This window comes from Hylobates moloch, unplaced genomic scaffold (genome assembly GCF_009828535.3).
Source record: "Hylobates moloch isolate HMO894 unplaced genomic scaffold, HMol_V3 SCAFFOLD_9, whole genome shotgun sequence".
Classification (NCBI taxonomy): Eukaryota; Metazoa; Chordata; class Mammalia; order Primates; family Hylobatidae; genus Hylobates; species Hylobates moloch.
The window spans coordinates 62,023,286-62,094,961 of record NW_026652284.1 but is presented as its reverse complement, the minus strand read 5'-3'; the positions used below and the strand labels follow the sequence as shown (position 1 = coordinate 62,094,961).

Below are 71,676 nucleotides of genomic sequence, written 5' to 3'. Positions count from 1 at the left end.
CATTCTCATAGGAAATAACGTTACTTCCCCCCTCCCCGCCCCCGGCTATACTAAATGTATCCTTTTTTTTAGTTTTTGAGATGGACTCTCCCTCTGTTGCCCAGTCTGGAGTGCAGTGGCATGATCTTGGCTCACTGCAACCTCCATCTCCTGGGCTCAAGCGATTCTCCTGCCTCAGCCTCCCAAGTAGCTGGGATTACAGGTGCCTGTCACCATGTCTGGCTAATTTTTGTATTTTTAGTACAAACAGGGTTTCTTCATGTTGGTCAGGCTGGACTCGAACTCCTGGCCTCAACTGCCTCAGCCTCCCAAAGTGCTGGGATTATAGGCATGAGATACCGTGCCTGGCCTCCATCACTGAGTCTATGTATATACATGACTCTTTTTTTACTTTTACTTAGGAGGCTTAAAACACAATTATTCATTCAGTATTATTATAAAGCAGAGTCTTTGTTAACTTCTGAACTTGGCAAAAACATTTTTTATATGTTATCTACAGCTCATTAATTTAGGTATCAAAAACATATTTTAGTTTAGGTAGCCCAAGCTGCCAATTGTTTGATATCATCATCCTCTTCTTCTGCCTTCCGGGAAGATGCTGGAACACAAAATAGATAAAAATTAGTAATTGGTGACATTCACACTTTCAGCATAGCAAACAGGTACGAATTACATATAAACATGTTTTCAATATGAAATCAAAAACATGTGCTGAAAAGAATGGGCCTGGCTATCATTTTAGGCAACTATCTGACCACATGTAGTTGAGCTGGGTAACAGACCTGCTCGGGATCGACGTGCAGTGGAGGGCATGCCTGGTTTTCTATTTGGCTGTGCTGGGAGAGAAGAGGAAGGCACATTTGGAAGGTGGATATTTGTCATCTTCTTATTTAATTCCTCCTGTTCCAATTCTTCAAGTTCTGCCATCAACTCATCCTGAACACAGGAGAAAGGAAGAATTATGGAGTTAACGTTTCAAGACATGGGTTACCTCAAACACAATAACAAGAACATCTGCTACCCAATTGATATGTGAGAACCCAGTGAAATGGAATATTTATTTTAAAACTAAGTCTTTTTTGCAACACTGAGCAATGATTAAAAAATGAATATTCTGGGTTGTGCAAATTTGTTGTAGTTAATCTTCTAATACTTCAGTAAACAGCCATTCAAGTAATTTGTGCTAGCTGAATATATAACCTCCCCACAGTTTCTGGGAAACTTACACCTTGCCTGTCATCTTTCCAATGTGTTCTTTTCTACTGTTTAGAATCCACAAAATGTTAATTGGTGGAAATAAATGTTTTTCTTTGGGCTAATGCTATTGGAAATAAAACAACAGGCATAGCAAAACCATAACATACAGAAAGTAAAAAGAATTAAAGGTGCTATGGTTCTTTTATCAAATCACCAAAGCCAATATAAATTATGCTGTGCATTTGGGTTAAGAAAAGTTCAATTCAAGATAGGTATACTGTATTTCTTTCTTTTAGCAATAATCTGAGAGAGTCCAGTTTAATCTTAAACTATTCTCTGTCCCAAAAACTTTTGAGAGATAAGGCTAGTTTGAGACCTTAAAGATGTAAGTCAACTTATGCCAATTCTGAGATGACCCAGATAGTTCAGATCTCACTGGCTCCGTAAGTCCTCAAGTAGAGTCCAACCCCTCTCAGAGAGAGTTTGGGAGTCACAACTGAACTTGTCATTGATGGAATTATGAGGTTGTCACTATTAGAAATGACTTGGGACACCTTATATTCAACAAAGTAGATTTTTCTTTCATGGATGAATAACGAATGAGAGAATTCATTCATTCATTATTCAACAAATTTATTGAGCACTCACTCCTGGACAGGTTTTGAACTCAGTGCTGGGATGCAAAGTTGAATCAACACTCCCTATATTCAAGGAGCTTACACTCAAATGTTGGGGGAAGGCACATAAACAAATAATTATCCAATATTAAAGTGAGAGTAATAACACTGTGGGGAAAGAGAGAAGATATTTAAGGCAACCACAATATTTGAGTAAGTCAGTGGGTATCAGAATTGCAGCAAGCTAAAGATTGTCTGACCTCTATTAAATTTGCCTCATAAAAAGAAAATAAAATATGAAGGTGTAGAGCATTGGGCCGTATGAAATAGCACAGTCAATATAGTTGTGTACTTGATGGATCTCCACAGGCTATATGAATAAAATCACATCACAATGAATACCCTGGTGTCCTATTTCTGCTCACAAAACAGGGACAAATACCATAAATATAGTAATGGCAGAACAAGCTATCCTATGCCAAATGTATGCCCAGAATTGCCAATAGTGAGTCATAATTATCAACAGCAGCAGAAACATATTAATATTTTCTTTAGCAATATGATAACAACAGAGTAATCATCTCCTCCATCATTTTCATCCTTTAGGTACCAAACACTAATTTGACCATTGAGAAAAGAATTTTAGAACTTAAGATGTTTTGGAGATAATCCAGTGATCCAATAATCTTTATTATCATAGATAAGAAAACTAAGAGTCAGAAAAGTAAAAGGAACTTAAACAAAGTTTTTAACAAATGATGGAGCCCAGAAGTCCACATAAGCCCAGATTCCTTTCCACCATATCATAATGTACTCATTAGATGCTTACTAGTCTACATCAGGAGTTGGAAAACTTTTTCTGTAAAGGCCCAAATAGTAATATTGCAGGCTTTGCAGGCTGCATGTTTTCTTCTGCCCCATACTGTCCTTTGTTGTCATTGTTTTCTACGACACTTTAAAATTGTGAAACCCATCCTGAGCTTATGGGATATACAAAAACAGGTCATGGGAAGAATTTGGCCTGCAAGCCGTATTTTTGCCGACCCCTTGTCTACACCATTTTTAAAAGGTATTGATAACCCATTCTCATTTTTAGGGATTCCATGGAACCAGGTCTTACCTGCTAAATGCATTATTTTTAACATCACATAGATACAGGAAGTTGGATTCTTTGCCATGCTAATCCAAGCTTTGGAAATGTTTCTAAATGTGTACTAATCCTACTTGTGTGTGCTTTCAGCAGAACAACTGAAATTCACAGTGCAGACATCACCATTATAATTATAGTCTGTCTGTATTATTAGACTGATTAATCTAAATGGAATGTGTGTGTTAATAATGCCACTCCACATTTATTTGGTTTCATAGCCTGAGTAATAAACAGAGGCAGCCTAACCTCTAATTTAACAGCTACAGAGCATGATACGTCTGTTTCACGCAGAATGACAAAGTCTACTTTGTTTTGCCCAGATGTGCGAGCACTCAGTTCCTCGTAATGGGGTTGTTTAGGCTTCAACCATTAAAAGTCATCAACTTTACATAATCACATGCTGTTCTTTCCTTAATAGCTGAAAACTTAACTAGGTGGCTGTTTGCCAAACTATATTAATCTTTCCTTTAAATCAGAGCTACTAACACTTTATTTTTCTCTTAAGAGAAGTACCTTTCTTAAAATATCACTTGTTCTTTCAGTAGTAAGGGAACCTGCCTACTGTATATGACGAGAAGCTACTCTTTATAGCAGCCACAATCCTGCATTCTTCATGTTGGGTTACGTACCTCATCAAAGTCATCACCAAAGCCAACCCGTTGAGAAAATGCTTCTGAGATTTCTTGGGCGATATCCTGTTGCTCTGTGATCTCTTGCATCAAATCATCTATTTTGTTCAGATCCCTGGGAAATCATATTTTGTTGAACATTTTAGAATTATAACTTATAATTATGAATTTAGATATAATCCTATATAAAAATTCAATTCATTTAATATAAATTCTTAGTTATTTGAGTAGGATAAATATTCCTGATGATATTTATAAACTTTAAAGGTAACTTATATTTAAAAAACTTAATAATCCATATATTATAAACATTAATACCTATTACATTTGGAACTCACTAAAAATAAAAGTATTTTATAACTATCAGTATTTATAGACCCATTTTGAAATTTTGTCTGGTAGGGCATATGACAAATTTAAATACGTGCTGCTGTGTGTCAACTCTGCAGGAAACACTGCCACAGACCACCAGGACCACTGTAACTAGATGAGCTTTGGCAGCTCTTAGGAGCCCCTATCTGACAGCAGCCCTTTGTTGAAGCTAAATGCTGCGTCTAGAGATCTATTTTCTGTTACGCTTAGCGGCTCTGAGATCCTGGCTCCCTGAGGGTTTTTGCATAGCGGGGATGCCCTGAGAGGTTACTAAAGAGAGCAGGATTAAACCTATACAGCCCTCAGAAGAATTAGCAACTGCAGCAAATAAATCTAGGTAGCCACTTGCTCAGGATGGACAGCCGCTTTGAAGACATTTTCCAACACCTGAGCTTCACTGGCTCCTAAACAACCGCCTAAGCATGTCGGTGTCTACATGCCAGGTTCTGGTATGTTTCTATAGTAGCTTGTCTCTGAATAATTCCTCCAACTCTGAAACTAGGCCAGACTGATTGGATATAAGAGAAGCGACAATGTCCTTCATTATTAAGTCGCCTAAATACCAAAAGTTTGATTCCCAGTGGAAGTAATTTTTTTGTGAGTTTCTCTGACTCTATAAGAGCTATTTTAACATATTTTCATGCAATAATCCAAAAGAATACTTTTACCTCCCTCTGACTATCCCTTATCTTTAAACCTTATTAGTCTATTTATACTGAATATAAAACAAATATATATTTTAAAAGGAATATGAAAAAATGTACGGCTCAACTTTGGGCCTGGGAACAAATTTTTCTCAAATGTAATACAATGGTATGATGCTGCCAAGCTGCCTGGAGAGAAAGGCTGATTTTGTGACACATTTTAGTATCCAAAAGCAATAGAGAATTTTGACTCTGATAATGAATCTAATGTCTCCCTGAAGCTGTCAAAATGGAGGCTGATTGTTAATGAATTATTCAGAAAAGAAAATGTTAGCAAGGTTGTCTTCATTGCCCCCAGCCACCACCTTTTTCACCTTTTCCCACTCTACCGAAATTTGTCTACATCTCTTAGGCACTCATTGCTCTTGTGCATCCTTGCCCCAGGTTCCACTATCACATCCGGTATCAGGAAAGGATCAGGTCCTAGGCATATTTCCCAGTGTGAATGTAAAGCAAATTGTGAATATTAATTATTGAGTGCTCACTTTGTGCCAGGAACTATATACTAAGTGCATTATATCTAGTATCTCATCGAATCTTACAATAACCACGAGGTAAGTAAGTACTATTATAATCTCTAATTTACATATAAGGAATAATAATTCCTTATTACACATAAGGAATAATAATTCCTTATTACATATAAAGAATAATAATTCCTTATTACATATAAAGAATAATAATTCCTTATTACATATAAGGAATAAAGTATAATAAATTGCCCAAGGGATAGTCAGCAGTTGACCTGGGATTATAGCCCAGAAAATTTGACCCCCAAATCCATGTTCATGACTATTCTTCTGTGTCAGTGGTTCTCAGACATTGGTTAGCATCAGAATCACATGGACCCAAACACTTTGCAAGTTCAAGTAGCCCAGGCATCTGTGTGCTCTTTATTTATTCTCCAGGTGATTCTGATTCCCTCCAAAGTTTGACAGCCACTATCCTATAAATTCAACACCCTCACACAGGTTGAAATCGAAGCCTTTTTTAAACTGTAGAATTAAAATATTTACAGGTACAGTTTCCAACAATCATAAAGTAACTGGGAAACATTAGAGGCAAAAATGAATGCCCTTTCTTTTTTCATGGTCTTTTTTGTTGTTGTTGCTATAACCTTTAATCTTTCTCTGAGACAGTATTTTATTCAACATGTCAAAGAGCCTCAAATGAGTAAACCCATTCCTGCCAAAATCATCATATGGTTCCAAAGGTTCTTCCCAACACTGAGGGAATTTATGATTCAGAGGGAGACCAGAGTCACTCACATGTTTTCATGAACGGATTTCATCGCTTTTGCTGCAAAGCCCATGTTCCTCAACACCTCAGTGTTGGTGTGTGAGTTCTCCAGGGCTTCCCTCTGGAACTCGATGGTAGAAAGTGTGCCATCGATCTGAGTGAGCTGTTTCTCGAACCTCTTCTTTCTCTTTAGTGCCTGTAATGCAGCTAGATAAGAGAGAAGCCACATTTATTAAGAAAGAGAAAGAGACACTAAATCAAGAGATGTTTGCTCAGCACCACTATGGACTTAGACCTGCTGATAACTAAGGACAATGAGTATACCAAAATAAACCTGAGAAATAAACAACTCATATTGTCCTCTCAATTACCTATACCAACTAGTACCATCTCCAACATTTTATTATTCTTTTCTTCCAAAGATCTGGCAAGTATAAGCAGATGGAGTCAGTTTTCCTATTCCAAAACATATGCCATAGAAATGTTTTGTCAATGTCAGATTTTAGAAAAGGTCATAATTTAAAATATGAGTAAAAATCATACAATAGAAAAGTAAACCTTTAGAAAACGTAAAGACCTTAATGGCAGTTGATTCTAGCTCCATTTTCTTAAAGGCAAGTTCATTGAGACCAGGGAAGTGAAGCGACTTGCTTAAAGGCAGACAGTGGTGGCTGCAACAAGAACTTAGAATGCTGAGCTTTATGTCTTGGTCTGAAATGATTTTGAGATGGCTATTGAGGTTACATCTAACTGTGAGCTTCCATGAATTCAGCGATGCTAGAGTTGTATTCAAGGATTAGATGGCACAATGGTGAGAGAAAAAAGCAGGGCCTTCAGAGAAATGATAACCAAATAATCTTCCCATTAACATTTTAACAAGATAACCTAACTTGCCTCACTCTAAAACCACCAAACAAGTAGAGCCCTCTTGGAAGGCAACCAAAAAAGGCCCTAAAATATCTGTTTTGAATAATGCATTTAGGGAGAGAGCAGGAAAAGAGCAGCAGCAGAATGTTAATATGAAAATAAGTGATAATTAAATGGAATTGGCAAAAGAACTCAAATGGTTTTATGGTTTCAAAGTAAAGCAGGTAAGTTATCACAACAGAGATTTTGGAGAGAAATCTCTCTTCTGTTTTCATCCGTTTCTTCTTGTAATTGCAACAAATTTGATTGATTCATTCCAGTGCTTTTTCTATGGTGCACAAAGACTCAGCCATTATACTTTCTTGGTGGATTTTATTGTAATCAAGTATTACTCTCTATCCCATTCATTCTTTTTTTGCCTTGAATTCCATTTTGTTTTATATTGTTAGTATGCCAGTTTTTTATTACAGTTTGTACTGAGATTGCAGGTGTGAGCCACCACACCCAGCCCTCCTTGTCTTTTTGATCTGTATTCTGGGAGAATTCCTTAACTTTATTTTCAGATCACTAATTTAGTCTTCAGCTATATTCATTCTGCTTTTTTACGCTTTTTAAAAAAATTATGTTTCTCACTTCTAAAAACTTGTTTTTTGGTTGCTCATTTTTAAATGGCAGCCTATTCTTGTTTTATAGATGTAATTCCCTCTTTAATCTCCCTGCAAATCTCTGCAGCAAGCTTGAATTTCTCCCCAGAAAATGAGGTTTTCTTTTCTATTGCATCATCAGGCTGCAAATTTTCCAAACTTTTATGCTCTGCTTCCTCTTGAACACTTTGCCACTTAGAAATTCCTCCACCAGATACTCTAAATCATCTCTCTCAAGTTCAAAATTCCACACATCTCTAGGGCAGGGGCAAGATGCCTCCAGTCTCTTTGCATAGCAATAGTGACCTTTACTCCAATATCCAACAAGTTCCTCATCTCCATCTGAGACCAACTCAGCCTGGACTTCATTGTCCATATCACTATCAGCATTTTGGTCAAAGCCATTCTACAAGTCTCTAGGAAGTTCCAAACTTTCCCACATTTTCATGTCTTCTTCTGAGCCCTCCAAACTGTTCCAACCTCTCCCTGTTACCCAGTTCCAAAGTCACTTCCACATTTTCAGGTATCTTTACAGCAGCGCCCTACTCCCTGTGGTACCAATTTACTGTATTAGCCCGTTCTCTCACTGCTATAAGGACATATCCGAGACTGACTAATTTATAAGGGAAAGAGGTTTAATGGACTCAGTTCTGCAGGGCTGGGGAGGTCTTGGGAAACTTACAATCATGGTGGAAGGGGAAGCAAACACATCTTTCTTCACATGAAGGCAGGAAGGAGAAGAATGAGAGCACAGCAAAGAGAGAAATCCCTTATTAAACCATCAGATCTTGTGAGAACTAACTTGCTATTGAGACAGGATGGGGGAATCACCCCCATGATTCAATTGTCTCAACCTGGTCCCTCCCATGACACTTGGAGATTATGGGAACTACAAGTCAAGATGAGATTTGGGTAGGGACACAGCCAAACCATATCACAGAATTACAAAACACTGCTGAAAGAAATCAGAGATGCTACAAACAAATGGAAAAAATCCCATGTTCATGGATGGGAAGAATCAATATTGTTAAAAAACAGTTAACAGATTCAATACTATTCCTATTCAACTAACAACATCATTTTTCATAGAATTAGAAAACATATATACTAAAATGCATAGGGAATGAATTATGAGCCCAAATAGCCAAAGCAATGCTTAGGAAAAAGAACAAAGCTAAAGGTACCACACTACCTGACTTTAAACTATATTACAAGGCTATAGTACCCAAACAGCATGCTACTGGTACAGAAACAGACATATAGACAAATGGAACAGAAAAGAGAACCCAGAATTAAAAACTACACACCTACAACCATTTGATATTTAACAAAACCGACAATAACAAGCAATGGGAAAAGAACTCCATAATCAATAAATGATACTGTGATAACTGGCTAGTCATTTGTGGAAGATTGAAACTGGACCCCTTCCTGTTATCACATACAAAAATCAACTCAAAATGAAATAAAGAGTTAAATATAAGACCTAAAACTATAAAAACCCAAGAAGAAAACCTAGGAAATACCATTCTGGACATATGCCTTTGCAAAAAGATTTCATGATAAAGTCTCAAAACCAATTGCAACAAAAACAAAAACAGACAAGTGGGGTCTAATTAAAGTTTCTGTATGGCAAAAGAAACCATCAATAGAGTAAGCAGAAACCTACAGAATGGGAGAAAATATTAACAAACTATGCATCTGGCAAAGGTCTCATATACAGAATCTATAAGGAATTTAAACAATTCAACAGGCAATAAACAAGTAAGCTCATTTTAAAGTGGGCAAAGAACATGAACAGATTCTTCTCAAAAGAAGGCATACATGTGGCCAACAAGCATATTTTAAAAAAGTTCAGCATCACTAATCATTAGAGAAATGTATATCAAATTAAAATGTAAATCAAAATCATGAGAGATACGATCTCACACCAGTCAGAGTGACTACGATTAAAATGTCAAAAAATAACAGATGTTGGCAAGATCGTGGTGAAAACATAATGCTTATATGGACCTGGAGGATATAAATCAGTTCTGCCCCTGTGGAAAGCAGTTGAGAAGTCTCTCAGAGAACTTAAAACAGAACTACCATTCAACCCAGCACTCCCATTATGGGTATATAACCAAAGGAGTATAAATCGCTCTACTAAAAGGACACATGCACCCTTATGTTCATCACAGCACTATTCACAATAGCAAAGACAAGGAATCAACCTAGATGCCCATCAACCATGAATTGGATAAATAAAATGTGGTATGTATATTCCATGGAATACTATGCAGCCATTAAAAATGAAATTATAGTCTTTGCAGCAACATGGATACAGCTGGAGGCCATTATCCTAAGTGAATTACTGTAGGGACAGAAAACCAAATACTGCACATTCTCACTTATAAGTGGGAGTGGTATCCATGGACACAATGATAAACACCAGAGCTTAATTGAGAGGGGAGGGTCAGAGGAGGATAAGGGTCAAAAAACCACCTATTGGGTACTATGATCACTACCTGGGTGACAAAATCATTTGTACACCAAACACCAACAATGTGGATTACCCATGTAACAAGCCTGCACATGTACCTACTGAACCTAAAATAAAAGTTGAAAAAAAAAACAGGCTTACCACATTAAATCAGAGCTGTGTGAGGGTTTTCTCCACCACACAGGGAGAATGACCAACTGACCTGTGGATCCATATCTGCTCGTGCATTTATCACACTATAGTAGAATTATTTCTGAAATCTATTCTACCTCACCTCTACTATGCCTAATTATAAGCCCTTGGAGAAAAGAGACAGCATCTTATTTATCTGTTTCCCCAGCACCTTGTCCAGTTCCTGGCACCTGACCAACAAAATACATAACAAAAACTAACATTTATGGAGCATTTGCCATATGTTAAATTGGTGATAAGGGCTTTATGTGCATTATGTGATTTATGACATCTAATTCTCACAAGAATCCCAAGAGTAGATATTGGCCATTTTACAGAAATAAAATGAATAGATATTAAGTGAATAAATTTGATAATTTTGCACATAGAACAAGGACAGCATGATATAATGGAAAGAGTGTAGCCTTTCAACACCAGAGTGTGAATCCCTCTTCCATGACTTCACAGATGTATGTTCTTGGGCAAGTCACATCCCTTCTTTGAGCTTTAGTTTGCTGTTCTGGAAATGGGGATTATATCAGGCTGGGTGATTATAAGAATTAGCGATAATTTATGGAAAACACTTTATATAGTCCCTGTGAATGGTAGGGACGTAGCAACTAAATAAATAGTAGCAATTTATACAACATTCATAATTACTAAGCTTGCATTTTTTTTTGTTTTTTTTTACACAGAGTCTCACTCTGTCACCAGGCTGGAGTACAGTGGCGCGATCTTGGCTCACTGCAACCTCCGACTCTCTGGTTCAAGCGATTCTCCTGCCTCAGCCTCCCGGCTGGGATTACAGGCATGCGCCACTATGCCAAGCTAATTTTTTGTATTTTTATTAGAGATAGGGTCTCACCATGTTGGCCAGGTTGGTCCGATCTCCTGACCTAGTGATCCGCCTGCCTCGGCCCCCCAAAGTGCTAGGATTACAGGTGTGAGCCACTGCACTCAGCCCTAAGCTTGCATATCTTATTTCTGAGACTACCGCATAACAAATTACCCATTTGTTTTACCATACCTCATCATAACAGAAACATAATATTACAAAACATTTCTACATTTCAATAGGTACAGCAAACAGTATTATTCAGCAAAGTATCCTATGAAGCTAAACTCCAGATATACATCCCCACCCAACGTACCCGGAAGTGGAATCTTCAGAGTGCATGTCCTCCCTATCTCGTCAGGCTGGTTCAGTGTCTATACATATTTGGAACCGAACTGGTACCCATTGACCCTAAGGTATCACTCTTTTTTTTTTTTGAGCAACTTTTTTAAGTCCTCCATTTAAAAATACGTCATATTTCTTAGTAAAAATTAATTTTAGATAACTTTCTGAAAATCTAGAAAAGCAATTTGGTATAAAGGGTGGAGCTGTGAAGCTCTAGACCTATGTTTTAATTCTACCTAAACCACTTAGTACCTGTGTGTAATAATCGTGATGCATGACCTGAACTCATCTTAAGTGACGTTCCCTCACCTGCATGACAAGAACAATAGTACCTAGAAGACAACAATAGAACATCATGCTCTAGGGTTATTTACCTTCAAATCTGGGCTCCCTCATTCACATGTAAGGCTATGTGGCTTTACATAAGTTGCTTACTGAAAAATGGAGATATAACTCATTTAGTTTTTGAGAAGTAAATGAAATAGCATTCATAAAATGTTTCGTGCAGTGGCACATAGTGAGTGATTACTAAATATTAGGGATCTTTATCAGCATCATTTCCTTTGTAGGTTGTCAGAACCACATGGTGGGACTCTCATGGTATGACACTGAACCTTACAATTGTTAGTCATTAGTAATAATAAGCTCTGGTTTAAACATAATTTTAAACACCTATGTTAGCATATGGTTTCTGCTTTTCAAAATATTTGAGAAATTTTTTAAAATTCACCAACACTTGGGATCTCAACTTACACTGTAACTCCCACACCACACACTACATGTTGGCCCAACCAGAGTCCCAAACTCAGAATGAGCCAGGCAGATAATGAAATTAAGTGAAGCAGCTAGAAGGTCAGGGAAAAGGCCTTCTTTGTTTTTTTCTCCTGTGAGAAAGAAAGAAAAAGAGAGAGCTGTTTCTCTTCTATAAAAATAAAAACTAGTGCAGTGGTGGCAATACAGAGCAACAGACACTGGCCTCAGTATAAGGGAGTCAAGAGGAAGAACTGGAGACCCCAGTGACCTGGGAGCATAAACCTGATCTAATGGAAGCAGCACTGCTGGGATTCAGTGCCAGGCTGCCTTGCAGATCTGTAGTCCCAGCCTACCACATGTTCAAAAGAAGCAAGAAATCTGGATTTCCATGCAAAATTCCCCAATTTTTACATGCTATTTTACATTTTTCTAAATACCTGTGTGAATGAAACCAGTAACTTCTGCATGGCTGGATCAGGTCCTAGGATACCAGACATTTACTATGATTCCTGCCTGGCACGTTAAGTTTCTCCCAAACGTTAAGACAGGAGGCTTTTGTTTCAAATAGCCAAGAAGTGTATGTGAGTCTCTCAGTGAGCTGTTTCTTGTATGAAATGATGATGCCACTGATACATCATGAGCTAGACAGGCCTTAACCTTGTTCCCTAATAAACAACTTGGGAAAGAAGCAGCTGTATTTTTTCAAAGGCATGCAACAAATGCTGCAAATCAAGCATTGTTCCTGATTTGGCCCAAAAGGACATTTTCAGAGCCATGAAATTTAACCTGTGTAGAAGGTGCAGTTCAATCTTACAAACTCCTGTATGTGCTTTTAAGCAGCTGATGAGATCTGTACAACATTCTTTCTAAGACAAAGGAATCTACTGTATTCCTTTGTGCTACAGAAACAGCCAGGGGTTTTGTCTCCTTGCGTAACAGTGATAATATTCCTTCAGCAGTGGAGTTGCAGAACAATGTCCTTTATGTACTATTGCTAACAGGATACGTGAAGAGTTCTTACTGCAGCCCATTGGGGATTGGAACTAAAATGCAAAAATTACCCATTTGAACCAAAATTTAACTATTCCTATGCAACTCCACTATGCTGCCAAGGGAGGAAGGCTTTCAGTCATTTATGCCAAATAATTTAAACTAGCAGAAAAGAGTTTCAATTTCATTGCTCATGTAATGTATGGGGCATTTTGGTTTTAAAAGTCAACCTGTTCTTTATTCATTTGGAGTGCATAAATGTGCACATTGTTAATCTATTAGTCAGCACACAGGAAGAACCTTTTAGGAATCATCATATCCAGTGAACACAGACAAACCTGTTTTTGAAAGGTGAAACCGCATTATAATAGCTTTTTTCTGTCCCAGGAATGATTTCTAGAGAAGGGCTAAAAGATGAGGCTTTAAAGAGTAAGCCCAGATATGAGAATGCTTAAGAGACATGTCACACATAATTGCTTATGTCAGTTTTTGCTTTTAACTGGGAAGGTTCGTGATTATGTTTTATTTGAGGAACTTTAGTGTAAGCCCTGTTCTTACTCATATACAAATCACCTCATTAATTAAACAATACCTTCTATTTATGGCACATTGTTTTGGTTTTCAAAAAGTGCAATCTGAATAAGCATCATCATAGACATTTCCCAAATGGAATAAAAACAAAATATATCTGCTCAATGTCACAGGTTAGATTGAAAATAACTGGGGAAATATTAGAAAATTTTAACACGCATTTGGCCAGAGACATCCCATTATGAATTTTACCGAACTTTTTTACTTTTAAAAAATACTCTTTATTCATTCATTTCAGTCACTTAACAAGTATGTATTAAAGATCTGTGACATGCCTGGCACTGTGTTAGGCACTGGAATGACAAAGAAATAAGGCTACAGTCTCAGAGAGAGACAAAATATGAAATGGGCAATCACCTATTCATCATTCAGCAAGCATTTATTAAGCACCTACTATGCTATAGGCACAGTTCCTAGGGATAGTAACATGTGTAAGTTACATTCTTTACCTCAAGTAGTAGAGAAGATGTAGAGGAGAATAAGAAGAGGTATGTACGAGGTGCAGTGGGTACACAGAGTAATTTACGGGCTCTCTCTGGAGGGTAAGGGAAGGCTTCACAGACATCACTGTAGCAATAACCTTGTTCAACAGGCCTTACTCGGTGAGCAGTTCTATTTACATTACCATTTCTTTTCATATATGGAAAGAAATATGGCTACATTTCTTCTATGTAGATAAAGTCCCCAGTGACTGTCTATATGTATACTCAACACACTGATAAATAAAGAACATGAATGATGAAAAAGGTATTACACAATGGGTTCCTTCCATCCCCCAACCCTTTCTCCTACTACAAATCTCATACCAATGAAAAGCTTCTGTCTGAGATATATTAGAAATTAGGAACTATAAGCCTCAAATATAGAGCACATCTTCGTTTTAAAGATTTGCACTCCTGCTTGCCACAGCAGCTGAATCTTATATGTAACCTCCATATTTTTGGAGGTCTCATCAATATTAAATGTCACATGGAGGGTAAATAGCAATATAGAAGGAGACCAACACACAACAGTGATATATAGGATTATGTAATGCTAAAGCAGATGCCTGAGAAAGCAGTAAAAAGGAATGATATTGCAGAAAGTAAATAAGAGATATTCTAAGGGCATTTGGAAGTGCAATATTGCTATAAGCAAGCTAGTAACTTTGGACTGAATTTTATGTTTAAAAAAGGTGATTGATTAATAAAGTATAAAAGAGGAGAAAAATAGGCTGGCAGATCAGTGCCCTCTCTCTTCTCCAGAGAGATAGCAAATGGCCAAAGGAAATTAAGGTTATTTTCCAACAGAAATGATGCTCCTCATTCTAAAGAGCTTGAGGTTGTTTTTGAAGATGAGGCAATTCTTGCTACCAGGATATCATGCAAGAGAATATTAAAAAAGGTAAATCCGAGAAAGGAAGTTCATGATCTAAAAGTGCCTTGAGTTGTCAAAAAAGGAAGAAATGCTTGCATAAAAGACTTATTTTAAATACTCACTAAAATTCTTATCTCTTGTAGTTAATTGCTTCAGAAGTCAATTGCTGGGCAAGAGAAATCAACATATTTGACCAACCTACCAATACATTAATTAAAATCTATTTGATATTCTTCATAAAAATCCAATTAATTGTTTGTTACCAGTCAGAATATATAACTAATTGAATAAATGAGTTTTTTATTTGCTGCTAGTGTTATTAATAACCCCACAAATTGGTAAACTTTGTGGGCCTGTTATCATCTAGAATATTTTTTAAGTATAAATACGAAACCGTATTTATATATTTAACAGAAAAACTCAGAAATAGCTGATTATGCTTAATTTTACAAAGTAATTATGCTTAATTTTACAAAGTAGATGTGTGTACCTACAGATGTAATTTATTACATATACTATATTATGTATATATTTAATGTGATTCTATTATCTACTTGTAAAAAAGTACTCCTTAGTCATATGATGCAGCAATATATCATAGTACTGTGCCTGTGGCTTGCAGATGCCCTACCACGTGAAGTTCGAGAACCAGCAAACTGTATTCCTTTAGCCCCTTTCAATTCTCACTGTCTGTGGTTCTATGACTATTCCTTTGAGCCCCAACGTCAAAAAATCTTTAAAAAAAATATAGCTCCTCAAGTTAACTGTATTTGAAATTCTTTAAGAATAGATTTACCTTGAAATTCATGATGAACTATACTATTCTTTAATGTTTTCAAACACAAGTTAACACCAACAAATCAATATAGTTTTCATAAATAAACATTTTCAAACTGCTCACAAAATGATAAAGCATAGGCTCTTACATATGGGGTCTTTGAAATACTTGCAAATTAGTTGACCATGATCATAATTTTTTTCTACAGTTAACACAGTAGAAGTTTTGAGTTACAATAATATCTTTGTTCAAGGCCGGGCGCGGTGGCTCACACTTGTAATCCCAGCACTTTGGGAGGCCGAGGTGGGCGGATCACGAGGTCAGGAGATCGAGACCATCCTGGATAACACGGTGAAACCCCATGTCTACTAAAAATACAAAAAATTAGCCGGGCGTGGTGGCAGGCGCCTGTATTCCCAGCTATTCGGGAGGCTGAGGCAGGAGAATGGCACAAACCCTAGAGGTGGAGCTTGCAGTGAGCCGAGATAGCGCCACTGCACTCCAGCCTGGGCGACAGAGCGAGACTCTGTCTCAAAAAAAAAAAAAAAAAATCTTTGTTCAAACTCCAAGGTTATATTTACTTTCACTTTATATATATTAAATATATGGAAAGAAACGATAATGTAAATAGCACTGCTAAGCGAGCAAGGCCTGTTAAACAACGTTACTGCTACAGCAAATAAGACGCACCCAGTATGACTATGTAGCATATAACACCATGTGATAGAGCCAAAAAGATTCACTAAGACTTCATATTTAAATAAAGAATAAAATGTCTAAAGTGCTTGTTAAATATTTAGTTGCATAATTTTATTTCTCTAAATTTCCATCTAGGCTAAACATACACATGCAAACTTTATTTCATTTAAGCTAGATAGTTTACATTGAATTTTAATTTTTAAATCAAGAATTTAACTTTTAATGCAAGGCTTCCCAACTGTTAGCAGAGAATGACCTACTTTTCCTTGCCCGTAATTTTAAAACTACCTTTCTCGTTTGCTTGCTTTTTGGGGGCTTGTTTTGTTTTGCAAGTAGTGATTACAGTGTTGGTATTTTAAGTCACTAGATTCGTAGATTGGGGAAGAGATGATGGAGGTTGTGCAGAGCGATAGTAGTGGGGGCTTCTAGCTACCTGGAAATTCCTACAAATGAGAAATACCTGAAAAAAGGGTTTAGCAGTGGTTAAAAGAGCCATTGGTCTAGGTATAATAGCTCTTACTGCTTTAAACCGTGATCTTAGAAGCTTTGAACAGGGCCCTAATTCTTTCCAACAAGCAATTCCCTATCAGCACCAGTTGCTTGAAGTAAAGAATCAAAATGTCTAGTACAGGAAAAGTCAATTATTCAAAGAGTGGCATACTGTATATTTCATACTTAATTCAGACTTTTGTTTGTTTTAATTTTATTTTTTCTTCTGCAAACTTTTAAACTGTGTATTTGTTAAAACTTCTATCAAATGATAAGCAGAGAAGGTAGGAGAAACTAAAATTACCAGTATGCATGAAAAGTATGAAACTAGTTAAGTTTACTAAAGCAGATTGAGAATGTGACATTTAAAAATAAATCAACAATATCATCTGTATATTTTAAGTTCTGTGATAATTTTATTTCTTAAAAGTACAAATAGAGTCACATGTACTTAGGCATAGTACAAAAAATGAATGTCAAAATAGATCCTTCTTACCCATTCCAAAGCTGACCCCCAAAGCCAAACCTTATAATTTTTTTTAACTGAGTATTAGATCCCTTGTCTTATTTATCACTGGTTAGAGTATCTGGTACTTTTCTCTTATATTAAAAAATCACCTGAAATAAGTGGTCCTAAGTACTGAGAAATAAACTAGTAGTACTAAGCACATCTGTAGGTAAGCTCACAGTACTCTCTTGCCATAATTCCTTGAAACTGTGTGAATCCTATGACTTTGGCATAATCATGATGTTAGTAATACCTTTTTTAACTTATTCTACCTTATTTTGGTTGACTCAATAAACTGCAAAATAGTATAAGTGAAGGGAATTATATTATTTGCTTAATGTAAATATTTCCCCCAATGTGGTGCCTTTCATCCTTGTGGAATTTAAATGAATAATAATAAATGTTTAAATATTTACAATACTGCTCCAAATTCATGAAAAAAAAAACAGACATAATGTTATATAACATAAGAAACAGCAGCAATTGCTCTTCTAGAAGTTGCTACAATCCATCAGCAAACTGTGTCACACACACTAAAAGCAAAATTCTAGAACAAAAATACTCCAGTTTCTGAGGAGTTAGAAGATGATATTACTCTAAGCCAATATGAGTTCACAGCTATGAAAAATACCAGAATAATTTCATAGGCTTCTTTTCTTTTGGTTGCTGGATACTGACTCAAGGAAAAACTGTAGCTCGTCCACTAGCCTCCAAGCATTACACACTTCAAAATCACCCAGTCTTTGAGTACCAAGATCCAGAACCTTATTCCAGATCCCTTGAAACAGAATCTCCTGGTGTGGCATTTTTAAAAAGCTCTCCAGAGAATCTGATGAAGGTAACACACTATCAGTTCAGAAGCCAGCATTTGTGAACCCCAGGTGTGTAAATATAGTTCAGTTTTAGGAACATTATTCACAAGAAATATTGAGGGCATTGCTGAATAAAAGAGAAAAAGCTGGAGAAATAAGATGATAAGGACTAGAAATGTGGGTCAGGAGTGTTTATAGCCAGATGAACATCTGAATTCATTGAGTGCTGATCTGTCGAACTGGGATTATGCCTTAGCTCCGGGGGTTCCCAAACCCCAGTTCATGTCCTGTTAGGAACTGGGCTGCAAAGCAGGAGATGAATGGCAGGCCATTAAGCCTTACCGCCTGAACTCCATCTCCTGTCATATCAGCAGCGGCATTACATTCTCACAGGAGCGAGAACCCTATTGTGAACTGCGCATGTGAGGATCTAGGTTGTGCACTTCTTATGATAATCCAGTACCTGATGATCTGAGATGGAACAGTTTAATTTCAAAACCATTCCCCCTACCCCCTCCAAACAGCCATGGAAAAATTGTCTTCCATGAAACTGGTCCCTGGTGCCAAAAGGGTTGGGGACTGCTGCCTCAGCAGATGAAACACGGTTGCTATCATGCAAAGGCCATCCTGAAATGAAGTCTCTAGTAGCATGCCAAGGTTCTGTCCTTGATTCTGTCTTATTCAATATTTTAACAACTTCTGCAACAACAATAGAGGCTGCAGATCAAATTTGTGGCTAATTTAACTCAAAGAAATAGCTTGCATATAAGACAATAAAATTGGAATTAAAATCTTAATTCTAAAACAACTGAAAATAAGAGGATATTTAACAGAAATAAATGTCAAATACTAAATGCAGCTGAACATATTGATTTCCACGGGAGTGTGGGGAGTAATTTGGCTGGGAGTTTTAACTCTTTCCACATCCAATGGGAAAAAAGCAAGTGAAATGGGTATCTGAAAAACCATATTCAAATTGAGACTGTATTAACAGAACAAAATAAATAACAAGCCCAGGCCACTCTGTGCTGGCCAGTAACTAAGGGTGCAAGTGCAGCGTTAGTCTATATTGGATCCTTGCAACGGCTCAGAGAAGAGAGGGAGGTAGTGGGGAAGCTCAAAGTTTAAAACAACGACTTAAGTGAAGAGGGTTCCCAGGGCTAGGTGCCCATGTCTCAGGTTTCCCCACTGTGGGGTGAAAGCCCAAGTGGAGCTTCTGGTAAGGGAGGGAAATTAGGGATGAAGGTTGAGGTGAGGATCATGTTTCCATTGTTCTATCTTTTCCAGGAGAGGGGTAGTTGACTGGGGAGTAAGATCTGGCCTAGGTATTCGTTGTTAATGCCCCAAGGATAAGATTTTTTTTTCCACCCCCCACCCCCCACCCCCCAGGCCTTAGAATACTGAGTATGGTACAAAACAATCAGAAAATCAAAGGCACACAAAGCAATGTATTTTAATGACTGATTCTAATTTGAATACTGGATAACTCTGAGACACGGTGAAAACCATGTTTACTAAAAATTAAAAAAAAAAAAAGCTGGGCTTGGTGGCGCGCACCTGTAGTCCCAGCTACTCAGGAGGGTGAGGCAGGAGAATCACTTGAACCCGGGAGGCAGAGGTTGCAGTGAGCCAAGATCACGCCACTGTACTCCAGCCTGGTGATGGAGCAAGACTCCGTCTCAAAAAAAAAAACAAAAAAAAAGAAAAGAAAAAGAAAAAAAGAGTAAGCAGAGGGAAAGATGGATAGATATTTCATCCAATTATCTGAGTGATGATAGAGGAAGGGAGAAACAATACGAATGGGTGAAGAAGAAAATAGAATAAATAGAAAGTAATCCCTTCCAGTTTAACAGCTCATTGAATAATACTTCCTAGATTCTCAAAGTGGGGAGCAGTCATTGAGTTACTTGTTCAAAGTCCAGATTTCTGGACCCTATAATTAACCTACTAAATTAGAATCTTTAGTGAATATTTATGAGTGAAATATACAGAAGGAATTCTGATGCAGGTGATCTGAGTACCACATTTTGAGAGACTGTCTTAAGAATGGAGGTTACCAGGTAAGTTACATCTCCCAGGGGAACTTCCATCAAGCTCTTGCAGTCTATAGCTGTGTCGTTTTACCTGAGCCATGGTTTTGCTATCACTAGTTTGACATGCAACTAGCTGAATCTCTTTACACAGATGTCCTTCTGATCTGCAGTGTCTGAGGACTGCAGAATTGAGCTCTATGACAACTATGATAAAAAGCAAAATTAAGAGACCGAGGAGGTTCTTCCCACTGAGCTAAGAGTGGGATTGTGCACACTCCTTCTCTCCGAAGAAGATCAAGTCCACATCATGATTCTGAAAGCAAATTCATCCTTACCAATACAGCCCAGGCTTCAAAGTGAGAGAGCTTATTCAATAGAGGACTCTCTGTCCTTGAGACCCACTTCACCAAACGGACACCTGATGAAGAGGTAGAACAGCCTCTGAACCCAATTTTCACTGGAATCGTGTATAATGATACTGAGTAGGGGTTTTGGCCAAGTTTGCTTTCTCTCCATCTCAACCCTTAATCCTCATCAGCCCACAAATAACCCCACACTAGATCCACTCATTTTCACATATTTACATATTTGGAGTTGCTGCTAAGCCTGGGATAAGGCAAGCAACAGAGCTAGGAGTAGGATGAGGGGGAAAAGAGGCACGTAGGGTGCAAACTGCAAGGAAGCACTCACTCTCAAGGTCACACAATTGTGTCCTAGGCATCTCACCTGCCTCATCCTTGACCTGCCCCTAGTGAGAAAACCTCAGCACAGTAAGGAGTCACTGAGGAGGGTGAAAAAAGTAGGCAAGGAACAGGAGACTTGAAGAATTGATTGCTGTCATAAAATATGTGAAAGGCCTTCAGAGAACAGATGAAGTAGATTTATTTGACGGTATTCCAGAAGACCAAATTTGGCCAAAAACTGGGCCAAGTACAGCTTTTAAAAATGTAATTAGTTTGTACCAAGAGCTAATGTTTATAAAGCACTGCACTAAATGCTTTACCCAATAATGTCATTCATCCCCACAACTCTGAGGATTTATGTCATCGTTGCCATTATGCAGATAAGGAAACAGGACGAGGCAAGTCAAATTATTGGTCTAAGGTCATTGAGCTACTAAGTGGCCAGGCAGGGATGGAAATCAAACGTAGGACTTTATTTGGCTGTCCGCTTTGAAGCCCAGGCTCTTAACTACAACACCAAGATACTTTCTATTAAATGTGCAAAAAAATGGATTGGGATATTATATTTAAGCAAAAACTAAATAAATAAATAAAGCTGGAATAGTGACCTGTAAGGTGTGTATTGCCAGATCAGTGTGGCAGGAGAGTTCTGCGGTGTGCTGAGATATTGATACCTTTTAGCTCCCAAGGCCGGAAGCACTGGGATAGGAACAGATCTTGTTTTTCCACCTCCTTAACATTCCTATGGGTTTAGGCTTCCCATCCTTAATCCTGGCCCACAGGTCAGAATCAGGTGAGGGCACTTTAAAAAAAACAGATGCCTGATCCCCACTCCAGTCGATTATATCAGAATAAATGGGGGTGGGCCCCATGCATCCGGGTGACTTTAAGATACAGTGCTCAGAAGAAGTAGAACAAAAAATTAAATGATATATAAAAAGTTTGCTTTTCCACAAAGTAGATTACCACCTATAAAGCAAGAGTTACAGCATAATAATCTAAATAAACTGCATTCAAGAATCTCTGGCCTCCTAAAGTTCTTAACCAAATTATAACTCAAGCTCCAACTGTTACTCTTTTGGATCAATAGAGCCTTGGATAGCAACTGTTGCAAAATCAATTTATTCACGTTTACTCAAGTTCTTTTTGCTGGATGATGATGGTGACTGCCAAATAAATTTGAAGGGAGAAGAATTAGCTACTCCTGTACTACCTTGCTGTGATGTTGTAATGAAAGCAAGTTTCAGACTAAATTCTGCATATACATTATTAAACAAACATACACTGGCAAGCATAAAAAATAATTTGCCAACCTGTCCCATGAGCTCAATGAAGTCCCAACTCTAGGTAATTTGAGGTGCCCCAATTCACCCTGCATGAAAGGCTCACTGAGGAAGATAGCAACGTTCCCTGGCAGGTGCTGTGCCCTATTAGAGGTGCACACCATCAGAAACCCACCTAAACTAAGGACTGGACACTGCACTGATTTGAGATCTAGTTTCAGGCACCATTCTAGTGTTAAGTTAATTACACATCTAGTAGATTCACCCTGTTCATACAGGGGGTGGGTGGGGAGGGTAGTGGAAGTGTCTCTGAACTGTTGTAGCAATCCACATATTTAGAATACGTAGAATTTCACCAATGAGGCCAGGCCCAGTGGCTCTTGTCAGCACTTTGGGAGGACGAGACAGGAGAATTGCTTGAGCCCAGGAGTTTGAGACCAGCCTGGGCAACATAGGGAGACCTCACCTATACAAAAAAAAAATGAAATAGCTGGGTGTGGTAGTGCGTGCCTGTGGTGCTAGCTACTCAGGAAGCTGAAGTGGAAGGATCACTTGGGTCTTGGAGGTCAAGGCTGCAGTGAGCCCTGATCACACCACTGCAATCCAGCCTAAGTGACAAAGCGAGACTCTGTCTCAAAAAAATTCACCAGTGAGATTCCGTTTCTAACATTTATTTATTTATTTGTTTATTTATTTATTGAGACATAGTCTGACTCTGTGGCCCAGGCTGGAGTGCAATGGCGCAATCTCTGCTCACTGCAACCTCCACCTCCCAGGTTCAAGCAATTATTTTGCCTCAGCCTCCCAAGTAGCTGGGATTACAGACACGCACCAACACATCTGGCTAATTTTGTACTTTTAGTAGAGATGGGGTTTCACCATGTTGGCCAGCCTGGTCTCAAACTCCCGACCTCAAGTAATCTGCCCACCTCAGCCCCCCAGAGTGCTGAGATTACAGGAATGAGCCACCATGTCCTGCCCCATTTCTAACATTTATTATGCTAATTAAAAGTTTTTCATTTTACAGTAAAACTCATTTTGACATTTAGAATGCTGTCAAAGCTTCTGTTGTTGTAGAGAAATTGATGTTTGAAGAATGTGAAGTGGCTAGGAGTGTGGCCTTTTCTGGTATAATGCTACCTGGCCATTCAGAGAATATATTAGCTGACCAACCATCTCTAATAATAAAACTTCAATTACACATAAATTATGTCACCCTGATTATCATATAAATTACAGCCATTCTAGCAACGGCATTATGCCACACAGGGGCCATTTAGTAGTAAGTATATCAGGTTTTATTTTACTATTTTATATCACTTGGTGGCTAACAGAAGACAGTTAACTGTGTATATGAAGTTATGAAGTATATGAAGTTATCTGGTTTATTTAGAAGGTTCTGATATTGAGCGTGTTACCAATGCATGAGCCTAAGATTGAATTCTTTCCATAGCTTAGATTACAGATGACCTCATGCTAACCAGCCTCTTCTTACTCCCAGAGTCACTCTAGAAGCTCTGGGAGTTTCTAGACACTAACATCAGTGAAGCTTCCGAAGACAGAGTTAATGACTTTTCTATTAAAAATTAGGGCTAGGCGCAGTGGCTCACACCTGTAATCCCAGCACTTTGGGAGACCGAGGCAGGAGGTTCACTTGAGGTCCAGAGTTTGAGACTAGCTCGGCCAACATGGTGAAACCCCGTCTCTACTAAATTAGCTGGGTGTGGTGGTGCATGCCTGTAATCCCAACTACTCGGGAAGCTGAGGCAGGAGAATCACTTGAACCCAGGAGGTGGAAGCTGCAGTGACCTGAGATCCTGCCACTGTACTCCAGCCTGGGCTACAGAGTAAGACCCTGTCTCAAAAAAAAAAAAAAAAAGAAAAGTTATTTGCCATTCATACTTGCATCTATAACTTTCTTGATTTAAGGAAGTTAGATTGGTAGTCTTAATTAGCACTGTCTTTAAATTTTTTGTCTTTATTCATAAAGTCAAATTGAGATCGATTTTTTGTGCATTGCCAATTGAAGAGTACTTCTGAAAAAATCAATAAAACCCACATTATTTTGCACTCTGTCTTTGAAAGCAAATTTACATTTTTACCACTTCCTAGAAGGAAATGGTCAATTTTTCAGATTTCTAAAACCAACGTCAGCTGGGCGCGGTGGCTCACGCTTGTAATCCTAGCCCTTTGGGAGGCCAAGGCGGTGGATCACCTGAGGTCGGGAGTTCGAGACCAGTCTCACCAACATGGAGAAAACCCGTCTCTATTAAAAATATAAAATTAGCTGGGTGTGGTGGCACATGCCTGTAATCCCAGCGACTTGGGAGGCTGAGGCAGGAGAATCTCTTGAACCTGGGCGGCAGAGGTTGTGGTGAGCTGAGATCGCACCATTGCACTCCAGCCTGGGCAACAAGAGTGAAACTCTTGTCTCAAAACAACCACCACCACCACCAATATTTGCTGAGCAACCATGGTAGACAAAGCTATACACAGATCCAAATAGATGGCAAAGGGAAGAAAACTCTTGACAGACACTAAGCAAATGTCAGAGTGTATATCAAACTGAAGAGGAAGGGCCAAGTAACAAAATGACCAACAACATTTTTAGCAAGCCATAATGACATGGTCTTTCTTTAGAAATTGCCATTGAATAACTTCCCAGGATATTTTCAGACACAAAGTAAAAGTAGAAATCAGTATTTACCTCTAAAACGGGCTATAATATGGACAAAAGTTATACGCAATAAAACAGCCTTTTTATTGTTGGTAGTAAGTGGGCATAAATGCAGCTGACACACTTTTACGGAAAGAGGCAGAGTTCTCGAGGTCATCTCCTTGAGACATCATTCCTTTCCTGCATTAAACAATGGCAGCATCCTGTAGAGTGAGCCAAATCTTCCCAAGGCTTCATTATGACTAAAGAAGCCCAACTTGAGGATGCAAATGTTTGGGTTTGGTGGTAAGCAGAGTCCTATATTGCCACTTCCTTTTTCTGGGTCTGCCATTAACCTGGTGTTACAAGAGCAAATCACTTCAACTTCTCACTGAGTTTTTATCTGTGCCACAGGTGCTGTTTAGAGGTATTCCTATAGAAGGAGCTGTATACTGAAGAAATCAATTAACTCTGGCAAAGAACAGGTGTTCAAGGTGCAACAGGAACACCAAGAAAGAATCATTACTGACTCAAAGTCTCTTGTGTGTGCCGAAAGTCAGTGATAGGAAATTTAATAATTAATTCCTCTACCTTTTTTTTTAAGACTTCAACTGCCGAACATCCAGCTAAAGCTTTCCACAGCTGAGGAGCAAGGTAAACCACAACGTACTAGAATATCCTTTTCTGAAGATTTATGTGCAAGTTAAAATGTGTAATTTAATATGCAAACATACAGCAGAATACTTCATGGTTAGTGTTTGAGTCAGCAAGCCTGGCCTAGAAAAAGCTGAACCAGGAGCAAAATTTACAGGGGTGCAAAAACACTCAGTAATCAAGACAAATAATATTTTAATGCAATATTTTTAAAATTCAAAATAAATACTAAAAAATCCACGATGAACAAATCATCACATTATAAAAAATAATTTTAAATAAAGAAGTGCTGTACATAACAATATAAGAGCTAGAGGCAAATGAAAAAAATCAATACCAATCCTATCTTTATTTAAAATTTTGATATTTTCTTCATCATTTCTTTTTTGGCATTGGTTCTGAGTCCTTCAGGTATTGTATTAAAGCATTGTTCATCTTGATTACTGAGATTTTTAGCGGCCCCTTACATTTTGCCATCAGTGCCAGCGTCTAGCTCAACTCACTCTAGTCAGTGCCCTAAGAGTCAGTACCAGTTCCTAGAAAAGACTGCAGGAGCAAACCTGGCCACCTGGGGACCTCACTGGTGTGGGCCGATTGTCCTCAAGGGAAAGGCTAGAGGTAGATGGGCTCCCGCCTGTGGGCCAGACCCCAGCCTACCTCGCTTATTCTGCGTGCCGTGCTTCTTGGCCAGGGCGATTTCTCTCTGGATTCGATTTTCCAGGTACTCTTGTTTCTTGCCCAGCATCTCCTCAGTCTCCCGAAGTCGGACCAGGGCCTCCTGGGGACTGGGAGCGGCTCGGCTCTTAGAAGAGCCGCCCCCTTTAAAGAGCTTGCCCAACTTGCTCATTGCTGTGGAGTTGGGAGGGAGAGCGATCCCGGGGGCCTCTCGGGAGCTCCCCGGGGCCTCGCCGAGGGGACAGGTGAGCAAGGCAGTCCTCTCGGGGACCCAGACCGGAAAGGCGAGGCTCCTGGGAATCAACAAGTCGTCCTGGACAGGTGACACACACTCCAGGGCATTTCCTGGCTGCCAGTTCGGCCCCGCCCCGCGGCACAGCGGCTGGGCGGGGAGGGCACCGCTGGGACGTCGGCTGGCCGGCGCCACCCGGCCCCCTGGGAGTTGAGCGAGAGCAGAGAAAAGTTGAAAAGACCGACAAAGACTGTGGGAAGTTGGCTTTTATCCACACTAGGGACGGTCCCAGGAACGAGGAACTAGTTTGTGAATGGCTCAAAGAAAAGCAAACCGATGTCCAGGGGTCTTGTGCAGGACCTGAAAGTGTAAGTGCGCAAGACTGGATATGCAAAATGCTTTATTCCATGGGTGTCTTTTGTGTGTGAGTGAGCATAGCGTTCCTGTATTCAGGCCTCTGTTCCTGTGAATAAGAATATTCAGATCTTTTCCTCTAAGTGTATGTCATGTAGATATGAGTGTGTGGACACAAAGGCTTGCAGGATATTTGTCTGCCACTAGGATGCAGGTGTGTGGGCAAGCTAGGAGCAGCTGCTCCTACTGGGCTTGTTTCTGCATTTGGTAGTCCGGGCAGGTCGATGGGTGCCTGGATGCTAGTTGGCACAGAGTAGATTCTAGATCATCCTTACAGGACTTGAAGTGGGTGAAAGATGGTGGCCATCTCTTTTCCTAATGTCAGGACTTCTGGAGTGTGTTGGTGGTTGGATTCAATTCTGTAACTAGGAATCTGAAGTTTTCTGAATGATCGTCAATGTATCAAAGACCTTAAATGGGGCTGCCCTTGTGTTTGGCTCTATGTCAAATGCTATTACATAGATACCTAAGTAACAAAAAGTAGAGAATATCCTGGAGAAGAGAAACATTCTTTTGTTCATGCTCACTATATCAGCCCATCTATTAGATCTGCTGGCAAAGAATTTAGTAAGATGAAAGGACAGCCATATGTAATGCTTATAGATGATGCAATACTACTGCAAAGCTGTGCCAATCACACTACAAAGAAGTGGAATTATCTATGTTTTACTTTTCAAGGATTGCCATGTGCTCTGCATAACACAGCCCTATTTGAGCAATGTTACCCAACATTACCAGAACCTATTTTTGATTGTTAGCCAGCCACTGTTTAAGAGAAAAAAAAAAACACCCATTACTCTGACAAATTCACCTTGATACCCAAGATCAATAACCCAGTTTTGTCTGCAAGCGTACAAACACAAAGCAGCAAGTTAATCTATTTATCCAACATTGGTATAGATAGCATAAAATTTTGCCAAAGAAATTGAACATTTTCATAAGAGGCTTACAGTAAACATCTTCTAACACACAAACACGTGAACTTATCATTTCACAGTAACTGCAGCCAGCCACCTCCTATCATTTCCTGGCTGGCCATGTAAAGCATGTATGGTCTATAACACACATTTTGCTCTAATTTCACGTGTATTATAAGTTGTAATAAGTATTGTTTTTCTTTATTATCTAAATATTTCAGAATAAGTTTTGGAGTGTATTTTCTTGATTAGATTTTTAAGGCCCTTGAGAGTTGAGAAGTAGCACATATTCTGCTATTGTTCCCGTTGCTAGTCAGTTTAACCAGCCTTTATTGAGTGTAAGGTACAGGGAATGCAAGTATAGTCTGCCCTCTAAGAGCTTACCTTCCAGTGACAGTAATAACAGCTGCCATCTTTTGAGCACTGACTATGTGTCAGGCTTATCAATAAATATATGCTTATCACTAATCCTTACATAAACCCTGCAAAATAGGTATTGCTATTTCTGTTAGACAGATGAAGAATCCAAGGCTCAGTTGATGACTTAACCAAATTTAACAGGCAGCAAAAGTGAAAGAGATCTTTCTGTTTGAAAACGCATGGTCTTTTCACTATTTACATGATGGTATTTCCCTCTGTGCAACTTGGACTAGAGGAAAAACTCATTAAGTATTTGTTTAATTAAATAGCATGGGGTGAAGAGGTAATTATTAGGCATTATCTTTAAGGGATCTTCCAAGCATTATTGAATTCGTGGAGGAGTACATTTAAATAAGAACTTATCCAGAATACTAAGGCATTCTTTGGGGTTCATTAATTACTTTTTTTGTTGTGAGAACATTGGACAGTAGAACAGAGAGACAAAGTTATAACTGAGGAATTGCTTAATCCACACATCCATGGTTTCATTCAACTGATGCTTATTCGGTGTCTCCATGATCCAGGCATTGTGCTAGTGTTGGGGATACAGGTAAGAGTAAGAAACATTGTCTGTCCCAACAGAGCTTACAGCTTAGGGGAGAACACAGAAATTAAGCAAATTATCTCACAAATAATAAACTTTATAAGTTGGGGTTCTAATAAATTATATAGAGAAGTACAGGATCTCTAAGAGTAAATAATAGAGGAACTGGACCTTGTCTTGGGGTCAAAGAAGGGTGGCCTGAAAAAGTGATATTTAAGCTAGAATCTGAATGATGAATAGAAGTTACCTGGTTTTAGAGAAGGGAAATTTGTATTCCATTATAAGGAATTCCTTATTCATTTACCAATTTATTCATTCATTTATTCATCACTTTTAAATGTAGAGATTCAGCAGCGAATAAAAAGACAAAAATACATTCATTTGTGGAGCCTACTTTCTAGCTAAGGGAAGACGGACAATTAAGAAAGCAATGTACTATGTGTACTATATTTTAAAAAACAAAGCAAAGAATGTTGGAGAATTAAAATTTTAAACAAAATGCGCAAAAATCTTGAGTTTGAAGTACTAGGGGTTGAGAAAAGGTCACTGTCGCTGGCGCTTGGAGACAGAAGAGGAGAGTAGGAGAGTGTGGTGAGGTCGCCTACAAAGGTAGACAGAGTCCAGATCACGTAAGGTCCACATGATGTGCTAAGGATCCTGTATTTTATTCAAAAAGCAAATGAAAATCAGTCAGACATTAAAACAAAGAAGCTAGTCATTAATTTGTAATTCAATAGGAAAAAATAATCAATTTAACCAATTTAATGTGTAGCTCTTTCAGAAACACATGTGGTGTGCAAAGCAAGGTACATTTAAATTAAAAATCATTGCCTTCCATTAATACATAAGCTCAAAGAGGAAAAGATAATACTTGCAAACAAGTAAACCAACCAAATATGTATTAGTGTTTACTCCAGCAGTGGGATGTAGAAAATAAGTTTTTAAATCACTGATTTAGAAGCCAAAAATAACACATTAATCTTCATTCAATACTCATCCTACAAATGTGGTTTCATAAAGAGCTCTTAGCATCTAGTGTATTTTTCATTTTCTAATCTCAATTGATCTCAGCTAATAAGGAGGCTGTTGTTCAAAAGAATGATCTTGTTCAGGATGATTTACCATGGTTAACAGGGCAAAGGAAATTGAAAATTTATAGATCTGTTAAAAAGACCTAGTTGTCAGGCTAATTGATAGATTTTGGCCACCCCTTGAAATTACGTCCACTTTTACAATGCCAAATGAACTCTCTAAAGCAACAGAAGAAGGATTGTCCTTTAAACATACTGCAGAATTCATCATCAAATAGTTATTTATTAAGCAGCTCAACAAGCATGTACACATTCTTTTTACCAGCAGTTCTGTTTCTTAGAACCAAATATACATCATATATAATACTCAATCACACTTGAGTACAAAAGTAGCTATGATTTAAAAAATTATAATTTTGCAAAATTAAAAGTTTGATTACCCTAATTCATAATGAAGATAGATGGTGCCTATGACTGGGTTTTGCCTGCATAGCTCTTTATTCATGTGTTTCATACCTTTGTTCATCCCTGATCAGAAAGAAGTTAAAGATCCTGAGGTTCAGCTGGGCATGATGGCTCACTCCTGTAATCCCAGCACATTGGGAGGCCGAGGCGGGCAGATCACCTGAGCTCAGGAATTCGGGACCAGCCTGGTCAATATGGTGAAGCCCCGTCTCTACTAAAAATACAAAAATTAGCCAGGTGTGGTGGCAGGCGCCTGTAATCCCAGCTACTCGGGAGGCTGAGGCAGGAGAATTGCTTGCACCTGGGAGTTGGAGGTTGCAGTGAACCAAGATCGTGCCACTGCACTCCAGCCTGGGCGAAAGAGCAAGACTCCAACTCAAAAAAAAAAAAAATCCTAAGGTTCATCAGACTTAAATGTAAACCATTTAATGAATATAAAGTGAAATATAGCCCCCTACCTCAATGTTACTCTTATTGCATTACCTACTTAAAGTTGATTTCTAAACGTTCCTTTACTTCTAGAGTTTCACTATACCTGAGTACAATCACAGGAGATTTGTACCTAATCAAGAAATACACCTAATCTCTCCAATCCTGCTCCTCTACCTCTTAGTTAATAACTCCAGGCTTCCCTTTTCTCAGGCCAAAAACCTTGGAGTCAACCTTGACCCACATCCCATCCATCAGCAGATCCCGTAAGTTCTAACCATGATGGAAACCTGACCACTAGCCACCACCAATATAACTAACACCATGCTTGAAACCACTGTCATCTCTCACCCGGATTATCCCACTAGACTTCTGACTATCCTACAAACACCTTGACCCTATTACAGTCTCCCTACATAGCAAACGGATAGAGACTGAGACAAAAACCTCCAGTGACTTCCCACCTTACTCCAATTATAAGTGAAGGTCTTCACAAATATCTTCAAGCCCCTACATGAAATAATACTGACCCCTAAGTTTACTTCACCTGTGTCTCCCTTTCCATACATCCCCATCCACTCTGCTCCAGCCACACTGGTGTCCTCGCTTTGGCTGGAGAACACCAAGCATACTCTCATTGCACAGGCTGCTCCTCTGCCTAGAAACCTGCCACCAGACACCCATTTCATTCACTTCTTCACCTTCTTTAGATCTTTATCACATTTTTGTACCACCATATCAGAAACTGCAACCCTATTGTCTCACTTCTGTACCCCAAAAGAACTCTAATCCTCTTTCTCAGCTTTATTTTTCTCCATAGTACTTACCACTATCTATCTTACGCTGTTTTGCATTTTTAATTTTTTATTTTCCATTGCTTCCCCACCACCCCCAGAATCCTGGCCCTGAGGGGAGGAATTTTTATTTGTTTTATTTTCACCAGTATTTTCCCAGTTCCTACAACAGAGCCTGGCACATTGTAGACACTCTATCAATATTTGTTGAATAAATGAATGAATAAAGAAATACAACATAAGTGATAAAATATCCAAATGATGGTACAGCATATGAAAATATTTGGAAACACATTTCCTAGATCCAAGAATCTGTTATTCTGATAATACAAAAAAGACGCCTATAGTTCTAAGCATCAAATCTTAGAACCAGTATGCAAAGACTCTCACAAAATGTCTGGCCCACCTTAATTTGGGCAAAAAACCCCCACAAAAAAACAAAAAACTTTGGACAGATATTGCACCTAGCATTAGAGAAGGAGGCGATCACTTCCTCGTATAAGAAATATACTCTCTAGGCTGGGCGAGATGGCTCACACCTGTAATCCCAGCACTTCGGGAGGCCGAGGCAGGTGGATCACCTGAGGTCAGGAGTTTGAGAGCAGCCTGGCCAACCTGGAGAAACCTCATCTCTACCAAAAATACAAAAACAATTGGCTGGGTGTGGTGGCACGAACCTGTAGTCCCAGCTACTCAGGAGGCTGAGGCAGGAGAAGGGAGGCTGAGGCAAGAGAATCACCTGAACCCGGGAGGCAGAGTTTGCAGTGACCCAAGATGGTGCCACTGCACTCCATCTTGGACGACACAGTAAGATTCCATCTCAAACAAAAAAAGAAGAAGAAGGAAATATACTCTCTAGAAACTAGTTCATATTTTTAAATATTTGATTCTTTTCATTGGTGAGGATTTTAAGGAGTAAAGTTAATAGTAGGTGTTGTTGCAACATCAGAATTTTTTTCTATAGTTAGATTAATTATCTTGAATATCCCATTAGTGCCAAAGTGCAATTTAAGCCATCATTTCAAAATAATTTTATGTATGCTTATCAGGACTACTAAATTTATCTCTCTAAAGAATAATTACCTGAGAAAATGTTACAAAGTTACCTGCTAAGGCAAACTATTGCTTAAAAAAATAATACTTTTCAAAACTCACCCACCCAACTGCTGCCATGATAATAGTAGGGATTGTAGTTTTGATGATAGGTTTTCCTTTGCTTGACACCCTTATTTATCTCTACTGCTTCAGCCGTAAACATTATAAACTCTCAGTTTTGCATAATAGTTTTTAGTTCCTTCGCCATCCTGCTGCCTTCCTTTAAATATATGCCCCAATTTGTCTCTTTCACATTTGAAGTATGGTTCTCAGAACCAAGCAAAACATTCCCAGTGGTTTTGAGTGGCCAACCACAGTGAACACACTACCATGTTCATGTTCTTTATTCTGAATTTTATATTTTTATTAATACCAATTGAAAGTATAACAACATTGGGAGCAGTTGTATATCAGTGTTGACTTGTTCATTCATTGATTCAGTGGACAGATATTTTTTGAGGTTTTACCATGTGCCAAGCATTGAGCAATGAGATGGAGATATAATGAATAAGACACAGTCTTTGTTCTCAAGTGACAAAGAGAAGACAGATATTAATCAATAATCATGCAAAAATAAACTCGGAAATTGTGATAAATGTTATGGAAATACTATGAGAAATATGAGAATGTACATTGCGGTAGTTAAAACAATGGCCCTCAAAGTTATATACATTATAATCCATGAACCTGTGACTCTGTCACCTTACATGGCAAAAAGGACTCTGTAGGTGTGATTAAGGCTCATCAAATGAGATTATCCTGAAATATCTTGATGGGCCCAATGTGATCACAAGGGTCCTTAAGAGAGGAAGGCAAAAAGGTTAGAGACAGACATGGCAAAAGGAGAAATGGTAAGGGTTTGGTGAGGAAGAGGAAGAGATTTGAGGATGCCACTTTCTGGTTCTGAAGACTGAGGAAGGAGTCATGAGCCAAGGTATTTGGGCAACCTTTAGAATCTGGAAAAGACAAGGAATTTGTTCATTCCCAGAGCCTTCAGAAGGGATGCAGCCCTGTCAATACGTTGATTTCAAGACTTCTGACCTCCAGAATTTTAAGATAATATTTGTGGGTTTTGTTTTGTTTTGTTTGTTTTTTGTTTTCAGTCTCACTCTTTAGACCAGGCTGGAGTGCAATGTCATGATCTCGGCTCACTGCAACCTCCACCTCCCGGGTTCAAGTGAGTCTCTCACCTCAGCCTCCCGAGCAGCTGGGATTACAGGCACTCGTCATCATGCCTGGCTAATTTTTTTGTATTTTAGTAGAGACAGAGTTTCACCATGTTGGCCAGGCTGGTCTTGAAGTCCTGACCTCAGGTGATAAGCCCGCCTCTGCCTCCCAAAGTGCTGGGATTACAGACATAAGCCACCACACCCAGCCTAAATTTGTATTGTTTTAAGCCACTAGGTTGATGCTAATTTGTTAAAGCAACAATAAGAAATCAGTACATAGAACAAAGGACCTGATGCAATTTGGGGCAGATCCTAAATGCCTCTTTTGAGAGCTGAAGGATGAGGAGGAGATAACCAGGCAAATGTGGGGAAAGAAGAAAGCATTCTAGACTATAGACTGGTCCCTGAGGTTGGGCAGGTGGACAACCAGTAAGTCCAAATAATTAAGAGGTCAGTGGGGACATGAAAGGAGAGAGTAGTTTTAGATGTGGGAGAGAGGGAGCCAGGAGCTGAGTCATTTTTATAAGCCATTCTATAGAATGGGGATAATAGTATCTAAAAGTGTTGTTGGGAAGATTAAATAAAATAATCCTTTTAAGTGCCTGGTACATAGTAAGTAATAATAAGAATTGCAGCTGTTATTATTAAAGTTTGAATTTAGATTTGATTTTGAACATGATATGCAAGATAAACTGATGTCCAGAAAGGAAAAATGATTCTGTCATGTGAACTATGGAATATCTCACTTTTTATTTGTTTTATTCATTGCTTGTATATTAGTCAGATATTGCCATGATGATGCTGTGTAACAAAACATCCCAAAACCTCAGGATATACAACAAAAGGATTTATATTTATGCTCACAGACCTGCAGGTCTAATGAGATCTCACTGGGCTAGAAAAGACTTGGCTTGGTAGCTCTTCTTCAGTCTGTGGATTGACTGAACTTAACTTCCAGTCTGTGGGCTGGGTTCAGGTGTATTTCACATGTGTTCATTCTAGGGCCCAGATTGAAGGGCAGTAGCTACTTGCCCCATGTTCCTCTCATCATGGCACAAGGGCCAAGCCTAACCTCATGTAAGGCCTCTACCTGGGTCAAATCGGCCAATGTTCTATAGGCCAAGGCTAGTTACATGGCCAAGCTCAAAATTAAGGAGGTGGTAAAGTACACTGTGCCCTCAATGGGATGGAAAGAGAGATATTTGCTGACCCATAATTCAAAGTCACACCTGCTAGTTCATAACACTTTGTAAATTTCATATTAAGGGATAATAACTTCAATTAACAACTATGTTCTATTTTATCCACATTTATTAATATTATATTTAGCAGAAATTTTTCATATGAGAGATTTAAAATCTATACATAATAATATAACTTATAGTGAATGATCACTATAATATGGAATTTTAATATAAACATCATGGCCTTCTTTTCAAATGTATGACAACACATTAGGCATTTTTCCCCTCTTAATTTTAATTTTTAAATGTTATTCTTTAGCAATCATAACTTTTTTTTAAAGGGTAGTCACTGATAGTCAGTGAGGATAACTACAGAAACTAAGTTCTTTTTTTTTTTTTTTGAGATGGAGTTTCTCTCTTGTTGCCCAGACTGGAGTGCAATGGATTTACCTCAGCTCATTGCAACCTCTTCTTCTCAGGTTCAAGCGATTCCCCTGCCTCAGCCTCCTGAGTAGCTGGGAATTCAGGTGCGTGCCTCCACGCCTGGCTAATTTTTGTATTTTTAGTAGAAACGGGGTTTCTCCATGTTGGTCAGGCTGATCTTGAGCTCCCAACCTCAGGTGATCCACCCGCCTCAGCCTCCCAAAGTGCTGGGATTACAGGTGTGAGCCACCGCGCCTGGCCTAAGAGACATTTCTGAGGGAGAATTGATAGTGTTTAATGGCTACTTCCATGAGAAGTAAGAAAGGAGAGGTGGAGCATAAATCCAAGATTGATTGATTGGTTGAATGAAACAATATGTGGTAGGCTGCCTTTGTTAGAAAGGGGATGATATGGTAGGAAATTATCCGATTTTGGACTTAAGACACCATGACAAATGATGGCACATACATAGATCTATCAGACAGTTGGAAATAGTTACTTCCTGTTTGGTAAAGTGTTCTCAGGGCTGAGAATATGGGTATGAGAGGCTTTAATATGGAAGTCATGGGAATTTCACTGGTATGAGGATGTAAATTGATAAATGGACTAAAGACATAAACATAGTGAAATAGATGTGTTTAAGCAGCACCTAGAGAAGAAATCAGCAAAGGAGACTAAATAGAGAAAGCAGAGGTAGCAACTGCAATCTTGGCTACGCTAATCATCTGATGTTCTATGAGGTGTCCAATAACTGAAAAATTAAAAATATATCCATAATAATTGGACTGATAAAACATATATTTGCCACCTATCTAGAACATTCCAAACACCTAGTAAAATTCCAGGAAACCTGTTATGGATTGATCTGATCAACTTAAACATAAAATCTAGGAAAGCCACTGATCCCTAGATCCAAGAATACCAGAAGTCTTTAGTACTTGCATTTTTTTGTTCTGGTTCATCCACTAATGTGAGCCAATCATTTAATGTCTATGAACTGGTTTTCTCATCTTAATAAAATAAAAGCTATGGAGGCTGGGATAGCCAGATGACATCTTAGGTTGCCTTCAGCTTTAAAATTTAAAGTTTCTCCAGAGACTCAAGCGATTCTGAGATCTTAAATAGATTGATTCAAGAGCAAATGCAGAAGAAATGATTCTTCTTTCCTAGCGTCACCCTTCCCCCTTCCTCTGTGAGTACTGATTGGCAATCTCCAAAGGTATATAAGAGGCATCAAATACTTTTCTAGTTCCTGTCAGGAGTGCAGGTGATTGTCACCCACCCACGCTGAATGGTGCCTGGCATCACATTGGTGGAATGGCATTCATATGTACCCCACCCAGCAGTACCTCTCCTTCAGTACCTTTGCACCAGGCACCTAATACTCCCCTACATCCCAGTGGAATCCCATAAGCTTTCTTCAGGTAGTTGTGCTAAATGAGTCTGGGTTCTCTGAGGAACTCTGTAAGGTTCAGTACACATTCAAGGGCTCAGGAGTTAAGACTATTTTTTCCCCCTACCAGAATTAAAAAAAAAAAAAAAAGGACAAGATAAAGAAATATTAACTTTTTAAAAAGGCTGATGACTGTTTTGCAAGGGGCATGTATGTTACACTATATAATCAAGTAACACTGGTTAAGGGATGGCTCAGGAATTGAATAACCCATGTCTGTCTCTTTTGCTTGATTATTGCAACACTGTGTGCCCAGCACTGTTCTGGTTCCTGGAGTTCTATTAACTTTTTAAAAAAATAAATAAAAGACAATTCCTGTGAAGCCGTTGCTGATTCTGGTGGCAGTATGCAGGGAATCGCGGTACGCAATCGTCCAGAAAGGCAGGTGGGCATTTCTTTTTCTTTTTCTTTTTTTGAGACGGAGTTTCACTCTTCTTGCCCAGGCTGGAGTGCGATGGTCCAATCTCGGCTCACTGCGACCTCCACCTCCCAGGTTCAAGCGTTTCTCCTGCCTCAGTCTCCCGAGTAGCTGGGATTACAGGCATGTGCCACCACGACCGGCTAATTTTGCATTTTTAGTAGAGACGGGGGTTTCTCCACACTGGTCAGGTTGGTCTCGAACTCCTGACCTCAGGTGATCCTCCCGCCTCGGCGTCACAAAGTGCTGGGATTACAGGCCTGAGCCACCGCGCCCGGCTGCAGGTGGGTATGTCTTTAAGGACTAGGCGAGAGGCCTTCCGCTCCGAGAAGAACGCTCACAGAACAGTGGCCTTTCCTGGTCACGGCGAATGCACCTAGGACAAATTGCACAGCTGGTTTCCGGGCCCCGCCCCCACCTGTAGACTCCGCCTCTGGGTCCGCCACTCTCCCGTCAGGCGCCGCGCGCGCTCATTGCCCCGCCCCTCAGGCTGTGCCCCGCCCCTTGCGGCGCCGGAGAGATGGCGGAGTTGGACATCGGGCAGCACTGCCAGGTGGAGCACTGCCGGCAGCGAGGTGATCGGGGAACTTCCAGCCCCCATCCCCGGCCGCGGGAGACCAGGGCTCCGCTTTGGCTCCGCGGATGGTGGCGGCGGGTGAAGGGAGGCCACAAGGCTGGGCAGGGCCTGAGGAGCGGGGTGGGAGCGTTTCTTCTGGGGCTGCAGTGAGATCGGTTGGTGTAGGTTTGTTTTCGCCGTGAGTCTTTGAAATGACGTGTGGTCTCCTTGGAAGGAAGCCATGCAATTCCTGAAAACGTACCTTGCAGTGTTCATTTTGGTGTTCGAGTGTGCCGTGTCCGAGCAGTGCACGAAGCCCACTGCTGGGTCGCGTGGCGCACACTTACTCTGCTGAGCGCGGTATGGGGGACGCGTAGGTTTGGTCTGGGACTGTTATCTTTTGGCTTTGCCACTGCGACCTACGGCCAGCTACTTTCCCAAACTTTTTGTTTACTTATCTGTTACGTAGCTGTCAACAGGAGTTGGGCGAGATCAACTCGCCCAACTAGTGTTCACATGGTTGTGTGTCCGGAAGAAGGCCCTTCCTTAGCTTTTATTAAATTCTCAAAGGCATCCTGATCCTCACATTATTCCACCAAATGGTCATCATGCTCTCCCAGCTGTGTCATTCCCTGATTCTCATTATTATTGTTTGAACAAACATTTACAGATTATTGATTTTGGTGCTTGGACCACATAAGGGTGTAAACTACAGTTTTTTACACAGAAGACCTTTCCAACTAGTAAGCTGCGTTTTACAGAGAATTAGTTAATAATATTGCAGTGGGTTCTCCCCATTGCACTGAGAGACCTTGGGATATACCTAGTCCAAGGTAATGTGGCACTGGCTTCAGGATGCCATACACCTGGAAAAGGCAAGTTTTGAAGCATTAGAACCACACAGACTGCTCAGTCGTTGTTACTAGGTTTCACACGCTACATAAGGTAGCAAACAGGTTTAATCTCCCCTTGCAACTTCAGTCATTGGTATCAAGTACCTGAATTACTGTGCCAAAGACTCTCAGATTTAGCCCAGTTTCAGTGCAGTTCCATAATTGATTCGTGATTTCTACTGTGGGAATGCGTGATAGGACAGGTGACACAATCCCTTCTAGGTTCTTGTTACTTATAGCCCTCTATATATCTTTCACCACTGGCTGTAATAACAAGCCAGTGTGACTTTTTTCATGTGGAAGCTTAGCCATTTGGGTTTTGACTGTAAATTACGTGTGTCTATGCCTGATCCTCCGCTAGTGAGTCCAATACACATTATATGCCATTCATGACATAGTTCATTTTCCTTTCTGGCTATATATGTCTTTAGTGTCAATAACTGAGATGAGGCCAGGCCTATCTATTTGGGACTAGTGGAAAGCAGTTAAGATTTAGACTACGTCAAGTGTATATCCTAAATTTTATCTACCTTCTGGAGGGATTGAAGGATGGCATCAGGTGCTGTGAAATTGTCTTGACTTAACTCTTTCCCCTGGGTCCTTCTGGTTTGCATCTAATGCTTCATTATTAAAAGTCTCAAAATATTAAGCATCTCCACCCAGTCACTGCAGTATTGTTCTTTTTTGTTTGTTTGTGTGTTTTGTTTTGAGATGGAATCTGGCTCTGTCGCCCAGGATGGAGTGCAGTGGCGCGATCTCGGCTCTGCAACCTCCGCTTCCTGAGTTCAAGCGATTCTCATGCCTCATCCTCTTGAGTAACTGGGATTACAGGCATGAACCACCACGCCCAGCTAGTGTGTGTGTGTGTGTGTGTGTTTATTTTTTAGTAGAGATGGGGTTTCGCCATGTTGGCCAGGCTGTTTTCAAACTCTTAACCTCAGGTGATCCGCCCCCCTCGGCCTCCCAAAGTGCTGGGATTACAGGCGTAAGCCACCGGGCCCGGCCCCTTGCAGTATTGTTCTGAGTTGAGTATACTCAAAAGAAGTTAATTGTTGTATTATTATATTAATTATAGATACCGTATTACTATTCTGATCTTTTATATATATCTCATTTGGTTTCTGTAAGTACACTGTGGGGTCGGTGTGGCATACAGCATAGATACAGATATAGATACACATGCATATACACATATACATATATACACAGAAAGGATGTGCTTATATCTTTATATCTGTCCCTGTATATACCTATCTATATCTTTCTATTTTTCTTACCCAATAATAGAGCTTTGGTTTTGTATATGTTTATTTACATACATACATAGAAACACACATATATACTTTATACTAACTGTTCTATTTAGTACATCAAATTACGTATATTTGAAATACCATAAATCTTATAGGTGTATGTATAAATATATATATATTTGAATATAGTCAAGCTTTGGTGATATATATATATGTTCACACAGCTATATGTTAGTACACATATATATAAATATATATATTTATTAGATATATATAAAAAATATATATCCAAAGTTTTACTGTTAAGTAACTTGCCTAGCATTGTTAGATTAGTAAGCAGTGGAATCAGAATTGAATCCCAGGTTTTTAACTCCAAATGTGGAAGTTTTGCAGTATACAGTCATCAAAAACAACACCTAGTAAATCTGGGAAACAAAACAAAAAAGAAAAAGAAAACCACTAGAACTTATTTTTGTCTGACTTAGTACAGTTACAAGTAACATCTATTAATGCCTTCTGTTAATCCAATTACTTTCTGTCACAGTTATTGAAGTTGTGATTAATTTTGTTAGAGTGGTTACCTAGTGCTTGCCTACACTAGGATATTAGTCAAAATGGGAAGTTTTTCCATAGAGGTTGTCTTCTTGCTTAAGAAAACTAAATCAAAATCAGATACTGACCAGTATACACATTTTCTCTCAATTTTAGATTTTCTTCCATTTGTGTGTGATGATTGCTCAGGAATATTTTGGTAAGTTAAGTTTTCATGCAGGATTTGGGAGTAATTTTAGTGTTTATTAATATGAGGTTATTTCTGAAAAGTAGAATGATTTAAAATAATTGTTACTTTAGCCATTGATTATTGATATTCAGTATAGTTATAGGCTCTGATTACTTCTTCATATATGTGACTAATTTTTAAACTTCCAAAAGTGGGGTTATGTATGTGAATTTTATATAAAAGTTATATTATTATAAGGAGAAAATAATATTCACAATATAAAGAATATGGTAAAAATCCAGTTATAATTATTGCTCTTTATTTTAATTAATAAAGTGAAAAGAGCCCAACCTATAAATGCCTTAAAATAGGAATCACAGCATTTGACTACATTACATGCCAAGTAAAACCTGGGAATTAATCAAGAATTTTGGAAAATGGATTTTCCTTACAGTTAAACTTTAAAATGTCAAGCATTTAATTTATAAAATAGAGCAGTGAAAGAATGAATTTTTTTCAGAGTGTAATTCAGAATGATTTGTTGGAAGTAAATAAAAGTAATGTATATTTTTAAATTATTTGGAATTAGAGCACTGTTCACATTTTGCTACTCATGATCTTTTAGAAGTAAAAAGAGCTGAAAGATATGTTTATATTTTCATGTACCCTAAAGCATTCAAAGTAAACGTAATTTAGGGTGGTGAATTGTTTTTACTCATATTGAAGTTGAACATTTGTGTTTTAAAACTTTTGAGACTATAGATGCTCCATCTTTAATTTATCTGACATTTCAGTTTTTTCTCATATTCAAAGTTATTAATGTAGTATGAGCATAATGTATCTTAAGAATACTGAACATTAAAATATCGAAGATTACTGCAGTTATCTTTAAGTATGTTATTTAAATAAACACTTACTATTATTATTTAAGCCTTGAACACAGAAGCAGGGAGTCTCATGGTTGTCCCGAGGTATGTTAATATCTTTCCAATCTGATAAAATGTATTTGTATTTATGTACTTTCATTCAGAATTTGATTAGATTTAAAGCCAGTCAGTATCACAGATTAAAGTTTGGCATACTAAACTGATTAGGTAAAGAGGCTTTTGCTTCATTTATATTATTTTTCTTTGTTTGAAAGAAAAATTGTTTTACTTGGTATTTGTAAATTTTTATCCTCATAATTCTTATTCCTTAACATTTGTTTAGGTAGCCTACTTACAGCATAAGGCTATATATTTATTTGTTTGTTTGTTTTGTTTGGTTTTGTTTTTTTGAGATGGAGTTTTACACTTGTTGCCCAGGCTGGAGTGCAGTGGCGCGATCTCAGCTCACTGCAACCTCCACCTCCTGGGTTCAAGTGATTCTCCTGGCTCAGGCTCCCGAATAGCTGGGATTATAGGCACGCGCCACCACGCCCAACTAATTTTTGTATTTTTAGTAGACATGGGGTTTCACCACGTCGGCCAGGCTGGTCTTAAACTCCTGACCTCAGGTGATCCACCCGCCTTGGCCTCCCGAAGTGCTGGGATTACAGGCATTAGCCACTGTGCCCAGCCAAGGCTATATATTTATAAATGTCCTCCTTATATATTCCTTCCAGTTCACTGTGTTCTTCACTGCTGTGTTCATTTTCACTGATGCCTGCTGATAGGATCTGTGGTAGTAAATCATTCTGGCTCAGTCGGCCTAAGACAACCAGGAAGAAACCTATAGTCTAATAAAATTCCTACCCTAATTTTGTACAAATCATAAGTTAAGAAAGGTCTGGCAAATAGAAGTCAAAATATTACCCTTATTACTGGTAAAGATAAGTTGGTTGATGAAGCTCAGCATAGAGCCAAATGGGTTTGCAAAGAAAATCCAGAATTAGGCAGACTTGCCCAGTAGTCACAGTAGTACTGGACCAGGTTAGGCTTTCTCCCTGAAGGCAGTTCAACTCCAAGAGGAAGAGAGAAAGCTAAGCCCACCATGTTCAATGTGTTCTAACACTTTTCAGTGGACATTTATTCCTGCCCACCATTTACCAAGTACTTTACCAAATATTTTCACATCTGTTATCTCAGTTATAGAAAGTTGTTAAAGTTACATGAGGTTCAGTTGAAATCTGATTCTTTCGAATTTAAATGATCGTCAAAATCTGACTCTTTGAAGTTTACATGATCTATTTGAGGAAAATTTAAATTACCTAGCATGTTGATTTTATGCAGCATTAATTGGAGGAAATATTCAGTCGTACAATAAAACTTACTGATGTTTCTTGCAGTTTATAAATCTATCCTGTGTTTTCTTTTTTCTTAGGATATAATTTGATTTCTCTGAATTTCTTAGGATATAATTTGATTTGTCTCTCATTAATTAAATACTGAAACATCATTAGGCCATTGCAACAAGCTCAAAAAGATACTTAAGTTAATTCTAACAAGATGTAACTATTATTTATAAAAAGGAATTCCCTTTGGTTGTAGTTTTCAAGCAATTATTTCCCTACGTTTACTCATCTTTAGAAACCTGGTTTGTTAATACTCAGAATAGCCTGGCTGATCTAGATTTTTTTTTTTTTTTTAGTCTTATAAAATCTTTTTTTCCTGTGGTGGAGTATTTGCTGGTAATAAAAATATGAAATAGGGCATAGAGAATAATATATGATTATGAAAACTGTCTTTAACATTTTATCTTATGAATAAATATTTTTAAGTGTTTTATTCTCTAAGTGTTTCATCTCCTAAAATTAGCGTGGAAATTAGGTTGACTTGCCATTTGAGGGTTGATGAGATAATTACCTGAGCATATCATGGGGGCATCTTTGTATGAGACTGTTACAAAGCAGGTTAAAATTATAGAGCGTAATTAAATAGTCTTTTCAACTTGACTTAGAAGACAAATATACCACAGTAGGAAAATTATGAAAATGTGGAACATTCAGCATAGTAATCATTTGTCACACAAAACATTCATTGTAATCTCTATGTGAGAGTAAGTAACTTGCTCTAATAAGTTTAAGCAAAAATAATATGAATGCTGCCTTCTAGAATAGACACATTGATTTGGTTTAGATCTGAAATGTAATACATTTCCTGCTTTTTGCATTTTCAGGTGACTGTAATCAATGAGAGACTGAAGACAGATCAACATACATCTTTCCCATGCTCATTCAAAGACTGTGCTGAGAGAGAACTTGTGGCAGTTATATGTCCTTATTGTGAGAAGAATTTTTGCCTGAGGTGATTGATCACTTAGGCTGTTCACACTTTGTATATCTGTTTAAGTCCTATAAAAACACATGAACTAGTGTCACTCTTCTGTTGCTCATAGACACCGTCATCAGTCAGATCATGAGTGTGAAAAACTGGAAATCCCAAAGCCTCGAATGGCTGCCACTCAGAAACTTGTTAAAGATATTATTGGTAAGTATCTAGAAAACGTGTTTTGTTGCTTTCCTAGTTCCAGAGCTCCTGCTTCTTATGTCTACTTTCCAGTTATGGGAGGCATCATTAATCGCCCCAGTGGTATTCGTATTAACGTGTATTTTGATGATATTCTTGTGACAGTATTTCTTACGAGGTCTACCTGACCAATGAAAATTTGGAAATTATTTGGAGGTACTCCACCATAAGTACTTATCTCTTTTGCTGAGCCACTTAGATTTGCTAGTTAACCATCGGGCTAGAAATGGTATTCATGAGATTGAAGTAGTCAGCTGCTTTCTCTGCAGACTAAACTCTAAGCCTAGTCAGCTGTGCTGTGAATGCTGCTGATAATGAGATACCAGGAACGAATGTATCTGTGACTTAAATCAGTCTCTCTGCCAGTATGTTAGCTCAGAATTTTTATTCCGTATTAAGGATAGTACCTTTATTAAAATCTTGCATAACCAAATCTTAAGGTTGTCTGTAGAAGCATTAATGACTGCTTTAGGTTAAATAGGCTTAAGTTGGAAAGAAGCACATTATAGTTAATTTTTTGATGTGGAGATTGCTTAGATCAATCTCAATGATATTTTTCCATTGACCATGTAAATACAATAGCTATACAATGAATGTGGTCTCTGTATATCTCTCTTGTGTGTGATTTATATATGTTTCAGGGCCATAATTAATAAGTGTTTTATAATAAAACTCTATTTGTAATGTGAAAGTTTTATGTGATTACATGCTTACACTTCTTAGATTCCAAGATAGGAGAAACAGCAAGTAAACGACGGAAAGGTGCCAAAAATAGTGAAACAGCTGCAAAGGTTGCATTGATGAAATTAAAGATGCATGCTGATGGCGATAAGTCAGTACCACAGGTTAGTCTTAGAGATTTTTTAAAACACAAAAATTTCAAATATAGTTGAAGTCCTCTTTGTATTCCTCCTTCCCATCAATTAACAACTAACCTAAACCTGGTATGTATCATTCTTAATGTTGCATGGTATATGTCTGCATAAATAATACATAGTTTTATGAGTTTTTTCACTTTATAGACATGACAGTGAACCATATGTATCCTTCTTCGAGTTGTTGTTTTTTTTTTTTTTCCCCCACTTGGGATGTGCTGTTAACATTTATCCATACTGAGACATTTAGTCAACAAAATTCAGATTTTTTTCAATTTTTTGCTATTATAAACTGTCTATGGTGACCATTCTTGTGTATATGTAGAAGAGTTTCTCTAGGACTGTTCCTTTAAAACTTCACAAAATCAGTTATTTTATATAACAACCCAATATATCTATACATACCTTAACACAGTTGAGTAGTACTTACCCTTAATATGTGTTATATTATGATATTTGTTATTCTATTTTAAAGATTGTTAGTCAGAACCTATTAGGTTGAATTTCCAACCCCTGATGGATTGAGACTACTGTTTAAAAAATGCTACTTTAAGGAATATACCTAGAAATAGAAAACCTGGATTATGGGCTTTGCTGATCTTCAGCTTTACTAGATATGGTCAACTTCCTGTTGTCAGTGGTTGTACTCGTTTGTCTCTTTCTATTAGTTCTTTCAACCATGTCTATTTCTGACCATTTATTCCTTCATAAAAATTTTAGGATCACTTTGCCCTGTTCTGTGAAATTATGATTTTGATAGGAATTATGCTGAATTTTAGATTAGAGACAGTTGACATCTTTAGAATTTTGACTCTTGTCATCTATGTCTATGGTATATCTTTCCAACTTTTCGTTAGGTTTTTTTTTATGTGTAATTATAGAAGTAACATTCTATAATGCTTACCATAAATATTTACGTACCTTTTCTTAGTTTTATTCTTAGACTCTTTATAATTTTTGCTGTCATTGTAAATAATACCTTTTTTAAAAAAATATATTTTCCTAACTAATTATTGTTGGTTAATGTTATGTTGCCCTTCTATCCAGCAAGTAAATTCCTAATAGTTCCCATATTTTGTAGATTTTCTGGCCTATTTTCTGTGTAGTCATATCTTCTCCAAATGCCAATTTTTGTGGATTTTTTCTGCAGATTTTCTCTTCTCTTTTGTTCATTATCATTGCTTGTCTTAATGTTGAGCTCTTCAGAACAATGTTGAATAATATGGGCAATAGAAGGAATCTTCATCATGTTTCTGACTTTAATGCAAATGTATCTAAAGTTTCCTCAAGTATTAGATATACTGTAAATTTGTGTAAGTAGCCTTTTTCTTGATATTATTTCTTTCTATTCCTAGTTTGCTAGGAATTTACATTATGAATGGATATTAAACTTTACTGTAAATTTTTTTCTTACATCTAGTAAGATGATCATTTTTTCTTCATCAATGTAATAAATTTCATCGATCAGTTTTTCTCTCGTTAGATCATCAAATATTCGAGGATAAATCACTTGACTCTGGTATATAATTCTTTTAAAATGCACTGAGAAATTGATTTGCTAGCATATTATTTGTGTGTTAGTGACATTAATAGCAAGATTATGCTCAAAAATTAGTTGAGTATCTTTCTCTTGTCTATTCTTTGAGGTTGTTGTAGAGGGTGGGAATTATTTGTTCTTGAAGGTTTGGTAGCACTCAGCTGTAGTAACTCTTGGAGAATTTCGAATACTATTCCAAAGTGTTACGTCTTGCTTTATCTTTATAATCTATTTCTTATGAAGTCAATTTTGGTAAATATTTTTCCAAAAAACTGTTTGATGTAGATTTTTCAGTTTCTTATGGTCAAGTTGTTCAAGTTATTCTGTTATACTTCAGAATCTCTATGTGTCTCTAGTCATTCTACTTCTTTCTTAATATTTTTCATTTGTACTTTTCCTTCTTTCCCCTTTAGACAGAACAGCTAGAAGTTTATCCTTATTTTTTCTTAGTGTTTTCAAAGAACCATGATTTGGATTTAAAGACCTCTGTGTTTTGTTTTCTGTTTCACTAATTTTTGCTTTTATATTATTTCCTTCTGCTTTGTTTAGATTTTTCTCTGATGTCCTTTTTCCAGCCTTTCACATAGAATGGTAATTTATTTATTTTATTTTTGTTTTGTTTTGTTTTGAGACAGAGTCTCGCTCTGTCGCCCAGGCTGGAGTGCAGTGGTGCGATCTCAGCTCACTGCAACCTCCGTCTCCCCGGTTCAAGTGATTCTCCTGCCTCAGCCACCTGAGTAGCTGGGATTACAGGCGTGCACCACCACACCCGGCTAATTTTTGTATTTTTAGTAGAGATGAGATTTCACCATGTTGGTCAGGCTGGTCTTGAACTCCTGACCTCATGAACCACCCTCCTTGGCCTCCCAAAGTGCTGGGATTACAGGCATGAGCCACTGCTCCCGGCAGTTTATTTTTAATATACTTGTTTAGGTGTAACAGTATACTTGTTTGGTGTCTTCGTTTTGATACCATTTCAAACACAGGCAAGTTACAAACATAGTACAAATAACTTTTCCATATTCTTTACCCAATTGTACCAATTATTTATATTTTGTCCTGTTTGCTTTATCATCTGCTGTCTCTCTGTGTCTATATGTACCATATGTATATGTGTGTATTTAATTTTTGGTCCACTTGATTTATCACTTTCTCAGGTTAAAATCTCCTACTATGGATGTAGTTTTGCTAATTTTTTTATGTAACTCTAATGGTTTGTAGAGTTATGTATTATCAAGTGCATAGAATTTCTTCAGTGTTATATGTTCTTTATGTATTTTGCCTTTAATCCTATGTTTAATTATAATATTGTTTCACTAGCTTTCTTTTGGTGAAAATTTAACAAGTATGTAATTTTTTCACCGCTTTATATTTCAACTTTTTTTGTTGTTTTGTTTTAGGGTGTCTCTTGTAAGCAGCATATAGCTGGACTTTGTTTTTTTTAAACCAGTTTGATAGTATCTCTGTTTTGTAGGTGAGTTGAATCCTTTCTTGTTTATGGTGGTCATTGGTGTATTGAACATATTTCTTCCATCATATATTTTCTGTTCATCACCCTTTTTCTTTGACTCTTTCCTTTTGTATTGAATTTGTTCTGATGGCTTAGAAACAATTGATTACAATTTTCTTATTTTATTGACTACCCCGATATTTTCCTTTTTTGAAATTTTATTTGATTTTTTAAAATTGCAAAGGTAGTATAAGCTTTTAACAAGTATAACTATCAAAAGATGCGTATGGAGAAAAAACATACACGCTCCTGTGTCTCTCATCCATTTCCATCCCCTAAAGCAGCGGTTCTTAACTGAAAGCAGTTTTGCTCCCTAAGGGGACATTCAGCAATGTCTGGAGACATTTTTAGTTGTCACAGTTGGGAATGGGGTGCTACTGGTATTTAGTTGGTAGAGGCCACAGATGCTGTTAAATTCATACATTGTAGAGGACAAGGCCGACAACAGAGAATTTTTTCTTGACCTAAAATGTAAATAGTGACAAAGTTGAGAAGACCTGCTCTCAAGTATTCAGTAATACTTGCATTACTTTGCAATTCTTCTATTACTTAAAACATAACAGTAAAAACTTCTACAAGACTTACTTTGAGGCAATTTTCTAACATATTTCATCCTTGCAACAAGTTTATAAGGTATACACTATTAACTCTTACCCAAAAAGAGTAACATTCTATTAACATAGCTAGTAAGTGGAGAACTACAAATTGAAACTAGGCAGTCTGGTTTCACAAACCATCTCCTTCACACACTTAACAATATATCATAAAGCATTCTATCAGTTTGTAGATAAAAGTTTTTCCCTTTATTATTAATGTTTGTGTGTGTATATAGATATACTAGAGATATATGTGGGTGTCTGTGTTTATATATACTTACATGTATAATATATACGTATGTATTGTATCCATGTATATACATATATGTGTAAGTGTATTATATGTGTGTGTATATCATTTTACATAAATGAAAATGTATTCTACTTGTGTATGTGTGCAAAGGCATAAAGAATATTTTTCTGTCATTATTTTATAAAAATGGTATCATTCATTTAGTCAACATGCTTAAAAAAAAATACTTTCTATATACCAAGCCCTGAAAATACAGTAGTGAATAAAACAGAATCCCTTCTGCCCTTATGAACCCAGAGTTCCTGGAGTTTATATGCCACTTGGCTGAGACAGATAATAAATATATAATAGTTTGTGTAGTGATTAGGGCTATAAATAAAACTAAAGCAGGTTTGGGGTAGATTATGTATCCTTCTCTCATTAATGCCTAGTAGAAATTCCCTCAAGTGAGTTGGTGTGGCCCTAAATCATTTTCTTTGCAAACTGCATTCTCTTCTGTGGTGTGGGTGTACTGTGGCTTATTTTGTCATTTTTCAATTAATGAGCATTCACTTTGTTTCCAGTTTTGGCTGCTGTGCTGAGTAGCCTGTGTGGTACTTTTCTTTCTGTGAGATAAATTCCGAAGAGTATGTTTGCTGTGTCAAATGGTACACGTATTTTAAATTTTAATAAAAATTGTCAAACAACTTTACAAAGAAATTACAATTCACATTTCTAATCAAACTTCATTGACGGATTGCCTATACTAAGCATGGTTTTGTGGCTCTAGTTTTTTAATCACCTTTAGTACTTACAACTCTTCTGAGATATATTTTTATCCTAATTTCACAGATGAGTAATCTGGAGTTAAGTATTTTTAAGAGCACTAACTTGGTAAGAGCCTGCCCTTCTAACCAGTTCCGTATACTGCCTCTTGTGGCCAAACATGAGAGTACCCTTTTTCTCCATGGTGTCCAGTATCTATTTGCATTCTTTTTAATATTTTACAGTCTGGTGGCTATAAAAAGATATTTCATAATTGCTTTAATTTGTATTTTCCTGACTACTATTCAGTTTGGACAACTTTCAATATGTTTTTTAGGCATTTGGATTTGCCCTTCTCTGAATTGTTAGTGAGTATCCTTTGATCATTTTTCTTTTGGGATATTTTCTTTTTATTTTGTTTGGTCACCTTATAGGAGCTCTTAGACTATAAAAGATGTTAATCTTTTGTCTATAATCATTATTTGTAAATTGTTTTTCTAATATATCAGTGTATTGATATTACTTATATTTCTAATTGACATAGCAATATTTTACATTTACATTTTCCAAGTTCTGTCTTTTCTTTCATTCCTGTTGTGGTTTTCCTTTGGGTTTTGTGGGTATGTTTGTTCTGTTTTGCATTAGCCTCTTTTTTTTTTTTCCGGCTAATTTTGTATTTTATAAAACAGGTTTCACCATTTTGGTCAGGCTGGTCTCGAATCTGACAGGTGATCCACCTGCCTCACCTGGCGTGAGCCACTGTGCCCGGCTTGTTTTGGATTAATCTTTAATCCACCTGTTTTTTTTGTTAGCATATGATGTGAGCTAAGGGCTTAATTTTATTTTCTTCCAGTTGTTTAGGTAGTTTTGCCACCACTGATTATTTAATAAGTTATCTATGTTTTATTGGATTGAAATACCAAAATACCACCTTCATGAAAAGTTGGACATTTTATTTCTGTATATGGATTTATTTCTTAATTTTCTATTGCAGTCTCATTTATTTTTTACTCATAAGTTAATACCAAATTGATTTGGTGCAATAGCTTTATAGAATGTTCTATATCTGATCATGCAAGTCCCATCCATATTTTTCCATTTTTTTCTTAGTATTTTTATTAGCATTTATTTATCCATCTGAATGTTACAATTATTATATCCAGATTTTTAAAAATACCACTCTTAGGATTTATAGGTTATCATAATGGGGCAAGGTTGTGAATAACAGACTTCAACATAGCCTGTTAAAGAAGCTAGACTCTTTAAAAGCAAAATGTGGAAACTGAGAGTATGATTATAAAAAGCAACAGATAGCACAGCATAGTCTTAGACAGAAATGTGGCTTCCTACATCCCCTTATGTTTCCCACAAGGATGTGATGAGTGAATATTGCCTGGAGGAAGTGAGGATTTGACCATTTATTTGAAGGCCCCTTTGCCATTCTCCTGGAGATTTTATACCATCTTGGCCTCCTTTTTTATGTCCTGAGGATTCCAGCCCCTTTCCTGCTCCTAAGCTTCCAGTAATTCATGCAAAACATCTTTAATGAATACCTGAGTGGGTTCTATGAAGTTAGGTGAAGTACAGTTCGAATTCCCAGCAGTATCTACTGGCAAGTCTAGGCTTTTGGCCTGACTCAGAACCATTCCTGAAGGATTCACATTGGATTTGCTTTACATGCTATACATTAATTTTGGAAGAAATGACATTTTTATGACATTGTCTTTCTGTAAGGACCTTATATGTCTTTATTTATTCAGTGTTTTATTCCCTTCTGTAACATTTCGTATTTTTCTTCTTTTATGTTGTATTCCTTATTTTCATTGCTATTTTATGGTTTTTGTTTAGGTTGAGAACAGAATATTTTCCCCACTTCTATTGCCAAGTACTTATTGCTAATAAAGAGAAAAAAAATCTTCAGTTCTGTATACTCATATTATTCAGCTACATCACCAAAATCTTTTATTATTTTTAGAAGTTTTTTCTACTAGTGTTTTTTAATTTTCTAGTTAAAAATTATACCTCATTAACAAATAAGAATAGCTTTAATTTTTTTCAATAATTATACTCATTATTTCATTTTTCATACTACATTATCTATAATCTCCAATATAATATCCTAAAATGATAATGGTGATAACAACTATGTGCTTACATTCTTAACGTATATAATTAAATATCAACTTTTTTCTCAAAGGCTAAAGTTAGTTGGTATTATATCCTCCTGAATACGAGCTTGAAATGCTTTATCCTGTTGACTATCTCCTATCCCATCATCTTTTTTTAACATAAAAATTAATTTTAAGTTAATAGCTATTAAAATTTACCAACACTTCTTTTTTTTTTTTTTTTTTTTGTTTCTCCTTCCTTAGGGCTCACTTTTATTTTTGCTAAAGTACATTCTTTAGCAGTTCATTTAATAAAGGTCTCTGGTAATAAATTCTATCAGTCTTTTTTTGTTTGAACATGCCCTTATTTTGCCCTTACTTTTAGCTGGATTGTCTATTAAACTTTCTCAACACTTTTAATATACTTTGTCATCTATTATTGGAGGAACATCTGTGTCAGTCTTACTCTATGAGTAATCTATCTTTTTTGGTAGCTTTTAAGATTTCTTGTGATATTTTCCAATTTCTGTGGAATGTTTCTACATGTGGATTTATTTTAATTATTCAGTTTGACACATTGTAAATTTTGACTTTTTGGAAAATTGTACTCATTTTCTCTCTAAATAGTGCTACTTCACCATTTCTTCTTTTCTGAATCTCTTGTCGACATATGTTGGGGATCTATAATTGTTTTTGATTTTGTTTTGAGACAGAGTCTCACTCTGTCACCCAGGCTGGAGTGCAGTGGCACAGTCTCGGCTCACTGCAGCCTCTGTTTCCCTGGTTCAAGCAATTCTCGTGCCTCAGCCTCCTGAGTAGCTGGGACTACAGGCGCGTGCCCCCACACCTGGCTAATTTTTGTATTTTTAAGAGATGAGGTTTTGCCATGTTGGCGAGGCTGGCCTCGAACTCCTGACCTCAAGTGATCTGCCCACCTCAGCCTCCCAAAGTGCTGGGATTACAAGTGTAAGCCACCATGCCCAGCCTATAATTGTTTCTATCTTGTGTCACTTTATGTGGTATTCTGGATGAATTCCTCGTATCCATCTTATAATAAATTAGGCCTTTTTATTGAGGATTCTAGAAACTTATCTATAATAAATTTTGAGTGTTTTACTCCAGAAACTATTTTTTAATTTTCATTTTTTGACTTGGATCTTCATGTCTTTTATGTTTTATTTGTGCCTATTTTGGTTTCATAACTTCTTGTTTCCTTCTTTATCTAATTGTGCATCCTAGCTACCTTTTTTTAATGTCTTTTTAAACTTCAGCTGTCTTCATTTGCCCATAATTAGTTAATCTTCAGTTTGTTTTGAAATTTCAGTTACTGAATTTAACATGTTCATCTTGAATAGGAGGTTCTTCCCATATCTCTCCTTCTGTCACTCACAGATCCCTGTCTAGCAATTTTATACTTAGGTCAGCATTCGGCAGTAACTTTAGCTGCCCTTCCTAGAGCAGAGGTCCCACACACTCCTCTGCTTCCGAGCAGGGAGCCTGACCCAGGAGCTTTATACTTATCTGCCTGTGGTGCTGTTATTTCCCACTTACCTATATGCTGACCTCCTCCTCTTCTGGAGCCCTGAAAGCCTGTGGCTTAGCCAGCCTCTCACTTTTCATTTCTGTTTCATTTTTGATCCTCATACATAATTTATCTTTTTTTTTTAAAAAAAAAGATACAGCTATATCTTACTAATTTTCTCTTTCTATATTTATCTTCTTGCTACTTTCTTTTTGGAGCAAGTAATATTTGATTATAGAGGTGGCTCACAGTTTGAATTTCCAGTGATTTCTTGTTTTTTCTTTTAGTACTTGTTACCTTTAATAACACACCCCACTGGTCTTCAACAAATCTAAATTCCTTAGTGCTGAGATGGGAATTGTGTTGAATTTATTATTTCTCAGAATAATTGTGATCTTTCCCCCACAAGTTAGAGATGCTCCAGTTATGCCAAAATTTTTGTTTTAGCAAGAATTGACCTGTAAAGCCAGCACTTTTGAAAAGCAGTTTTTAGGAATCAGTGAAGATCAAAGGCCAAGCCTTTTGCTCCTACTCATTCTTTCCTGCTTTTTTTTTTTTTTTTTTTGAAATAGGGTCTTATTCTGTTGCCCTGGCTGGAGTACAGTGGCATGTTCACCACTCATTGCAGCCTCGACCTTCTTAGGCTCAAGTGATCCTCCCACCTCAGCCTCCAAAGTAGCTGGGACTACCAGCACACACCGCTACACCCAGCTATTTTCTGTGCTTATTGTAGAGATGGAGTTTTACCATGTTGCCCAGGCTGGTCTTGAACTCTTGGGCTGAAGCAATTTGCCTGCCTTGACCTCCCAAAGTGCCGGGATTATAGGCATGAGCCATCATGCTCAGCCATCCATTTGTTAATTAGGCAAGAAAATACAATATAAGGAGAGGAGAGATAAGATATAAAATACTAGAGAAATCCTTTCCAAGTCCTTTCTTTTGTTGATAAGGTACTTGGGGTTTGGAGGTGTTTTTCTATCTTTTTTTTTTTTTTAATGTTTCCTTGTTCCGAAAAGTCCTTCTGTCTAAATACATAGTGAGGTCTTTCACACAGAAAGAAATGTTATATGTGTCAGAAATCTTTAAATTGCAAGTGACAGAAACTTGATTCCAACTAGGAAAATCAAAACAAACTTTTTTCCTCATATAATGGGGAATAATGAATTGATCTGGTCTTAGGGGATGAATTCAGGAACTCAGATTATGTTGAAAGAGCTCATCTGTTTTCTTGTTATTTCTCCTTCTACATTGACCTCATTTTTTCCCATTTGAGGAAACTTTTTCCATATTGGTTCAGGAATAGCTGTTAGGTGATGGGGTTCGCTGTAGGCAACTCCAGGTTTAATTTGATAAAACTTAAGAAAAAATAAGGACAGGCCGGGTGTGGTGGCTCACTCCTGTAATCTCAGCACTCTGAGAGGCCGAGGCGGGTGGATCACCTGAGGTCAGGAGTTCAAGACCAGCCAGAACAACATGGTGAAACCCCGTCTCTAGTAAAAGTACAAAAATTAGCCGGGCATGGTGGCACATGCCTGTAATCCCAGCTACTCAGAGGCTGAGGCATGAGAATCACTTGAACCCTGGAGGCAGAGGTTGCAGTGAGCCAAGATCGCGCCATTGCACTCTAGCCTTGGCAACAATAGTGAAACTCCCTCTCATAAATAAATAAATAAATAAATAAATAAATAAATAAATAAATAAGGAGAGTGCTCTTTGTCTCCTAAGCTGTTGAACATAAAATCCCAGGAACAGACCGTGACTGGCCTAACTTAGGCCACATGCCTGTCTTTGCACAGATCACCCTGGCCAGGGTCTTGGTCCTATGCCCATGCATTTATGTGTATTTTTAGCTACTGTGATTGGTATTCCAAATAGCAGATACCTTGTTAGAAGGTAATTCTGGTCTGACCAGAAGAAGAGAGGAAGGATTGGCACCAGACAAAAACTGATGTCTATTTTGTCTATGTAATGGTTGTTTTAACTTTTTCTTTTTACAGACAGAAAGAATTTACTTTCAGGTTTTCTTACCTAAAGGGAGCAAAGAGAAGAGGAAAGCAATGTTCTTTTGCCACCGATGGAGCATTGGAAAGGCCATAGACTTTGCCGCTTCTCTAGCCAGGCTTAAAAATGACAATAACAAATTAACAGCTAAGGTAACATCTCATTATAATAATATTTTTATAAAGGTTTTATGATGCTCCTTTCAAGCATGCTTATTTATTACAGTATGACTTACTTCTCCCTTCACAGAAATTAAGGCTGTGTCACATTACTTCAGGAGAAGCCTTACCCTTGGATCATACTTTGGAAACCTGGATTGCTAAGGAGGATTGTCCTTTATATAATGGTGGAAATATAATCTTGGAATATCTTAATGATGAAGAACAATTCTGTAAAAATGTTGAATCTTACTTGGAATAGTCATTCAAAGATTCAAGTCAGAAATCAAAGGGAAAATTCTATTACATGTTTAAGTCCATTTCTTTTACTACAAATACTATTTTTGTAATTTTTAAAAGTTGCTTTTTAACTTATTTCCCCTTATGTCACATTTTAAATTATGAGTTTTCTATTAGAGTTTTTTTTATTTTAAGTTTAACTGTGTACGGATCCTCAATTATTAGCAAATTCTTATATTTAATTAGCTTTCATTAGTTTATGTTGTAGTGACAACAACAAAGATGTATTTTCTGGTGGGGGATGTCAGCTGTTGATTGGCTGTGACACTGCTTTGTGTCATCTTCTCACCATGATCAAAGGCGAGGGAAGGGATCTCTTTTGGGACATTGTCATTGTTTTAGCAGAGACAGAAAGAGATGAAATACACCTCAGTTTTCTCTTAAAAGATGCATGTATCATACTTGCTTTAAGCAAGTCATGTGGCCAAGCCTAGCATCATGGAGCCAGAAAGTATAGCCTTGCTGTCTGTCTACATCATGATGTATTAATTGATATATCTACATGAATTATAGAAACTTAGAGGTCATCTTTATTCAGTCTTATAATTTTTACATGAAGAATCTTAGGCCTAGGAGGAGAAAATGATTTTCTTCCTATTACCTAACTAGATTGGGGCATATTTCGATAAAGACCCACCTCTAGTGAGATTCATCTTTTTTGTTTCTGTGACTGTATTCCACATGAGAAGAAAGATGGGATAGCTCAACTTCATTATATACCAAAGCAAAACACATGCCAAATGATGACTACATTTTACCAACAAATTTAGACGAGTATTCTCGACTAGTGTTTACTATCTGTATCCCCAAAACTACTACTATATAGACAGAATAGAAAGTATTTCTGTTTGTCCTTTTTTTGTTTTCTGTTCTAATTGTCAGGGACATACGTAGTGGCTATAGGTTTACTTAAAAGGAATAAACTTGGAATGCTCATTTGATTTATTTCCTTTCTAATTCTTCATATTATTTTTATGTGAGGAGTGGAGATAATTTCCGACTTTTATTATGTTCTCATACTATTCATTAGCATAGTTATTTGAGTTCCCACTAAATGTAGGGATTTGTCTCTAATTGCCATGATTAATACAATGATGATGTGTATACATACAGGTACACCTTGTAAATATTGTGGGTTCAGTTTCAGACTACCACACGAAGCAAATATTGGAGTATATTGAGCCAGACAAATTTTTTTTGTTTCCCAGGGCATATAAAAATTATGTTTACACTATACTATAGTCTATTTAATGTGCAATAGCATTATGTCTAAAAAATGTGCATAGCTTAAATAAAAAATACTTTATTGCTAAAAAATGCTAATAATCATCTGAGCCTTCAACAATTTGTAATGTTTTTGCTGATGGAGGGTCTTGCCTAATTTCAATAGCTGCTGACTGATTGGGGCGGTAGTTACAGAAGGTTGGGGTGGCTGTGACAACTTCTTAAAATAAGACCACAATGAAGTTTGCCACATTGATTGACTCTTCTTTTCATGAAAGATTTCTGTGTAGCATGCAATGCTTTTGATAGCATTTTTTCCTGAGTAGAACTTCTTTCAAAATTGAAGTCAATCCTCTTAAACCCTAGCTTTATCAGCTAAGGTTATGGAATATCTAAACTTTTTGTTATCATTTCAACAATGTTCATAGCATCTTCGCTAGGAGGAGATTCCCTCTTATTTTGTTTATTTATTTATTTATTTTTTCTGAGATGGAGTTTCACTCTTGTTGCCCAGGTTGGAGTGCAATGGCATGATCTTGGCTCACTGCAACCTCTGCTTCCCAGGTTCAAGTGATTCTCCTGCCTCAGCCTCCTGAGTAGCTGGATTACAGGCATGCGCTACCACGCCTGGCTAATTTTGAATTTTTAGTAGAGACGGAGTTTCTCCACGTTGGTCAGGCTGGTCTCAAACTCCCGACGTCAGGTGATCTGCCCACCTCAGCCTCCCAAAGTGCTGGGATTACAGGCGTGAGCCACCATGTCCGGCCAAGATTCCCTCTTAAGAAACCACTGTTTGCTCATCCGTAAGAAGCAACACCTCATCCATTCAGCTTTTGTTAAGAGATTGCAGCAGTTCAATCACATCATCAAACTCTACTTCTACTTCTTGTTTTCTTGCCATTTCCACCACATCTACAAGTATAAGATCACTAATTGCAGATCACAATAACAGATGTAATAATAACGAAAAAGTTTGAAATATTGAGAAAATCACCAGACTGTGACACAGATACACAAAGTAAACGCATGCTATTAGAAAAATGGCTCTGGCAGGTCGGGTGTGGTGGCTCACACCTGTAATCCCAGCACTTTGGGAGGCCAAGGTGGGTGGATCGCTTCAGGACAGGAGTTCGAGACCAGCCTGGCCAACATAGTGAAACCCCATCTCTACTAAAAATACAAAAATTAGCTGGGTGTGGTGGTGGGTGCCTGTAATCCCAGCTACTGGGGAGGATGAGGCAGGAGAATCACTTGAACCTGGGAGGCAGAGGTTGCAGTGAGCCAAGATCATGCCACTGCACTCCAGCCTGGTGACAAAGCAAAAAAGACTGCATTTGATTTAATCTGATGCAACATAAAATGGAGCGCCATAATGTGCTGTGTTTGCACTTACATACAAAGTAGTGTAGCGGATGCTAATTTAGTAGATAATCAGTATGGCTATGTTCCAGTAACTCTTTTATCAGAAAGTATAACACTTAAATATATCCCCAGATACCAATAAGTTTTAGTGACAACTAATACTGTAATGTTTAGCACAATTACTTGCACATACAAGAAGATCAACACATGGTCATGCAGTCGACTAAAACTATGCCAGAAAAATAATAACAAGGTTGAGAAGTGGGGAAGTAAGGCTGACAGGAATTGAGTTAAACCTAAGGAGAATGAAGAAGTCCTATCAATGATTAGATAGAAAAGAGACAAGGCAGTCTGGATGGAAGGACTTATATTATTAATATTAGCAGGCTTACTGGTGGTAAGTTAGGTGTGGCCCCAGACAGTGGAGCAAACTAGTCTGGTGGAGACAGGAGCTAGCATCCTTAGTACTGGGGACTGGTGGCTGCAGCAGGAGCTGTCTCCTAAAGAGAACAAGGTGTGGGAGAAAGAGAAAAGACTCAGTTTCCAGCTATTTCTAAATTACTCAGAAAGCAGACAACTTTCTCAGGCTTTCTATTAGGGTTTTCAGTTGAGGATGCTTAGAAAAATTTTAAAGATTCACTCTCCCCACTCCACTCTAGCATCTTTCCACCTGCTTGCAGACAAATTTTAAGTAGGAAATCCACAAAGAGAATAAAAATGTTTTAAATTTACATAAGTAGTGGAAATAACAATATAATAAAAATGAGTTCTAGTTTAAAAAATCAGGCAGCAAATGCTAGGGAACTTCAAAAAGTTCATGGAAAAACAAAGATAAAATAGGCCAGGGCTGGGCACAGTGGCTCAAGCCCGTAATCCCAGCACTTTGGGAGACTGAGGTGGGTGGATCACTTGAGGTCAGGAGTTCAAGACCAGCCTGGCCAACATGGTGAAACACCATCTCTACTAAAAATACAAAAAACTAGCCAGGCATGGTGGTGCATGCCTGTAATCCCAGCTACCTGGGAGGCTGAGACAGGAGAATCACATGAACCCAGGAGGGGGAGGTTGCAGTGAGCCAAGATTATACCATTGCACCCCAGCCTGGGTGACAGAGCAAGACTTCGTCTCAAGAAAAAAAAAAAAAAAAAAAGGCCAGGTGTGGTGGCTCACACCTGTAATCCTGATACTTTGGGAGGCCGAGGCAGGATTACTGGAGCCCAGGAGGTTGAGGCTGCAGTGAGCCATGATCTTGCCACTATACTCCAGCCTGGGCAACAAAGCGAGACCCTTTCTCAAAAAAGAAAACAGATAAAAATATAAAACATAAACTTTATTTTTCAACATAAGCTCCATCAAGTTTAAGACACTTTTGTAAGCAATGACACCAGCCACTTAGTCCATCCCAAAATAAATGATGGTCCTGGATATTTAATCATGTTAATGCAGTCTGTTTATTAACTAAAGAAAAATGGGTGCCCTTTAAAGTTATTTTTTTTAAAGATTAGGAAACAAGAAGTCAGAAGGAGCCAAATTAGAACTCTAAGGTGGATGCCTAATGATTTACCATCAAAATTCAAAATTGTCCTTGTTTGATGAGAGGAATGAGCAGGAGCATTGTCCTAGTTGAGAAGCAATCTCTGGTGAAGCTTACCTGGGCATTTTTCTGCTAAAACTTTGGCTGTCTCTAAACACCCTCATATTTTTTTTTTCTTTTTGTAGAGATAGGTCTTGCTATGTTGCCCAGACTGGTCTTGAACTCTTGGCCTCAATGAATCCTCCTGCCTTGCCCTCCAAAAGTGCTGAGACTACAGGCATAAGCCACTGTACCCAGCCTCAAAACACCTTTATAATAAGCAGACGTTATTGTTCTTTGGCTCTCCAGAAAGTCAACAAGAAAAATGCTTTGAACGTCCCAAAAAATAGTTGCCATGACCTTTGCTTTTGACTAGTCTACTTTTATTTTGACCGGACCACTTCCACCTCTTGGTAGCTATTGCTCTGTTTGTGCTTTGTTTTCAGGATTATTCTGGTAAAGCCATGTTTCATCTCCTGTTACAATTCTTGGAAGAAATGCTTCAGGATCTTGATCCCACTTGTTTAAAATTTTTATTGAAAGACAACTGAAATTTTAAGTAGAAAACCTACCGAGAGAAGAAAAGTACTCTTGTCTGTAGCGGATCTGGGTGCAATAGTTTCGGTACCCATCAAGTGGAAAGTTTGCTCAAGTTTAATTTTTCTGTCAGCATTGTGTAAGCTGAACCAACTGAGACATCTATGATGTTGGATATTGTATTAGTCCATTCTCGTACTGCTATAAAGAACTACATGAGGTCAGGCGAGGTGACGCCTGTAATCCCAGCACTTTGGGAGGCCAAGGCAGGTGGATCACCTGAGATCAGGAGTTCGAGACAAACCTGGCCAACATGGTAAAACCCCGTATCTACTAAAAATACAAAAATTTGCTGGGCATGGTGGCAAATGCCTGTAATCCCAGCTACTCATGAGGCTGAGGCAGGAGAATCACTGGAACCTGGGAGGCAGAGCTTGCAGTGAACCGAGGTAACACCACTGCACTCCAGTCTGCGTGACAAGAGTGGAACTCTGTCCCCCCAAAAAAAGAATTACCTGAGAGTGGGTATTGTATAAAGAAAAGAAGCTTGACTCACAGTTCCACAGGCTCTACAGGAAGCATGGCTGGGAGCCTCAGGAAACTTAAAATCATGGCAGAAGGGGAAGAAAGCACATCTTCACATGGCCGTCAGGAAACAGCAAGCGAAGAGGGAGGTGCTACACACTTTCAAACAACCAGATCTCGTGAGAACTCTATCACGGGACAGCACTAGGGCAATGGTGCTAAACCATCAGAAATCATGCACATGATCCAATCACCTCCCTCCATGTCCCTCCTCCAACACTTCCTCTCATTACACTTCTGCATGAGATTTGGGTGGGGACACAGAGCCAAACCATATCAGATATTGTCTGTGCTATAATCGCTGGTTCTCTTCAATGAGGGCACAAACAAGATTAATTTTTTCTTCACAAATTGCTGTGAATGGTCTGCTGCTGTGGGCTTCATCTTCAACATTGTGTCATCTCTTAAAATGAGTTATCCATTTGTAAACTGCAGATCTCCTTGGGCTATTGTCCCCATAACCTTTATGTGAAGCATCAATGATTTCACCATTCTTCCACCCAAACCTCACCATAAATTTGATGTGTGTTCTTGCTTCAATTTTAGCAGAATTTATGTTCCTCTGATAAAAGAACTCTTTTCTAAATGTCTTATCTTAGTTAGTGTCCCTCACTAGATCCTGTTCAGACACGTTATAAAAAGTTAGTTTATTCTGGTGCAAAAAAAAATTTGAAATTCGTACACACTTTTTTATAATACATATTTTCCATGAAAATTTAGAAGAACCCTTATATAGATGAATGATAGATTATCAAAGTTTTCCTAGATTTGTCAGGCTTTATTCTTCACAGTTTTCAAATGAAAGATCCTGGAGAAACTGAAGAACTAAAAGGGTTGCAGAAAGAGTCCTGAGGGGAAAGAAAAATTGATATACTCACATCTTCGACCTGGGCAACAAAAGTTATGAGTCAAGATATTTGGTCACGGCCGGGTGCGGTGGCTCACGCTTGTAATCCCAGCACTTTGGGAGGCCGAGGCGGGCGGATCACAAGGTCAGGAGATCGAGACCACGGTGAAACCCCGTCTCTACTAAAAATACAAAAAATTAGCCGGGCGCGGTGGCGGGCGCCTGTAGTCCCAGCTACTCGGAGAGGCTGAGGCAGGAGAATGGCGTGAACCCGGGAGGCGGAGCTTGCAGCGAGCCGAGATTGCGCCACAGCACTCCAGCCTGGGCGACAGAGCGAGACTCCGTCTCAAAAAAAAAAAAAAAAAAAAAAAAAAAAAGATATTTGGTCACATAACTAAAGATAACTTAGGTTTTATGACATTTTTGTTTTTTGTTTTGTTTTTGTCATTTAAAATAGGGAAGTTTTAACTGAAATATCAATGAACAGTCCCATTCCCTATCCTCACCATTGGTACAGTGGATCTTGTTTTTCTTAATGTGGTACATATTGATAAAATTTATGAGACCTAAGGTCTATTGCATTTGAAAGATTAACCAACATAAACGGTATACTTTTTAAAAAACTCGTTAAAATAACAAAAATGGTTTCACATTTTTGAGGAACAAATGATCTAAAATACTTAATACAAATTGGCATTACCTTGAGCACATTGCGTCATGATTACATGAAAGAGCTGCTGAAATGGTCATGTGTTTAGAGACTACTACATCTGTAGGCTTAATAGTAAACGTTTTGTTGGTTGGTTGGTTAGTTGGTTTGCTGCTTAGCATCAGGACACCCACCCCTTGTGTGGGAAATATACAATTGTGTGAGTCTATGGGTTGAAACCCAAAAAGCCTGATGCTTTTTCTCATTCCTGGCAACCGAGGGATATGACCAAATTGGGTCAATTGAATGCCCTTGCCCCTAACTGTGAACAGAGAGTAGTGTTACAAATAAGGAATAAGAGATTAGAATCAATGCCAGTGTGTTTCCATTGCCCCATTGTGTCAGGGTCCGAGTGTCCAGTAGCTATGATCCCTTAATCAGCCTGTACCTTTGGCCATGGCACCAGCTACCTACTTTCCCTATGTTCCCAAGTTATCTGGTAACCATTCAGGAAATTGTTTTCCTACTTAGGTATACAAAAAACAGTGTCAGTTTTTGCTTGACAGATTCAATCATCCTTCAGAGACGTAGGAAAACTATTAGTAGCCAAGGGATGCTGCCAAGGCCAGTGTCTGGGCTCTGCAGTGTTCTAACTTGTGATATTGGGTCACCCCACTAAGCTCCAGGAGAGCAGTGACTGCATCTGGCTTAATCATTATGGGATGGCCAGCTCCCAACTCCATGCCCTAGGCAAAGAGACATTCAGTGAATATTTATTTGACTTTGACTCGATTGAACAAAATAGTAACACTGAACTCTAGGTTTCCTCAGTATCTGTTACAGATATCTTGATCCTGACTGCTTTTAATTATTTTTTTTTAGCAAGAAAGAACTAACGAATGATGACACTAAGTTTTAAATTCAAGTAAATAGGAGGCTGTTTTTTTTTTGTTTTTGCATAAGCAGAAATGAGGAAATTAAGAGGAAGAGATTAGATTTCTGTTGTGATAAATCGAATCTGCTAAATGCCATGACTTTTTAATTGTCTTAATCACAAGTTAAACCGGTTGTGTTGCTGCCTAGATGGCTATATATTTGTTTAAAAGTACAGCAGTCCCTCCTACTGGACTTTGATCCTACAAAAACAACTGTTAAACTCACCCTCAGACTGTCACTGGAACACCTACATGAAGAATGTTCTTTCATTTTTTAAAAATGATTTTGCATATATGATTTATTTCAGCTTTCAAAATGATTAGAAAACTTTTTATTGTTCTACTTTTGTTGCGTGTGACTATAGAAGAAGCAAGGATGTCATCGCTCAGTTTTCTGAATATAGAGAAGACGGAAATACTATTTTCCACAAAGACTGAAGAAACCATCATTGTAAGTTCAAGCTATGAAAATAAACGGCCTAATTCCAGCCACCTCTTTGTGAAAATAGAAGATCCTAAAATACTACAAATGGTGAATGTGGCCAAGAAGATCTCATCAGATGCTACAAACTTTACCATAAATCTGGTGACTGATGAAGAAGGAGAAACAAATGTGACTATTCAACTCTGGGATTCTGAAGGTAGGCAAGAAAGACTCATTGAAGAAATCAAGAATGTGAAAGTCAAAGTACTCAAACAAAAAGACAGTCTTCTCCAGGCACCAATGCATATTGATAGAAATATCCTAATGCTTATTTTACCACTAATACTATTGAATAAGTGTGCATTTGGTTGCAAGATTGAATTACAGGTGTTTCAAACAGTATGGAAGAGACCTTTGCCAGTAATTCTTGGGGCAGTTACACAGTTTTTTCTGATGCCATTTTGTGGATTTCTTTTGTCTCAGATTGTGGCATTGCCTGAGGCTCAAGCTTTTGGAGTTGTAATGACCTGCACGTGCCCAGGAGGGGGTGGGGGCTATCTCTTTGCTCTGCTTCTAGACGGAGATTTCACATTGGCCATTTTGATGACTTGCACATCAACGTTATTGGCTCTGATCATGATGCCTGTCAATTCTTATATATACAGTAGGATATTAGGGTTGTCAGGTACATTCCATATTCCTGTTTCTAAAATTGTGTCAACACTCCTTTTCATACTTGTACCAGTATCAACTGGAATAATCATCAAGCGTAGAATACCCGAAAAAGCAAGCTTCTTAGAGAGAATAATTAGACCTCTGAGTTTTATTTTAATGTTCGTAGGAATTTATTTGACTTTCACAGTGGGATTAATATTCTTAAAAACAGATAACCTAGAGGTGATTCTGTTGGGTCTCTTAGTTCCTGCTTTGGGTTTGTTGTTTGGGTACTCCTTTGCTAAAGTTTGTATGCTGCCTCTTCCTGTTTGTAAAACTGTTGCCATTGAAAGTGGGATGTTAAATAGTTTCTTAGCCCTTGCCATTATTCAGCTGTCTTTTCCACAGTCCAAGGCCAATTTAGCTTCTGTGGCTCCTTTTACAGTAGCCATGTGTTCTGGATGTGAAATGTTACTGATCATTCTAGTTTACAAGGCTAAGAAAAGATGTATCTTTTTCTTACAAGATAAAAGGAAAAGAAATTCCCTAATCTAACAATTAAAGCATTACTGAATTCCTACTCTGGGTAGGGCACTGTGGGAGAGTAAAAGAATAACTATAATGATACCTGCTCTTAAGCCACTTATAATCTAATTAAAAATCTGACATTGGGGGGTAGAGAATACATATATATACATACACACACACATAATCATACATGCTAAGTACTCAATGAGTGGTGGAGATGATAATACAGAAGTTCAGAGGAAGGAGACAACTTTGCAACTGTGTTGGTTTGAGAATGTTTTATAGGCTATGATGTCAATATGATACTTTCAGTGTTCTCCTAAATGAGACCACTTATTAGTGATTATGCAATAGAAAACTTATTTAGTGATTATGATATATCCTAAGTATTAAAAGAAGGAACACCCATATAGCAGACATTTGATAAATTCTCACTCAGTGAATGAATTTGTAAATTTCATTAGCACATCAAAATAAGTATGTTTTAAAGTAAATGTGGCATCTCTGCCCTCAGAGCTAAGCTTTCTCCTGTCCTCCGTGTTAACCCACCAAAGGCATTACTGTTTACCCCGCAACACAGAGTCAGCTCTTCGACCTCATCTCTCTTCTGTGTTCTTTCTTTCTTTATAGTAAATGTATTTCCTACAGAAACAGCCTATAATTCAATTGCCAGTGCTTTTCTCAATTCTCAGTGCTATCACTTTTTTTCTGGACTATATTGCTTCTTCCCTAAACCTTTCTAAATTGGCTTCTGGCCTGTCTCTCCACCCTCTACTCACTGTCAGATTAATTTTCCTAAAATCTAACATTGACCATATAATTTCCCAGCAATGAAGACTTTTTGCTTTTTAAATGAATTTGTATTTCTTAATGAGGCATTTATTATACTCTACTGTCTGACCTTAACCTAGCTTCCCAGTTTTATTTATTATTATTATTATTTTTTTTTTTTTTGTGAGGAGTCTCACTTTGTCACACAGTCTGGAGTGCAGTGGTGCGATCTCGGCTCACTGCAACCTCCGCCTCCCAGATTCAAGTGATTCTCCTGCCTCAGCCTCACCAGTAGCTGGGATTACAGGCACCTGCCACCACGCCCAGCTAATTTTTGTATTTTTAGTAGAAACGGGGTTTCGCCGTCTTGGCCAGGTTGGTCTTGAACTCCTGACCTTGTGATCCATGTGCCTCAGCCTCCCAGAGTGCTAGGATTACAGGCTTGAGCCACCATGCCCAGCCAGTTTCCCAGTTTCATTATATCTCCTCTCTCACCTCGTTACACATAGTCTTTTACCCAAACAGAATGACTTACTATGTTATGAGTATTGTTCATTCCATCTAACCTGGCTTGTTTTATGACTATTTGTGTCCTGTTTTAATCTTCCTATTTTGCTGTAAGTCTTTGAGCATAATAACTATGTTCATTCATTTTGATATTCCCTATCACATCTAACACAGTATCTTCTGTGTGCTTATTCAAATAATGTGTTGAAGCACAGACTAGGGCCCAAATAAATAGTGTGCTTTTCAAAAACCTCCTTTTAATCTTCAGTGAAAATTTTTATTATCTAGGGCAAGTCTACACTGTTATGCAAGAAAGTGTGGGATCGAGAATAGGAAATATCACTCTAAATAATCCTGCTTTCCCTATTTCCTAGCCTTATGGCAAATTCTTTAATCTTCTTATAGTCCAGTTTTCTCATTTAACAAATGAAGCTAATGATGTCAACTCCATAGATTGTCCTAGGAATTAAGTGAGAGTATACATGTAATGTGCTTGGAAGAGTGCCTGGGACATAGTAAGTGCTATTATTTTATCAGTTTTAACTTTCAACCCTGGTATATCGGCTGCTAGTTTGAAATAGTAATCATATAACTCTGTATGGAGCCTAAAACTTTCAACATTTTCTATCAGTACTATTCACCATCTTGATCATAGAATTAGAGAATTTTTGTTTACTTTGCCAGTTGATAAGATAACCAAAGTTCTTTTTTCTTTAAATGCCACCAAATCCACTATATGACTACCAAAATTTGTATAAAATCTGATATAAACCAAATAGACATGATAGATGTTTATTTGGTTTATAAAATGATAATTGCCTATGTAGAATATTTTACTCCTTTAAACTGAAATATCTACTATGGGTTTAAAATAGAATTACATTTGTACAAATTTAACTTACATAATGATTTGGTTTTTTTGTTTGTTTGTTTGTTTTGTTTTGTTTTTCTGAGACAGAGTTTCACTTTTGTTGCCCAGGCTGGCATGCAATGGCGTGATCTCGGCTCACCACAACCTCCACCTCCCAGGTCCAAGCGATTCCTGCCTCAGTCTCCCGAGTAGCTGGGACTACAGGCACGCGCCACCACACCCGGCTAATTTTGTATTTTTAGTAGAGATGGGGTTTCTCCATGTTGGTCAGGCTGCTTTCAAACTCCCAACCTCAGGTGATCCGCCTGCCTCAGCCTCCCAAAGTGCTGGGATTACAGGCCTGAGCCACCATGCCTGGCCGACTTTTTTTTTTTTTTTTTTTTTTGGAGAGGGAGGCTCACTCTGTCACCCAGGCTGGAGTACAGTGGTGCAATCTCTACTCACTGCAACCTCTGCCTTCCAGGTTCAAGCAATTCTCCTGCCTCAGCCTCCTGAGTAGGGATTACAGGCACCTGCCACAATGCCCAGCTAATTTTTGTATTTTTGGTAGAGACCTGGTTTCGCCATGTTGGCCAGGCTGGTCTTGAACTCCTGACCTCTTGGGCTGCACTTCTAGCTCCATCATCTTACCAGCTGGGGAATATTTTGGTCAAGTTACTTGATTTCTCTATGCCCAAATTCATGTTGAAAATGGCGATAATGGTAGTACCTACCTCGTGGTATTATTGTGAGGATTAAGTGAATTAATATGAGCAAAGTCCTCATAAGAATGCCTGACACATGGTAAGCCCTATTATTATTTTTTTTACATAATGCATATTTAAATGATCTTATAAAGCAGTTGCAAGGGCATGGATCGAATTTGGAGTATATTTTATTTCTTTAATATATGTATCAAGGAGGATAGATTTTACATAGTAAAACTTGTCCAAAAATATGGATAGGGATGGGGTGACCCAAATTATTCCTTTTTAAAAAAATAAGAATGAGAGGCATAAAGCAGACTGACTAATCAGTTGAGTTCATACCAACTATTTTCCACAGCCACGATTAGATAGAATAACGATCCAGAGATAGAATGGTTATGCCAATTTTTCAAAAAGTTTCTTTCCAGCTCTTAAGAGATGATTCTATGATACACTCTTCCAAGAATAACAATTTTATGATATATATTTTTATATCTTGGAAAGCTGTTGGCCTTATAAGGGTATGTCAAAGTCTTAACCAATATATGCAACTCCAATCTGTTATATCAAAACATGAGATCTTATTAGATATCCTTGGACACTCCACCCCTGAACAGCTGCCATTGTGTATTTATATTTGATCATTTAAATCAAAGTCCACTTAAATAATTATTATAACCAAGAACGTCTTCACATGTGGAACCTGAATTATTTTTTAGTGAAGAGAGTGGTTATTTAAAAAGAAGTCATCTCCAAAGACTAAGTGTAGTTGGCAAGATGCCCACAATTTCTGGGGAAGGAATTCCTGTGGCCCCTCTTTATTATAGAAATACAGAACAAGGAGGCACCTATTGCCCACTGGGAAGGATGACCAGACCACTTTGTGGCTTCAAGGGCCACCCTTCCCTAGAACTCTCTTGTGTACACTCAGCTGTCTGGGGAGGTGTCAGGGGCATTGGATCTCACCTCTCTTTCATTCTGAGGTTCAGTGTAATTACAACCTCTCTCATAGATGGGAGTCAGCTGACAGGAAAGGATACCAAAGGCCTCCAAGAGGGAACTCCCCTTAGGGAAGGTTGGAAGAGTGAGGAGCTGGACATCATGCCAGGAAGCAGAGTTTGGGCTGCTGTCCTCTGCCCCCCACAACCACCTGGGCACAGCAGATATTCTTAGGTTTGGAAACAATGGCTGCATATGGGACTGTAGTTTTAAAAATTGCCCCTTTGGGAACTCAAGGGCCATGCATCCTGTACTGAGGTCTCTACAGCCATGTGAACTACCTTCACAGCATCAGAGAAAAGATCCTTTGGATTTGTGAGACCAGTTTCCAGCCCCGCTATAATCGAGCCTGAACACTAAGATTTCCCTGTGCACCGGCAGATTTTCACTTCACTTTCGGTAAGGCATTTGGAAGCAGAACGGCCTCTTTGGACTGAAAAATACTGAGTTACCTGAGAACCAATGTGAAGTAGCCGTTGATGTGAGGCCTCTTGGAAAAACTGGACTTCCTGCTCACCTGACATAGGAAGCTTGAAAGGTTTTCATTTGAAGGGATAAGATATTTGATATTTAGTTTATTTTACTTCAAATTGTTTATGCCCATTTTAGCAGTTTTTTCAAGTCACTGAAACCATATTCATTTACATAAACTTAGATAATGACTTTTCTGTCAAAACTTGGGAAATATTAGTTGGTTACGAATGAGCACTTGTCAGCACGCGGTTGGCAATATTTTTATTTTAAGAAGATTGGCAATGAAGAACCGAAAAACTAGCCTTGGAAGCCCTTTTTTTTTTTTTTTTTTTTTTTAAGAAAATAAAGTATCATTTGATAGGCATCCAGACCAGATACCTAAGGCATCACTCTTTTTGGATTAAAGACGTTTATTGGTCCTTGTGAGTTGTGAGAACTGAGTCCAGTCCAAATCACTCATCTCTAAGACATTTCATTTGAAACATATTGGTGACATTTTGTCTTTTGATTAAACAAAGAGAAACAGTAACTTCCTAAGCAAAGAGCCAAATAACTAACTTACTTTCCCGGTCCAGTTGTAGCTAGGACATCTTATATCTGTGCAATGCTTTTTGCACTATGATGATATATGTACCATGATGTCACTCTTTCTTTCTTTTTTGAGATGGAGTTTCACTTTTGTTACCCAGGCTGGAGTGCAATGGCCCTATCTCAGCTCACTTCAACCTCCACCTCCTGGGTTCAAGCGATTCTCCTGCCTCAGCCTCCCACGTAGCTGGGATTACAGGCGCCCACCACCATGCCCAGCTAATTTTTGTATTTTTAGTAGAGACAAGAGTTTCACCATGTTGACCAGGCTGGTCTTGAACTTCTGACCTCAGGTAATCTGCCTGCCTCGGCCTCCCAAAGTGATGGGATTACAGGCATGAGCCACTGCACCTGGCCAACTCTTTCAAGAAGAAGAAACATTTTAAGACCATAACTAGTCCTTGTACCTCATATAATGTGATCTCATTGTGCCATATATTCTCAGTGTGTAAACTTTTGTAGGGCCAAAGAAAAAACTTCCCTTTCGTCCTCTGAAGGTTTGGTGAAAATCAACTGACAAAAGGCAGATAAATAGAAGAAAAGGATTTTATTTGATCATAGTTTTATGTGACTTGGGAGCCTTCAGAATGAAGACCCAAAGGTATAAGGGGACAGTCCATTTTATGCTTAGTTTCAACAATGTGTGGACAGCTGTGTAGAATATGGTTGGACAAGGAGGGTATAACCTAATGCTATTAGACTGGGGAAATCCAGTAAGACCTGTCTGCTTAGATTCTTCTTGGCCTCTCTCCATAGGACCCTCTTTGGAATGGGGGTCTTATGACCTAAACTCAGACAGGGTGAGGCATATAATTTCTTTGTGGTCAGATTTTACATAGAAACACAGGGAGAATGCTCTCTCTATATATATTTTGAGACGGAGTCTGCCTCTGTCACCCAGGCTGGAGTGCAGTGGCGCGATCTCGGCTCACTGCAAGCTCCACCTCCCGGGTTCATGCCATTCTCCTGCCTCAGCCTCTCCGAGTAGCTGGGACTACAGGCGCCCGCCACCGCGCCCGGCTAATTTTTTTGTGTTTTTAATAGAGATGGGGTTTCACTGTGATAGCCAGGATGGTCTCGATCTCCTGACCTCGTAGTCTGCCCGCCTTGGCCTCCCAAAGTGCTGGGATTACAGGCGTGAGCCACCTTGCCCGGCCTAGAGTAGTATTTTTATGTTTTATGGCTGGCTTTATAAAAAAAGGGGTCCTGATTTCTGGGACCTGATTTGCGAAAGAGGAATTCTAGTTTCTATGACTAGTCTGGGGAAGCATGTGGGACCAGAGACAGGAGAGCAAAAGGAGTCAGAGGAAAATTTTTGCTTCTAAGCCTTCTTCTGAGGCCTTCATTGTGGGGTATCATTTTCTGAACCCCAAAACATTGAACTCAGTGTGTTTCACTCTCTGCTCTTGCTGTGTGGCCTGAGGACAAATCACTTAACTACTCTGAGACTCAGTTTCCTCATCTGTCTGACAAAGCTAATCATACCTTTTTCAAGAAACTGTTAAAACTTTAAGGAAAATAATGCATATAAAAACACAATTCGGGCCGGGCGCGGTGGCTCACGCTTGTAATCCCAGCACTTTGGGAGGCCGAGGTGGGCGGATCACGAGGTCAGGAGATCGAGACCACGGTGAAACCCCGTCTCTACTAAAAATACAAAAAAAAAACATCGGCCGGGCGTGGTGGCGGGCGCCTGTAGTCCCAGCTACTTGGGAGGCTGAGGCAGGAGAATGGCGTGAACCCGGGAGGCGGAGCTTGCAGTGAGCCGAGATTGCGCCACTGCACTCCA

At 38.2% G+C, this 71,676-nt stretch overlaps 3 protein-coding genes across 3 annotated transcripts; 2 read left to right on the top strand and 1 right to left on the bottom strand.

Annotated features, from left to right (window-relative positions):
• Window positions 1–357: 357 nt before the first annotated feature.
• Window positions 358–26,493, bottom strand: CHMP4C (charged multivesicular body protein 4C). The gene is made up of 5 exons (XM_032759932.2): window positions 26,195–26,493; window positions 5,938–6,115; window positions 3,594–3,708; window positions 783–936; window positions 358–598 (listed from the first exon to the last, which is right to left on the bottom strand). The coding sequence occupies exons 1-5, from the start codon at window positions 26,382–26,384 to the stop codon at window positions 534–536; spliced, it is 702 nt and encodes a 233-aa protein (XP_032615823.1). The 5' UTR covers window positions 26,385–26,493; the 3' UTR covers window positions 358–533.
• Window positions 26,494–37,701: 11,208 nt separating this feature from the next.
• On the top strand, window positions 37,702–56,996 carry ZFAND1 (zinc finger AN1-type containing 1). The gene is made up of 8 exons (XM_032759930.2): window positions 37,702–37,775; window positions 40,611–40,653; window positions 41,555–41,594; window positions 43,720–43,847; window positions 43,939–44,030; window positions 44,793–44,914; window positions 55,212–55,367; window positions 55,465–56,996. Exons 1-8 carry the CDS (start codon window positions 37,721–37,723, stop codon window positions 55,633–55,635), a joined length of 807 nt encoding a protein of 268 aa, XP_032615821.1. The 5' UTR covers window positions 37,702–37,720; the 3' UTR covers window positions 55,636–56,996.
• A 6,619-nt stretch (window positions 56,997–63,615) lies between these two features.
• On the top strand, window positions 63,616–65,043 carry SLC10A5 (solute carrier family 10 member 5). Its single transcript, XM_032759926.2, has one exon. It carries the CDS (start codon window positions 63,702–63,704, stop codon window positions 65,016–65,018), a length of 1,317 nt encoding a protein of 438 aa, XP_032615817.1. The 5' UTR covers window positions 63,616–63,701; the 3' UTR covers window positions 65,019–65,043.
• Window positions 65,044–71,676: the final 6,633 nt, after the last annotated feature.

What these genes read in the sequence shown, in the direction of transcription:
- ZFAND1 (XM_032759930.2), top strand. Translation starts at nt 37,721, where the DNA reads ATGGCGGAGTTGGACATCGGGCAGCACTGCCAGGTGGAGCACTGCCGG. An exon ending in GAGAAGAATTTTTGCCTGAG is followed by an intron (nt 43,848 to 43,938) that starts GTGATTGATCAC and finishes TGTTGCTCATAG; the next exon opens with ACACCGTCATCAGTCAGATC. An exon ending in GCGATAAGTCAGTACCACAG is followed by an intron (nt 44,915 to 55,211) that starts GTTAGTCTTAGA and finishes TTCTTTTTACAG; the next exon opens with ACAGAAAGAATTTACTTTCA.
- SLC10A5 (XM_032759926.2), top strand. Translation starts at nt 63,702, where the DNA reads ATGATTAGAAAACTTTTTATTGTTCTACTTTTGTTGCGTGTGACTATA.
- CHMP4C (XM_032759932.2), bottom strand. Translation starts at nt 26,384, where the DNA reads ATGAGCAAGTTGGGCAAGCTCTTTAAAGGGGGCGGCTCTTCTAAGAGC. An exon ending in TTGGTGATGACTTTGATGAG is followed by an intron (nt 937 to 3,593) that starts GTACGTAACCCA and finishes TCCTGTGTTCAG; the next exon opens with GATGAGTTGATGGCAGAACT. An exon ending in TGCACGTCGATCCCGAGCAG is followed by an intron (nt 599 to 782) that starts GTCTGTTACCCA and finishes TTTGTGTTCCAG; the next exon opens with CATCTTCCCGGAAGGCAGAA.